Source organism: Danaus plexippus, assembly GCF_018135715.1.
Source record: "Danaus plexippus chromosome 3 unlocalized genomic scaffold, MEX_DaPlex mxdp_25, whole genome shotgun sequence".
NCBI lineage: Eukaryota > Metazoa > Arthropoda > Insecta > Lepidoptera > Nymphalidae > Danaus > Danaus plexippus.
In genome coordinates, this window is record NW_026869844.1 from 4,310,694 (window position 1) to 4,373,350 (window position 62,657).

The 62,657-nt window shown below is 34.8% G+C and overlaps 1 protein-coding gene across 1 annotated transcript; it reads right to left on the reverse strand.

Annotated features, from left to right (window-relative positions):
• Positions 1–5,372: 5,372 nt before the first annotated feature.
• LOC116767882 (uncharacterized) lies at positions 5,373–34,906 on the reverse strand. The gene is made up of 2 exons (XM_032658435.2): positions 33,712–34,906; positions 5,373–7,159 (listed from the first exon to the last, which is right to left on the reverse strand). The coding sequence occupies exons 1-2, from the start codon at positions 34,454–34,456 to the stop codon at positions 5,781–5,783; spliced, it is 2,124 nt and encodes a 707-aa protein (XP_032514326.2). The 5' UTR covers positions 34,457–34,906; the 3' UTR covers positions 5,373–5,780.
• Between the last annotated feature and the right edge of the window lie 27,751 nt (positions 34,907–62,657).

Below are 62,657 nucleotides of genomic sequence, written 5' to 3' on the forward strand. Positions count from 1 at the left end.
AAGTAACACGTAGCATACGAGGTGAATGTTAAGATTTTCCGAAAACTTTGAAGATATTTCTTAACTATACGAGTAAGGTTTATATAAATGTACTAAGAATATTTCCAGTAGCACGCGGTACAGGGATCCTTCCGAGAATTAAAATCTAATTGTACAGGTACCGTCCTTTGTTCTGAGGCACTTCATTTTATAGTTATATTGTTTCTTCTCTGTCACAAACCTGCAAACAAATACGAACAAGTTGCTTTAATATAAAAGTTCTAAATAATTTATAACTATGGACAATTTTATCTGTAATATTTCTTTTGTGTGCCACCGAGGAGAGAGGTGTATTTCCTAAAAAAGACTCGCTTCCTCAGTCAAATAGCTTCCGCTTAATTTTGATACTCGATGTCATGTATATTAAGAGATGCGAAGTTTAAAATAGATGTGAATCTCTAATAAGAAAATGAGACCAGAAAAGTTCTGTTCTATAACATCAGCACAAATATCGGACCCATTCCTATGTTATTAAACAAATTTTAACTGACAAATTTTCGCAAAATCTTTGAAAAATATTTAATAAAATAAAAATAGACTTTTATATATTTTTCATATTTGAGTGACTTAATCTGAAATCATAGAATTGTAACACAGATTCTGATAAGATTTGCTTGAGTGGGAACCTTTGAATTAGTAATCATTTATATTATCTTTAAAATAAACGTAGCTCAGTTATGTTAATTCAACGACATCTGTTGGTGTTACGTGGCTCACAGAACCTTTATTCTCTTCTTCCTTCGTAAGGAGTTGTTATTGTTAACACTAGATGGCGCAATCTTCAAATATTTTTTACTTAAAATTATCATGCAACATTATTAAATTTCTACATTTTTATGGTTATTTTTTGGATGACATATTTTGTAAAATACAAAAAAATATTACCAGTAAATATAACTTATAAACATTAATAAGTAATTTTCACCTACACAAGTGAACTTTAAGTAATTCACAAGATGGCGCTAGTTACTATTAACCTGCACTTATGATCAATCATACGGTTTTTACTTTTTAATGAGTATATTTTTGCGTTCTACACAGTGAAGAGTAATGTAAATACTTCAATTAAACAAGTATAGGTAAGGGATAGTCTTGAACTGGTCAAAATCCTTTATCGAATATTGGAAGTAATTACAAAGAATTACTTCAAAGAAGATATATTGACATGAAGTCTTAAATATCGTGTTAATATACAGCGCTTATCCATGTTGCTATACATCAGCCGTCAGCTAGATGTCAGTTATCAGACCTGGCACTCTCCGTGGTGGTACTGTCGCATAATCAAAATGATAATGATGTTGCATTAAGAAAGACTTATTTAACTTTTCTCCAAACATTTCCTTTCATATTCTGACGACTTTACTGTGAACATAAACCTTAGCAGATTCATCCTATATTCCACTTTCTCTGAACAAAATGTTCGGTCATTGAGTAATTAAAATGTAAGTCCTTTATTTCATATCTCTATAAACGCTGATCTAAAAGATTAAATATGTTTAGCTTTCGTATAAATGTTGATATGATGTGTTATAACTCGTACGAGGGGTCGTGTCACTCGCTAACAAGATGAGAGTCTCAAACTTCTTAGTTCCTTAAGTTATTACTATGAAGGAAACACGTTCTGACATTACGTTGACTTGAAATGAGGCTCACTTTTTGTTTATAAAAATATTAAGCTGTGTTATATCTTATTGTAACATTAAAGTGTACTATTACAAAGGGGATAAAGTTATACTCATTTTTCTGATGTAGTATTGTCATGTTTAAACTGATTTCGTAATCATTAAGTACATGTTATAAATATCATTGATGGCGGCTGGTGCAGTTCCTGCTCTTTGAGTAGGTATAACTTTATTAACGAGCATTAGTTTCATATAAACGAGCACATTAGGCGCGGGACACATTAGGCGCGGTACACATTAGGCGCGGTACACATTAGGCGCGGTACACATCACCGCTATATCCTCTGATGTTTCGATAACACTGTATTTAATTCGCTCAGTTTTTTTGGCAACAATGTGATCAAAGCCATAAATCCGTTTTATTATAATTATTATCTGTCAAAGTTTCATTCCAATTGAGTTTCTGGACGCGAGTCCGTATGTCCGTCATTAAGGCTGAGTGAATCAAATCTTTTAAAACGGTAACTGTTATAAAGTGGTATTTATCGACCAAGTCGTAAACCAGATCTAATTTTCGAGTAAAGAATAACATATTAATTTAATAAAATTCCAAAACAAAATCTTCATTTGTGTTGATGTAAAAACTTTTTGTTTAAAAAAAATATTATATGTCATCTAGACGACAATTCGTCTTCACAGATTCAGGCGTTATAAAGAATCCCAGAACAAAAACAAAAAGATAACGACAGTTATAATATAAATAACAAAAAACAAGTTATTTTTAACAATTTATAAAAAAAAATTAAACGTAACTGCGGGTCGAGATAAAAAAGATTATATGTCAATGATATTAGACATTACCGCTTGAGACGGATTACTTCAGAGTTCAGAGAGACGTCTCGCTCAAGTTTAATGCTCAACCTGCGGCATCAGGTCTCGACAAGTGTAATCTATACAAAGGGTCACGACCCCTGAGTAGGTCTGGTGTGGAGGAATCAGGTCGTTTCATGGCAACGAGATCCACAACACTAAATATTTGACCCGGGCTACTACACCGGACACGGCGCAGAAAATAAATAATTACACGACGTTAATGAACTACACCGACGTGAATATTTGTATTAAAAGTAAAAGATTGTAACGGTTGAACCAACACAAGAAGCAATGGAAATGTTCTGTTTTATGAGTATTTAAATGAGATTAATGTAAAATGACGATGAGGCGATACCAATAGTTCTCATAGAAAACCCTCGTTCGAAAACTATGTATTTTAATTTCAACCCTTGTTCACATCACCTCTACTCCGCGGCCGAAATGCTACATGCGATAGACGAAACAAAAAAATCAGTGCGATGTAGGAACAGCAAGTAACGGACAGTTGTAAAACTATTAATCAATATCTCGAAGTTACTTTTAATATCAACTCCAGATTAAAATTGTAATTTCCAGCTTTCTAACAAATAAGACGTAATATCCATATATTTTTTATTAAAGTCCGCCCCTTCTGTTCAAATCTTTCACGATAGAACGACTTTTTTTCATTCTGAACGAACATTTAAAGTATGAAACTGCAGGAGGTTTCTTTGAACTGAATAATTCATTTGTCCGGACTCCAGAAGACTGTTTTAATCATAAAGTTCAACATTTCATAGTCTCTATACTCCATAGGAACGTGTTCATAGAGACTGCACCATTGTATTTTATCTGACTTATTTTCTACAGAATATTTTAAAATACTTAAAGTTTTGCGATATAAAATGTTCCATAAGAAATAAAACTCGTTGTTCATCGTTAGAGGGCGAGAAGTTCATTGAGACGTGTTTTTGATTTTCACATTTGAATTATATATAAGGTTCAGTGGCAGATTTCGTTAATAATATATTAGTTATTTCCAGTGATTCGTCTCCGCAGTATATTCCAATCTGAGCATGTGTCATTATCTTCCTGTCGTCTCGAACTCCCGGAAGGCGCTTCTGTTCGTGAGCTATAGGTGAAGGCAGCTTTTAATACAAATGAGTTTGATTGCTTCGGTCTTTAAAAGTCGTAATTATTTGAATTCGATCCAACAAAAGCAATGACCTTTCTGGTCAGCGAACTTTACTGCTGAGGTTAAGGAACCACAGCTTCTGCATATTGTTTTATCTTTATGCGACGTCTCCGTAACTCCTTCCCCGTCTAGACAGATAGCGATTATTGAATCACTTTTATACACATTAAATATCAATAAGATAAATAGCTCAGACTCTTTCATTATGTGATTGTCTCCACAAAGACACGGACGGCACTGCTTTGACCGTAACTATATAATAAAAAATGTGCATTAAAATATTTTTCCTTAGTAAGTATAGTTTATTTCACATCACCAGTTCATGTAAATCAAATCAACAACTTGTCCGTCTGTTATATAAGCGCTCGTTACTAACAGATGGTTGTGTTACTGTCAGCGTTGCATGACGTTACGTTTAACCGAAATATAAAAACAATATGACGTATTACACGTAGTTAGCTTTAATTATATTGTTTGTGTTTCATGTAGGTATATATATTGATTGTACACAGTTAAGTTTTTAACGTCTACCTATAGAAAAAAGCCTTTAAAGTACACGCCTAAGATATATAAAATTATATATTAATTTTCATTATTCTTATTTAGTCATTGCCACTGTATCCTCTTTACTCTTATACCGCTTGTATGTGAGGCAATTAAATATTTTAATTTGTAAACTGTTTTTATTGACAGTCTCCGAAGCAGTCTTCATCCAGTTATCTCGTAAAGAACATTTTGTTCAAAACTATCTTAAAGATTTTAAAAGTTCATTCAAATTAAACATTAAACATTAATATGCAAATGGAACTGGTTCTTACTGGAAGTAGGTTCGGTTCGAAAGGATCGAAGATAGACATTTGGCGGACGAACTGAGACACGTGTAGAGCATAGGACGTTCGGTTCCATTGATATTATACGAAATGTTCAAGAGAGGAGTCTTCAAACTGGTTTTCGGACATACTTTACGTTCGTCCGTATTAAAATCCTTCCCACATGATCGTCTGTAGCGAGCTTTATCCATAAAAGTAACCTTTATCCACCTACGACGAGGTCTGATTAATTTATTATAACGTGTTACTGTAAGTATGCTTGTTTCGTTGTTGCGCTACGCCCGCTTCGTTTCCAATTAAATACTGTGCCTATATTGTACTGGTATATAACATGTCCTTGGTATTTCAACGTCAGTATATGCTGTTATGTATTTCGACATTTACTAAAGTTTACACTGGAGGCTGTGCCGTCGTTGGTCGACGTACAAAAGCCTTAAGGCTGTTAATTATTCAATATCTGTGTGGGGCGAATTAGTATCGGTCGCTGCACTCTGACATTTAAATGAATTTGTATGGCTTCAACGATTTGCTATTTTAAAAAAAAAATAATTATCCCATATTTTTTTAAACTCGAAAAATTGCGTCCAATCAATAGTTTCAAACAAATAAAAACCTCTTGAAAGATGTTAAGATGTCAAACTACGTTTTTGTCCTATACATTGCGCCCGGCTTGATTCAAAGAACTATATTGCTGCTAGGAAACCATAGCGTTCGTGATTATTATTTATTATAAACGGCTCAGTAGACTTCTTTTCTCAGTGAATTTCTTTTCTCAACTCTCTTTAGATTGAAGCCCTTAGGGTTTGTCCGCATTTAATAAATGAAACAGGCCCATTTTATAATGATATCTTTAATAACACCGATACATGTATTAATGTCCCGAACAGTGAATGTGTACGAGCGTGGAATGTGTAAGTACCTCCAGACCTCCGACTATAATTTACAATCAGATCCGTCAAATGAGACGTTTAATTTATCTAAGATCCACAAAATATTATAAACTCAAGACAACAAACAAATTATTCCGGTCATCCGATATAAAGTGTGTTAACGTAAAAAATAATTTTTCATAAAAATTATTACAATATATACAGACGATTGAAATAAAAACAACTGGACGACGAACATATACATACTAATATCTAAATATTTACAAACAATAAAATATTTATCGACCTAAATCTCCATTTATAAATTATAACGAAAGTGCATTGATTCGTGTCTGATCGGTTCCTCTACAGTCTAGACCATGATAGTGTTCCCGATGACGCTCTCCTTGACGTCCAGCAGCTCCGAGTAGCCCGACTCGTCGCTGCAGGCGCTGTCGTTGTCGCCGTGGCTCTTGAACACCTCCGTCTCCGCGCTGAAGTTCAGACTCTCCGTGTCGGTCAGGTTGTCTATCAGGGTTTCGAAATTGTCCTGTACGTCGAGTAGACTGGAGTCAGACCTCAGAGGAGGATACGTGGATCTCCGTCGGAAGGTATTCCTTTCGCCCATAGGCACGTGGCTGACTTCGTCGGAACTGACCGTGCTCGAATCGTCTCCGTCGACGCCCATTTTCATGGAGTTTCTGTTCCTCATCGAAGCACTCTCAAAGTGTCTGTCGAATACCGACTCTCTCTCTTCCTCGATATCTAACTCCTTTTGAACTTCTTCAGGGGAAAATTGTGATGGAAGAGACGATGGTTCCGCGTCCGATGAGGTAACCGTGCTCGCCGTTTCGCACCCCGAAGAAACAGATCCATCGTCGCTGTCCGTGACGAGGAAGTTACTTTGAGATAGCAGTGGGTTATTGTGACCCTCTATTGTCTTCATGTCTGAGCGTATCGTTTCTAAAGTCCTTTGAAGGTTCTCATTATCGTTGTGACTAGTATTTTCATGTTGAATTTCTTTTTCAAAAGTCTCCATATTCATTAATGTGTCTGAACCAATATCCTTGCACCCTATGGTAGCTAATTTTATTCGTTCCATAATACCTTCGGGGCAAGACAGCTTACGAGAAGACATCATTTCTGATCGCCGCCGATCCAAAGTATGAGATGCGGATTGGTATGCAACCTCTGTTAATTTTTCTTTTCTTTCATTCATCTCTGCTTCCTCTTCGTCTTCTTCTGAACAGAGTTCTTCGATAGCACCAAGTTTAGGGGCTGATTTGGATCGCTCCAAAGGTGGCTTATAGTTTAAAGCGCCTACGCTCAGAAGGATTTTTCTGCGAGGCATGCTCGGGTTGTCATAAACGCTATTTGCGAGACTGAGTCTTGCATTCTGTTTAGATATTCTATCTTTTTTGAATTCAACTAAAGCTTGTTTCAGTTTCACTTGTAGTTCCTCGGTTATTTTCTTTGACACAGATTCTTTGGCGCAGAGAACAGCGTGGCAGCGAAGTTCATGTTTCAATTTCTTTCCCTCGTGTCGATAAACCCAGCAGAATAATTTAGGGTAGTGGGGTGGACTCGCGCAGTACGTGATGCGGTGGGACCAGTACTCTGTGAGGCCGTGTTCTTTGGTGAAGCCCTTGAGACCAGAATTGGTGACGGATAACTTCATCACCACATCCGGTTTGGTGGACTGTTGGTAATTACGCCATAGCGTAGCAAGTGGCTTCTCGATGCAGCTTTCACCTGAAAATAAATAATATTACATTAGTTATGTTATAGGCAGAGATATTAAAATGAGTGCAGAAAATATTTAGGACAAATGTCCGCGTGGGCGCTCCCACATGGATTGTCACCAATCTCTATCAATCCAATCCCTTATCAATGTAAGCGATTGTTTGTACAATGTCGAGGCAAACAACAACTGACGGTATGACTTTGTCTTGGAGGATAAATCTAATATTGGTCGTGAATGTCTTCACACATGTCACACATACAATCTGAAAGTTACCACAAGTATTTGTATTGAAGAACGCTACTTCGATATAATCAGGAACTATATTATTGTAGTTGTGTTCACGATATTCTATTCAACATTCTAATGTCTTTTTCATATGTAAATTATGACGTCAGCGAGGTTTGTATTTAATTTATAATTGTAAGATTATATGAAAGATCAATTGTTACCTCATAATAATTTTCTTTACAATTTCCAATAAGTTTTATAATGAAACAAAAGCAATTGTTCTATTCATCGAGTAGGAAATATATTTTTATATTATTATTTATTTACTAACACGTATATGTCTATAACATTATCAACTCTATCTTAAATTATTTTCTATGCCCCTACACTATATTTTCATCTAACAAATTCTGTTCTCCTTCTCTGTATTTTCATAAGAAGCGTTCTGATTTGATTACTTTGATGAAAGGGGAAAGGAGAACAAACAAAACACTTTTCAATAATACATATTATCATGAATCTGTTTGTCTCGCCGCTGAGACCCGAGCATATAATTAATTATAACATAAACGCTATACAAACAGCTGGCTTCGACCATTTGGCTATATATAAGTAGCATAACGTTATTTATAAAAGTCTATATATTTTAACAACAGACTGTTAGTACCGCTTTAGAGACTTTGTATTTAACTGTTTGTTAATCTCGTAAACTAGGAGCGAGTCCGGCGACTCGAGCCGCGAACGACTAAAATAATATAATTAATGTAATGATTACGAACGTACATTACATTCTGACAACAGGTTTTATTAAATTTCTGATGTTTACATACGTCAATAAGTTTGTATGAAGCTACTCTGAGGTTACAGCTTGGTTACATTATACGTTACGAATACTGACAAATTAAACTATAAAGGAAATGTGATTTTATGACAGAGTAATGCTACAACAATCTTCTAGATGTTTTGTGTCTGTAGTCCGAGGAGGTGCGATCGGTTTGTGGTCCGGCACAGAGAGTGTTACCGACGACTGTCACTGAACGGGTCTGTTAAGTGTCCAGCTTGTTCGTTAATTTTATTAAATCGTTTACTTCGTGTTTCTTGATCGTAAAATATATAATTAGATAAAAAGATCTTAAGAATTAATGTTTGATTCTTCGGTTTAATCAACGAAGATTTATTTAAATAAAACACTTGCTGACTGTAAACACGCTTCATGCTTAACATCAGATACATTCTGTCAAGCGTTACTGAGACCAGAACGCGTTTAAATATCGGTTATAATGAGGGATTCATCCGAAATAGAGCATCTTTAGTCTTGGTGTTTGATTGGAGCGTTCAAAGGTCGGATGTGCGACCTGTGAGGGGAGCGCGTTACCGGTATTTGAGGAAGTGGATTTGAATGGGTCATTATTTTATATTCAAAACCTTAGAAAACACAGTAGGTATTATATTATTATTGCATGTGATGCAGAAGGCCGTTTGGCCCTAAACGATGTCGATAGGTTAACTGGGCATGTAGAACAAACATATTGTGAATATAATCAAAAGATCAATCCGCAATGGCTGAGATCAGAGCGCGGAAATACATTGACCTTGACGTGACAACGGGCTTACATACAATAGTTCATATCACAGAATATTAAAATATTTCTGTCATAACAATTAATTTTTATAGTTATAAAAACTGTAATTAAGATTTATTATACTTATTAATTATTTTAATGATATGAATTACATAAGCGTTTGGTTTTTACATGAAGTGCTACCCAGCGAATGCGACAATCGGTCACTCCGTACTTTCCCTTTCGTCGTCGAGATGAAGCCAGCGAGTTCATCGACCTCCGATCGTTTCATTGCGTCTTATCTCACTGACACGCTTGCAATAATAATGCATTACGACTCACACATACCTGTTACCAGTTAATAGACTCGTCTTAAGTAACAATTAGTCGATAGAATAATGAGGTATCGAGCGTCATTATGATACATGTGAGTTCTTCATGAATATTGATAGACCGGCGAGGAATATCCTTCGTTCCGAAACTTTATTAATACTACGAATTAAAAACGATTAAAAAACATCCGTCGGTCGGAGGACACCGGTCATTAAGTATAATTAATATAAACGGCGAATAATTTAGAAGCGCATCGACCCACGGCTGGAAGTTCTAGAAGTCGGATTCAACTCGACATTAATATATCACAGCATTGATAGGAAACGTAATGACGAGCGCAGCTCATATTAAACTCGAAGAGTACATAGAAACCTTATTAATAGCATATTTTGTGAGTCGTGACACGGGAGGCGTTAAACAGTCGCTCGCGCCGAGACGGGCTGTGTTCGTGTTGACAATTATCATAAATGTAAATAAATCGGCTGAACTCCGAGACCTGAGCTCGAGACAAATCACCGACTAACTCAGAACGGTAGGCTGTCAGTTTATACCGACAGAATATCATTCTGAATATCATGAATCATGTTATATGCAGAACTGGAAGCTGAGTTAGCGCGTACGTTCAGTTCACTCCTTTGTTTATAATATTCTAGATATTTTTATTTCTGTACGACTAGTCTCTCTCATCCTCCGTTGTGTCTGTGTCATAATGGGACCATTGACGCTTCACACGGGAATTGTTCTTTTATCAATAGAAGTTTCTCTCATTGATAACGTTTAATTCCTCATCAATAGATCAATATACTCCGTTTAATTGAATAAAATATCATATAAATTAACGATTTACCCGATGCTACATATAAAGTTGCCAAGGTTCACGATCTCTCGTCCGTTGAACCGTGTTACCTAAAATTTAAAATAACACAAAATAAAAAAACAATATATGAGGAAACTTTTTTGTTCCCTTCCTAATTCTCTTGTTGCATACAAATCATGACCTTCACGGTATGCAATCAGCAATGTAAAACACTTCACTTTCCTTATATTGTCGGTTTTGTTTGCGATATCAATCATGCAGTCTATTAATGAACAGATCGGATAAATTGAACACTAAAAACCTAACAAGTATTTGCAAATGAATAGTCGTGATTTAAAGATTGACATTTAGTAAAGACCAAAGACTCCTTTTTTTTTCGTCGGAAAATATATGATAAAAATAATTTGAGTCTTAACAAACATCCGAGAAACAAAAAAACACGCATTATGTATTAGCTGCGGTCGGTTTACTAAAACCAGTTGTCTCTAACTTTATATCTCAAAATAACTTTTTACAATTTCAATGTTACACAATCCTAACGGCATATTACGCTATTTTCTATTGTTGAGTAATGCTCTGTACGCTTAAACTTTTCCACATTATACGTGATGTCACAAGAGAGTGTTCAGACAACTGTTTAATTACTACTAATTCATATAACAGTAGGTATCTTTTATTGACGTGAGCTACCGTTACGTCTTCATTATATCAGAAAATGTAAGGAATATTTTATAATGAATTTTATACAATCTTAGGATGTAAATCAGTCACGAACTTTTATCAAAAAACGTGTATGAATTATGGCACAACTGATAATAGATTTGCTTGTAAACAGATTTCATATTGAAGAATTTTTTTATGACACAAGCACGGATTCCGATGACAGTGACAGTGAAAGATAGAGTGACTTTGAAAGACGTTTTTTCTTTGAGCTTCGACTATAGAATATAAAGAGTTTTAAGGTTCTTTGATATTAATAATTATAAAACAATTCCAGCTCATTGTTTTGCTCTTAAGTGATGAATGTTTTATTAAAGTTTTTTACAAAATACAAGCACCCTCTACAGCTGGCATTTGATTAAGAAATATTTCAAAGCAATTTAAAAACCTGTTTACTTATTGGTCAAAATAATTAAATTCTGGTTATTGTGTTGTAATGATGTTGACATTTTATATTAAGTAAAATTAACTGAATTATAGTTAAGAATAGTTTACATTATTGGAAAGAATATACTATATACATATGTATGTACAATAAAAAATTATCATATTAAATGTCACTTATAAATGAATTTTCATGGTTAATCAGTAATAGTTTTTCACTGGCTCACCTTTATAGTAACGTTAAAATATACATTTGAATATAATCCCAAACATTTGCTCGGTCGCCATACCGCTAAACAAAGTTCGCTAGCACGCTAAACACGCACGAGGTGACTCTTTATGGAGCCAAGTCACCTAATCTAATTCGTCATTTATGCGCGCCCTCAGGAATGTGTGTCGGGTGTAACGACCTTTACTCATAGCCGATGTACCAATTCAACCTGTGCTCGTCCGACCGACATAATCGACTCTATGCACCACCAGCTCCCGCTCCCCGCCGCCCTCGGACACACCATGCTTTATAATCTATACAACATTGCCAATGCGTGAGTTGACTTCGATGTCAACATTACATTCGACAACTTGGAAATTATTCAGAAGAATTTTGATTCTGTTAAAAAATATTACCAAAGACTTCGATATATGCAGGTATATTTAGGACACATCTTGTTTTGGACGTTTATCAGGTCACATATCTTTGTAACGTGGCTTTATAATAATCTATGACGTTGACACATAGTGAATAAAAGTGTCAAAACTTTGGCTTTAAATTATCCAAAATAAGCAAAGTTACGAAAAAGAATAGAACAGAAACGAGATACAAAATTTCAATATAATTGAAAAATCTTGCTTCATGAATGCTATTGAAAGAGATTTACAAGATAAATAATAAGAGCTGGTAAACGATCACATTAACCCCATCAGCTGTGACCGTCACCTCGGATTATAAAATCGTTTCTGATCTCGGGGAGGACCATAAAGACATCAACTTAATTGGCTGGTCGGGGGTCGGCGGTCGCTGACCCTGTCACCGACTCAATCAGACTTTAAGCTCAATCTGTAACACTTGAGTCGTTAAAGCTCTTTGATACATATCATGTATGGATAAAATTCTCCTACATTTTCTTTGATTACTGCTGTTAATTTTCTCTTCATTTTTATACTTCACCTTTCCCAGGCTCAAGACTGACTAGCTGTCTCAATTGCAAACACACTAAAAGTTTTCATTGTCAAAAATTAATTTACATCAAATATCTAAGAATGATTTTTAACTAATTAGAATATGTAGGTCTGAAAACTTTTTAATCTAAAGTTATTATAATCAAATTAATATTCTTTCTATATTGATATATCTTGCCGTTACGATTCTAAATATTTCCATGGTCAGGTCTATATATAAAGGAACACTGTGTCCATCATCTTACGATCGCTCCTCTAGATTCATGTTCCAATTCTTTGACTCTCACAATTGAGTGTTGTTTATAAATAATGGCTTACATTCGACAGACAAACAGACATCCAGATAATACTATTATTTTCAGAGATTATCTTTATAACCTAACATAAATATTGATGTATTGGATATTGGTAGATCCAATAAACTTTTAATGTTGACATTGTCATCATAAAGGTCACAGAAGGTCGTTTTCGTCCGATTGCAGTGTCGGATATAAAAGAAACTTCTAGAAGAAAGTTTTTGGAAACGATTTGTTTACCAACGAGGAGCGAGATGTATCGGACAGCGAGTTTTTTATTTCTTGATTAGAATGGTGAATATTTTCAGCATATCAACGTCCAAAGAAGACCGGGCTGTACACTGATATGGCATTTTACGAGCCCGCATTCACCTCTCATAATATATTTATAACATTATCGCGTCAAGGAACCTACGTTTGAAGTCTTCTCATTTGTGGTGTATTCGGGTTAAATAAAGTTATACTTTTTGATTCCTTACGTATATGAAAACCATTTCCATACCTTTTGTTTTTATTTCTGTATATTTCATACATAATATAGCTAATGTATTATACATCAAGGAATACCTTAAACATAAATTGAGAGTGTTTTTTTGAAAGAAATAAAACTAAATAAGAATAAAAAACGTCACCTTTTAAAAGGGAATGAACAAAGTGTTTCGATGCAAATTTGAATGCAATTTTTCAAAGCGGCCATTTTCGTAAATGTATTTGTGCAACATCGTTTTTGCCAGGTTTCGTTACAAGTTTATAAACAGTTTCTGATCCGGTTGTGCAACCAGCGGTCTACAACCTTAGAACTCACTTCAGAAAACTACATACTGACAGTTTATAGGTTTCTCATTTACAATTATACCTACGTGTATAACAGTATGATACGGTGACCGACAACAGAGTTGATTTTATGAACCGAAAGACTTAGAAAACACAACAAAAGGAACTTGCAAATCGGAGGCTCAGATGTTAATTTAATGTATTACGAAATACGAAAGTTAAATTACGTCACTGTGAAAGATATTTTAATAAAAAGCAGCGCATTATAGCGAACATAAACAAGACGCCATGTTGAAGTAATGTTACAATAGTCTTTTATCGCGCCAATAAAATGTTTACAATCCAATAACAAAACGAACGGCTGGATAGTTTTTATGGATACTTTTGTTATGGATACGAGAGATATGCAGCGATGTAAAAATACGCTCGCCATAAGTGTAGAGTTGCCGCGCTGTGTGTGACGCGGACGGTGTGACGGTGTGACGGTGTGACGGGGTCGAATAAAACATGTATAATTCACAATAACAGGAAATTTGTTGAAAACACGATAACAATTTAATGTCAAATGTGGTTGCGATATTAGTTTGATCGGTTTTCAAAACGTAGAAGCGTGTTTACAACGAGTGGCTGGGGTGACAATGCTCTATGAATGTTAAGAGACCGCGGCGACTGTGAGGACATGTTACGAAGAGATGTGTCTGGCATACTAACTTTTGACAACTGTTACACGATCACACACCACCGATTGTATGGTTTTAATAAGTACAGAAAAGTACAAGTTCATCTGTCAGACCAAGGCTTCCTTAGTAGTTAAAAAACTCACATACCACACGCCTTTTCATGTATACTACTTAAATTTCGTGCATTTATAATTATTTCTTGACTTCAGATGTGTTTATTTAATAAAGTACCTTACTTAATCTGATATGCTTTAACAAATTATTATAAAAAAGTAAATCTTAATTCTACATCTTTCAATCCGTAAAGTAGGATCTTAAAGTAACATCTTGTAAACATATAAATTGCTTTTGATTGCAACAAGTTCAGAGTCAACTTTTAAAGCTGCCACAGTTTAAGTTGTGAAAGTATGATGAGTTCGGGGAGGGAGAGGCGGAGGGGGCAGGGAGTATTGAACTGATGACCTTGAACAGCCTCGACATTTCTAACAAACACACCTAACAACCGAATGTTACAGAACACACGCAAGAACAATCTTGAGACAAACAATCCTTTCCGTCTCGGGTACCGGTTATATTATTAGAAACAACATTAAAAAAAACATTCCGTTAGACACTAACTTGAAATGCTTATATAAGATAACATGATTTTAACACACACATCTCTAGCGGTTGCTTTATTGAAGTTAAATAACAAGACAACATAAAACTGTACGATCAAACTCATTTTCTATTGAGATAACTTTAAAACTGAACGTAAAAACTTTAACCCCGTGTCATTCATAATATACTTTTATTATTTTTACATAAACGTATTTCGTATCAATTTTTTCTTAGTACTAGTATCGACTTATCGTGAAAGTGAAGCGGGCCAGCTGACTGACCTTACCGAGTTACCTCACACTTATGCAACAGTTGTATAACATGACGTGACCGAGCTTACCATAGTTGTATCTACTAGGACTGGTCAGATACAGTACGCAATGGACGTCAGAGGCATAACATCACATACTCAACACATGACTTTTTTTGTGAACCGTGCAATAAATATTTGGTAGAATGAAACGCAAATTTATCTGCCAGCTATTGTTTTTGATTTTTTATCCGTTGTTTGTTTTTTCGTGAATTATAATTCTGGCGTTGCGTCGTAATAGGCTTCCTTGTCACCAAAATAAACAATTGATCAAATATTAGTAAATATTTAGTAGTAATCCGCATATTTTTGTAAGTAAATAGATTGTTTAAATTTACTATTTCTATTTCTTGTAATGCAGTCGATATAAAAAAAAAGACACTTAGCAATACAAGAGAAGGCAACGCGTTCTTCTTCTCTTTTCGCAAATAAGTTACGTCTTGCCAACAACCTCGCTTACCTGTCAACGTTTTCTGTATGACGTAGTAGTAGTAAAAGTAGTAAGCAAGATGCACGTAGTCAAGCCATATCGCTAAACTATCTTCTGTTCTGACACGATTGTTCCGCCTCTCTTCATTTACTGGTATAGTGTCTAAGTCTAGGAAGCTTTGCTAACGTGGTACCCACTGGTACCCAGCTCGTCAACATGCCTCTCTTTGTTATCGTCCGAATTGATTTATATGCCTACCTCTAAGTTGTTATCATACTCTACGAGATTATGGAACGTACATTACGCGGACGGGACGGACGAAAGGGATTTTCTGGTGTACAGGACACACCTTTGAGAAACGCTAGATCTGAAGTAGGCAACCTGTCGGAATTTAGTAGGATCCACTTTGGACAATGCACGGTTTTATTTCACCATCAAGTGAAATAAAGTGCATTTGTACCATGAATATAAACGATTTAAGAACAAAATTAATATCTCTCATATGTAACGGAATGTGAAATACACAGCATTAAAATCTTTTCGAATAATAAATAGGTTTGGAATATTCAAGTGAATTATGAATAATTATGAATAATCACACCAAAATTAAAATATCAGAAGTAATATAAAAGTTTACATCATTTCATGCGTCACCCTGGAAGTGAGCGCCAGTCCACCAGGAAAAATCTGGTTAGATTTCATTACTAAAAAACTTTTAAGCCATTTCAAAAGTTACTCCTGTAAGGAGCAATATTCAATTATTTTGGAAGAAATGATTTATTACATCTCTTATAAAGTCCGTGATTTTTGTTATGATGTATAATACACTTCCGATAGATTCTTAACAGGTTAATTTCATTCTAAGTACATGCGGAGTCGTGTGTTCATTTTCATGCAATGTTAATCCAATGTGGATTTTAATTTGTAATTTCTCTTGTATGGGTTTTTGATCGTGAGACGGCTCGGAAACCGAAGACGTCGACGACACACGACTTCCTCGGACTTCTAGAAAATAATTAGGGTCAATTGTACTCGACTGCTGCGTCTGACCTTTGAAAAAATAAACATTGCCAGATTACGTAAATTGTTATGTAAATGAATCGCGTAAGAAATAAACGAATCGCAGAAAGTTTTAGAGAGACTATTTAGAGAGACACAAACAAAAGCGAGGTCCCTGTTTACAAATTCGTCTCCGCAGCAACTTTCCAGCGATGTGATCGGAGATCCGTTTCACGTATTTAATTATTTGCTTTCAACATTGTTCCGCCATTTTGTAGAAAGTCTGAATTTGGCTTGCAGATGTTTGAGATACGCTCGTGACTCGAATAACGACTTGAAGGTTACTCGAGATACTTTTATTTTCATTGCAATTCCGCAATTTTCCTGGACGGAGCGGTTCATTATACTCGGAGGAAGGAAGTCACCGCCGCTGAGAACTTTTGTTTTGAAATAAAATCCTGCTATTTAGTCAATGCCAAGGTATTTTCAAGAGTAGTTCGAAACATTTTTTGTTTGTTCGCGAACTGCGCCGCCTGCGGTTGAATGTTTGAGAGTAATTAATTATTATTAAGTGATTCATCATTAATGGCATTGTGTGTAATGAGGTCGGGTCGCCGTGAGCGCCTAACTCGATTAACGAACTATGGTGTGGACTATGAATCATATTCAGAGATTATATAATTTAGTGGACACCATTATAACACATATAAATACCCTAGTACATGCTCAGCCTATAACCTCGGAAGCAACGTTTAAACAGGGAACTTATGATGTGTTTACAGTATTATAATATAAATTGGTAAACTAAACAGTAATAACAATAAAAAAGTAGAAACACTTATCTTCCCCAGATTAGCGTAAAACTCAATTAAAGACAGCAACCCGCCCGATACGAACTAATACAATGTTTAGAAAATATGACAAATTAAAATCGATAAACTTCTCCAAAGGCAAGAGCAATAAATAATATCGTTGCAGCATGAAGGAAGCATTAGCTATAAAATGTAAGGTTTAGTTAGAACAATTCGAGTTGTCTCTTAATATTTCTTTTAATAAAATATGACGTCTGGATTTGGTTTATGAAGCTAAATTGAATTTGCCTTTCGTTTCTTTTCCATTACGATGGATTCAAGCATTTCTTTATAACTCGGCCCTAATGAAAATTGTTTGTAGAGTAATTCTTATTTCATTCCTTTGATATTTTCAACTTAGTAATTTGTCTTTTTATACGTTAGTGAGAGTCTTCGTCTGTGACAGATTATTCAAGTATATATTTAACTTTGTCAAGGGTTATATTATGAAGGACTGTTTCTCTCCTATTTTCTTTTATCTTATTTTTTTTTTCTAAAAGACAATCTATAAACTATTAAGCTGAAGGTTAAAATATTGAAGGTGTCACTGAAAAGACTTTTCACTTTTTTTATACTAGCTCACTAGCCACTAACTGATGAGACAAAGTTTGTAATTAGCTTGAGGTCCTAAGTCCTGTAACAAATTATTTATTGTAATATAATTAAAAGCCATGCTGACAACAAGTCGTGTTCGAGAGCGGCATACCAGCCAAGTATTACGTGTACTATGACACTAAAATAAAAAACAAAACGAACAGCTCGTGCTATTTGTTGATCAAATATTTTTGTTCGAACCTGTCTCATATACTAATCAAAAAACATTATTTCTTCTAGAAAAATGTCTATAAACGTTTTATTATTGAAAACGCTGACCTGAGTAACCTTCAAGTATGCTGTTAAAGTTATTGCGAATATAAAATGGTATTAATATGGCTGTTACCACACTGCATAAGGTGACAGTCATACGAGATAATAATATTATACGGTCTTTTAACGAGGTGGAGTAGTCTGCTGTATGTCGAGGTACCCATCATAGGACTCTCTATTCGTCTACGTATTCTGTCTCGCATTTCGTATATATAATTTTTAAACCATCTGCCAGCGATGACGCGCGATCTATAAACCTGTCCACGATCGTTTATTTATTTTTGTTATAAGCAGAATCACGGTAAACGTAAAACCAGACCTCGGTACCGGCGTAGGTCTGGGAAGCTATGAAGTATGTACTGTTGTTGACCTGCATCAAACTGTTTCTATGTCACGATAACAATAGTTCTTTTACAATAAATGTTTTAAATTAAAAAAAACACTTATTCAATATGTTTTTACGTCAAATTGGCATGTCAGTTGGTGAGGAAAATACGATCACCACAAAATGCAGCAATGTAAAACAGAGTCCGCGAACCTTCATTATTATAATTATAATGTTAAAGCTGTCCCTCATATGTGTCAATTAAAACGATAACAAATTATTGTTCACCGGAAATAATTGTCTTGTACAATTAGTGGAATAACAACAAGCATACGGTAAGGTATCTTGAGAACTTTTAGGAAGAAATCCGACCCTCCTGTATTCGTAGGACGCAGAGCTCTTTTTTGTAAAATGAAATTTGAGTTAATTTCAGTTCGTCTTCAATAGAAGATCGTAAATCATAATATATGAAAAGCAATGAAAAAAATATTTATATAAAACAGTGTAATATAATTTCAACAAATGTATAGTTCTCTATCATTAAACAAGAAGAAGACTATACAATACAAGGGGCCGTCACAGTCCATCAGACATTTTGTGCTACTTCTAAGACAAAGTTTTTGTCAAAACTTAGCAATTTCTTTGTCTCTAATGAATATTCTAGCATTTGTTTGATTTCATCTAATCATTCAATAACAAAATATGACCAATTTAAACCAGGCAAAGGTAAAATTAGTATAAGAGTTAAAAGTAATTTATTGAATGTCCTTCTTATGAAGAGACCCCGTCATAAAGGTCAACGCCTCCACAGTGGCTCATTGTCAGGTCAGAGTTTAAATAAACCGTGATGCAAATGCGATCGTCCATTGAATGTAAAGCGCGTCGAGGGCGAGGTACCGATGAGCTGCTGCATGAGGTCGCCGTTACTAACGGGAACAGATTCCAGTTTGTGGCAGAAAACGCACCATTGAACTCACAGAAGGCACCTCCTGTGTTTACACTTCGTTAATTACTAGGTTTTGCTGCGTGCGAAAGATTTCTCTCCCGATCTCATGCATGGATTTCTTGCTACAGAAATTATAATGACGTACCTCTGATCTTCTGTATTACATTTATAACATATTATCATTAGAATTATAGTATACAATTTAATTGTGTTATGTAAAGCAATAATTTTAAATGTTAATTTTCTCAACCAATTTGACATATAAGTCGGAAGCGAAACGCCTTGTTTTATTCATCTCTTTAGATAGGAACATAATAAGTTACCCGAACATTTTAGCCTGAGAACAAAATAGTTTTTATTTCAACTCGACCTACATCGATTTCCTTGTTGTTTCTGATGAAAATTTCATAAGTTTTACTATAACTTTGTTAAAAACTTTTGAAGCGTCTTCATTAGAGAGCCTGAATTTTATAGTTTTATACGAAACAAACAAAGCAGGTTGAAAATTTCGTTGGAGACGACTCGAAATAGATTATGTTTAAAATTCTTATATATAGGTTGCACTATCAATTACGTTCTAAAATAATACTTTTTAATTTTTAATTGAAATCGACGAAAAATATGTCTGCAATATTTGTATTGTCTCGACTTTTATGAAAATGAAATTCGAAGGAAATTACATTTCACATTAATTTTAATACTTTAAGAGAGGGAATTAAAGTGTTGCTGTTGTATTGTTTTGATACTTTTCAGTTTACTGATATTTTTGGCGAATGTTTTTTATCTCTCCCTGAGTGTCGGATGCTGAAGGTTGCTCAACCAACTGAATAATCAAACTTCTTTTAGTTTTTTCTATAAATATAGCGAGATGAGAATTTGCTGCTATCGTATGATTTATTGAGTCCACTTTAGTAAAGTAACGTCAATGTTTCATTACAGATAAATGTGAATTGAAGACAATTGAAGATCAATACACTTTCCCTTCGGATTGTTATATGACAACGGGGACACCTCGACCGATATATCAGACTACGCTTGCACTATTTATATGGAAATTCAGAGTAACGAGAAAAATGGGATTTTCTGAATAGCTCTTGTTTTACTTTGATGGTTATCCATTTTACGACAAAAATACACATTACACATACACATTATACATATTTCACACATATATATATATATATATATATATATATATATATATATATATATATATATATATATATATATACGTGAATATATGTATATATATAAACGTGAATATATATATATATATATATTCACGTTGTATATGATGTATTTGTAAAATAATCATTACTGTAAGTCGTCGGTTCGTCCATTCTTCTGTAATGTTTTGGCAAACGAGTTTCTATTAAGTAATCGTATAATTTTCCCGTTAGTAACAGAATACCGAACAACAACGTAGCTTCGTTTTGTTTTGATAGAGTTAGCATTAAAATTTCATTTAATTTTTTTCATTATACATACGTCGCATATTTTAAATAATCATTATTCATTGACGTCAGTGATACATCGCATATGAAGCCGGTCCATTGTCTGTATCGGTATTTTTACTTAAAAACCGGTAGAGTCCGTCTTAAAACTATAATATTTGTAGAAAACATTCCACTGATAAAATACTACGATAAACTTAACAAAGTGCTTCAATAAGATGAACATATAATCATCTCAACTCAATGGTTATTTAAATAATTCTCATAAGTGAGCAGTTTTCAGTGAGCTTTTAATATCGGATCGCTGTCATTTTCTCATCTCATTAATAATATATATTGTACTGTTTTTTTCCTCGAGACATCATTAATAGCAATAATTAAGTTGCCGCTATGTAGTATACTTAATTATTCCGACCCAACTCATCTATTAAACGGCTTGATATAATATATTTTTTGTCACGTCTGAGAAGCGTGATACAGCGGATGCGAATATAATGAAACATTTGTTTTTCTACTTGATAGTCGTAAAGTGAATTCGACAAATATGTTATGTGTTATGGTGAGGTATACAAACAGGTTTGCGTTTTGAATGGATCGGCTCGCTCTGCAAGTTTGTTCGATACAGTTGTGTTGCAATCTACTAGTAGCGGGCGACAGGTATCGCGGACGAAGACAAACATACTGATAATATAATGCTATAATACAACAAAGTAGTACGGAGAAAACAGTGCTGAGATAGACGGATGAACGTACGAGATGAAATTGATGAATAGAAAGTGCAGAAGTTCGAGAGAAAAGGCTACCCTTTGGACGTACAAGGAGCTTCATTCACAGAGAACTCTCACCTGAACTTTGACAACGATCATGTTGCCTTTCACTCACACTCGCTGGCAAAATAACTTCCCAAATGTCTTAGGCCTCGGCGGCTGCGACTCGACTTTGAAGATTGACGCTCAATATACTTGTATCATTAAAGATGTAATAATATTTTTAGTAATAATTATATCGCGTAATAAATGACAATTATAATTATTATAACTAGCAATAAATATAAATGAAGCTGAAATAATTTATGATTACAGTTCATAAGATATCATTTGTCATATCAAGTTACAAGACACCTCTTTGATGGACATGTCAAAATTGAATGATCTAAAATCTCGATATGAGATTTAAATTTCATTTCATACTCAGCTAACATTAAAAATACAGAACAGACTCCATCCTCGTGTTAAAATACTCACAATAACACGTTAAAACGTAACCCCTTTAATATTTAACGAGCAAGAGGCGGTCACATCATATTAATGTACGTATCAGCGGACAAGTTGCGAGTGAAAGTCGCTAGATGCATTCCTTCGAAGCAAATCTCGATGCCTTCTCTTTTCGACGAATGCTTTGAGATTGCTATGTAGTTTGATATTTGACAATATTATAACTGTAACCTGTCACAGTGTTATTGTGATCAAGAGAGCGAGCAGGATTGTCTCACATAATAAATAGCTACTTTTCAAAACATCATTTATAATGGAGGAACAAAAATCAGTTGTAAAGAATTCTGCAAAGCCACATAACGCTATAATATATTCATTCAAATATTATCATAACACTCCTCTTCGGGTTTTGATAATTCAATAGCGTGATAGACGCTTCAACACAAATCTGATCTAACATTATAACAATACAAAGTGGTTCAGATGTATTTTAATAGCACTTCAAGAAGATGTATTTGTTGTTTCAGCTGCGTGCGGATTTGGTAACCTCCTTAATCTCATTACGGAATCAAGAAAACGAGATGTGTTAGGAACATTACACACCGGACTGTTTACATCTGCTTGATGATAAACATATCATAAACAAGATATAATATAGCGATCATGTCAAGAAGCGATAATGTTAGTTGTTGAAACGATTTAGTTCTCAGTGGAACAGTTAGAAGAATTGTATTCCGTTAAACTTGTACTATGTAAAATTGCTGGTAAATGAATTAATAACCATGTTTTCTCGATCACTTATTCTATTCTGGCGTTAATTCTACCGTTCGGTTTGTTAAGATCCTAAGTCATTGAAGCGTGGTCGGTATGTGTGTCGTTGGCCGTAACAAGGACGATACGAATTTTGAAACGGCAATAACGATACGCTTAAATAAACAAGTATTGAGAAACACTTCCATATACGATGTTTATTAAACCTCAGTGTACACACGAGTAGATTTATTATTATTGACCTTTTACTCTGAAGGCAGAATTAATTTCAGACCTATATTTAACTCCCGATTCAGGTAAGTTCAATATTAACTTATGAGAGATTCAATACAACGTCTCTGAGTTCGCTCACTGATATATATATTCTATATTTGAATGAATCAAACAACTCCTCTGTTTCTCTTCTGAAATTCGAAGCACGTAACTATCATCTAATAAAACAATTTCTTAATTAAATTGTAGGTTTCTTGCCGGGAAGTATTATTTAATAAACTTATAAAAGGTCTGGTTTGTCACTAGCACTTCTATAGACGCTACAAATCTTTTAGCTAAAGGCCACTAACACAGATTTCTTTAAATACTTTGACGTAGTAAAGGACACTTAGCTTATTCATAAACTGAGACAGTTGGAAATCCACATCTTATACTTATTACTGTATTTCAATGTACATTATACAATTCATATCATTCTGCTCACATTGTTTGTCCAAGTGTACCGCGATGGTGGAGTTTCAAACTGTAATTATGTTTTAAATATTAAAATGTATTCAGTTTCTGAATGCGAGCGCACGAACTTCTGATTATTTTTAGTTTACGATTAGCTGCGAATCATTTTATTTGAAATTTATATAAAAACGGTTAACATCTAGAACATTTGTAAACATAGCCAAAGTAACGCTCGCATTTTTATTCTGATCAGAATAAACGAGAAACAAAAAATATCAGTGTCTATATTATATTAGGTCAAGACAACTATCTGTCCGGAAAGGAACGAAGAATCAAAGTCTTGATCGTTATTCTGTATAAATGATAAACATTCACCAGAATAATCAAGATTTTCTTATTTTAATTTAAGAAAAATCTTAACAGAGGTCTTTTAAGAAATGAACAGGGAAGTGAGCCTGAACTGAGAACGCTCGGTGAAAGATTCATACAAAACAAATCAAAACAATGCTTTTGCTTACTATTCTAATAGAGACGAGAAAAAAATCACGGTAACATCACTTCCCTGCAGTCACGTAGAACAATAAGATGTGGCGCTCCTTCACAGAATAATAAATAACAATAAGACAAGCATAAGACGTATCTCGTAATAAGAATCGATTTTAAGAAACTTATCAGTTACGATTACACAAGGAGAGACCGCAGAAATATCTGGACTAAATTTGGAGCTTGGACGGTGGAGGTGAGCGTTAACGTGCGTTACATAGGGGCCCTTTAAACCTACACCTGGGTCGCAAGTCCCAGGGACTGTCAAAGCTCCTCTCCCTGCAACGCGATGGACCACCGAGTCTCGACCCGCACGGTGGATCCATGGAGCGCTGAGAGGTTTCGTCTCTCTGTTTGTGATGATCCGTCTGTCTTTAAATCTGACTTTTATTACGCTACGTGGTTTATTTTTCTTGCTGTGAAGTTTGTCTGAAATAACTTCATATATTTAAGTCTTCATGGTCTCAAACACTCAGAGTCCTGTCACTGAACATCTTTTCATTTCTTGTCTTATTGTCCTATACAAACTGTACACTGAATCTTGTAGAACGGATGCAGCTTATTTTAAAATTTATTAATCGGTTACAATAAAAATACATTTAACACGTTTCCTGTTTCCATTAAATATACTCTCTATTGCATTTCTTAACGTGTGTCGCTATCGTCTATTTAAAGAATTACTGTTCTTTTTTTAGTTCTAAGAATAAATTAATAAAGAATCCGTGGTCGCAGACAATATTCAAACCTTACATTCAGGCAGGATTGAAAACTTTAAAAATTGGTTTATATAACTTCACATTTGACAGCTCAAGGATCTATAAGATATGTTTTTATAAGTGCAGGAGACTAATCTTCAAAGTGCAAGGTGATACAACGCCAGGCTTATCGATAGCTGTATATATTCTCTGGAAGTATCGTTAGGAGCGTGCGAGCCCCACTTTCTTCATCTCTAAACCTGTTACCTGCGCCCGTACTCTTGACGACACCGTTTTCGGTCCGCGGTGACAAGGCCAGCGAGACATACCTTTAATACTGAATTATTGTCGCTCTTCAAAGTTCAACATTAAGCAACATTAAAGTTTATTTAACTCGCCAAAAGATTAAATGTTGAGTGACCGTAATATCATTCTAACCTTCTGCTATAACAGTTTAAATACAACTCCCTATATGACATTCAAAGTGCCACGTGGTTTGTATTATATAAACATGTCTCTCTAGTGTCTTCTATTAATACATCAAAAGTTCTTGACCTCATTATTAATGCGAGCACAGTGTAAATGTCACAGAGTCCGCGTCTCATCATAAATCGGCCACAGTTCATGGAGAAATAGAGTAGATGATTTAAATCCATATTCAACATAACTCATCACTGAGGTACGTTCATTATTTGTAGATAATAATTCTCGACCATCGTATAATGACAATGTTATAAAAATAGTTGCAGTCTCCAATAAATATAAGATAAAGTTTTCTCAAATCTCATCAGCTTGTAAATCTTTTTTACAGTAACATTTATATCATTCAAGGAACCAATCTGTTAATGATGAGACTCCACCAATCCATTGCATGACAAAGTTTTTCTCACCGCACGCCACAACTTAGCAGGTCCTTTAACAAATGTTTCGTTTGTAAACGCTAACCGCTTGTTTGACAGTTCTCTTTATGCCCCAAACACCAGCAAGTAAATATTTTTTTACCAACACGCTTCAGTCTGGTCTCTATTACAATGTTTCGTGCTAGTGATTATAATGATTGCTAACAATAAAATCATAAACTGCAGCCTTTTAATTGAATATAATCGTAGCGTTTATGTAAATTAAGGCTCGCCTTACTATGACGGATGATGTGTGCGATCCGCGGCTGAACGTATCACATATACATTTGAGGAAACAGTAGACAACATAGTTACTCATCGCAGCATCACGGTCCATGGAGCTCATGCTCTTGTTACATCTGAAATCATTTTGATTGTACAAGTAACTTCATCGATCTCATCAAACTGTCAGTCGCTATTCTGACGCATAACGCGTTCTCTACTCTCAAAAACGAGTGCTAAAATAAGGAACGAATACCGAAACTCACCCAGGGAGTTATTCTGTAAGTCCTACGCACATTTGTTTGTAAACACCTCCAAAGACACTACATAATATTCATAATTCCTAACCAACTGTACTTGTTTATTGTTAATATTTTTCGTTTAGAATACTGCCGTGCACACAAGCCTGCAATCCCTCGTATGATATATACTTTAACCTCTTACATTTAGAGTTGAAAACTGCGCGCGTCACCATTGTCAAGTACAAAGCACTAACCTTTAACCAGACTGTTACAATCTAACAGTTATATATTGTACAAAATGTAGTCCGTAAATTGTAGATTGATGTTAAGCAAACGTGCAGTTATTGCATACGGTAAACTTTTAAGGTTAGTATTTCTGTGTCCAATAACTGATTGGTCAACTTTCCTCTAATATATTTAGATTTAGCTAAAAGTAAAGACAAGTAGCGTCGGGTGTAAATTAAATAATTAACACAAGTAGTCCTAATATGAAAAATAAACATATAACTTTTTCGAATAAATAATACAATATTAATAAGATTCATCAATTTCCTATTGAAAGGACCACTTGCCACTTAACCAACCACTAATAATGATAGTTATAAAATAATATACGGGAAGAGAGAAACGAGTTGCATGTTACGGTGAAGAGCTAACGTAAAAGGAAATTCATTACCAGCGTCACGTGTAATTACAAACAACGGGACAAAATAATATTCCACGTATGTAATTGTTACTGACGTTGATCGTTCCGACTACTCGCTACAGGAGTGACGGCTGGCGTCTTATCAACGATGACCTCAATAGCAACGTACTGAAAAACTTACTAAGTCTCGATCTATAGAGAAATAAACACGACTCCACTGACACGACGACGGTGTACTTGAGGCTGGGTTCAAGTTGACATGAACACACGCAGTATGGACATGATGTATTAAACGATTTCGGTCCTTTTGTACATATAAGTAAGGCCTATATTGGCATTAATTATCACCGCACTACCACGTGCCTCGCCTACCAATGAACCAGGACGTAGGTTATTTTTAAATCCTTCAATGACATTTAATTTTATATAACCTTCAAAAACCCTCGTCTCAGGATATAACGCTAATTACATTATGATTGTTCTGCTTCATCCTTGCTTCGAAAAGGCCGCTTCTTAAGAAATGTACAGGTACTTTAAAAAGTTATAAAAGTTAACATTAAAAAATCGTAACTTTCAAGAAGTGTAAGAATTAATATAACTAATAATAATATAAAACCAAGATACACAAATATGGATTCCGTGTTCATAGTAAGCTAAGTGTGTATCAATATATTATGTCACAGTTTGACCGTTGACGTCTGTAGACAATAGCAAAGAGGAGGTGTTCGTGGGTTCATTGACAAAGATTTCATCTTAGAATTCTTCCGTCAGATCTCGGTCTGTATAGTGTGACACGCGCCTTATATTTATTTAATATATCAAAGCTTGATGTAGCAAATATATTACATGAATCGTTGAAACATATTTAATTAAACATAGAATATTTTTTATTGTTCCGTAAGTCTGTGCTGTAAATGCTTCTAATGCTCGTTATATATAATGTGTCACTAGTCTGAACCTGCCCTACATGCGGAAGACGCTCACCTTCCTCTACTGTATTTTTTCAATCTCCTTCCCTATTCAATCAACAGACATTCCCAAACCGTTTTAATGTCAACACATCATATAACTATATATTTTAGGTAACAATATAAAACACAACACTTCACCTCAACGACACGACAGTCAAGGACACACACAAAGGTTTTTTCTCCGGTTGTAAATGAGCTCACGAAGCTCACAGTTATTAAAATGACAAATATCTTTTATATAAAAAGCTCACAGCTTTTTATACCGCGAGTCGCATCACGAACGTAAAACTCTGAGATTATAACGAGTAATGTTTAATATTTTCCGAAAGATTAATTCGTGACGAAATAAATTGCAATTAAAAATACTCGAATGAATGAATTTAACAAATTAAATCAGATTTCTAATTCGGACCGATATTTTCTGATAAGAACTAAATTTATAGTATCGCATGCCACATACAGTCGTGACTCGATGCTTTACCGATGCATTGCAGATTATGTACTAAAATATTTGCGGATTTCTTCATTTTATTCCAATATGACAGGCAATGTATAACATGCGAACATAAAAAAAACAACTCTGATTTGACTATGCTGACTTAGTGAAGGTCAGACGATGTGGTTAAGCGATTATTTAGTAAAAGAGCTTGCAGGACTCGTTTTCTGTTTATTTATCATTACATGTATAACGTAAGAACATGTTAATTATATACACTTGCAAAATATGTCCTTAGTTAAGGTTAACATAATATTTCCCGTAAACCTGATTGACAATTTATTTATTTACTAACTTTGACATCATATCGTTATCACAAGTCTCTACCTCACCAAAACGTATATTGCTGACATCAGTAAGTCAATCCAATGACCTCATTAATGAAAGTCTTTATCTTTAGTTTCGTTAAATGTTTGCGAATAGCAATAATAATAATGATTATTTATACATAGTGTCACACTAATCACTTGAAGGCTTTTACTTCTATAAACTTTTTAATACATCAAAAATATTTATAGGAACTATCATATTAGACCGTGTTTGAGTACATGGTAATGAAATTAATTTTAATTTACATATTATTGGAATATATTCTCCCAGTAATAATTATTAATTAATAAAGATGTCATTGTTATCTTACATCACCAGCCGCCGCGAGACTCGACATTGAGAGTGAACGAAACACCTTTTATAATTTAACATTTTCTCAAATTATTATAAAAACAATTACTTTTATGTTAAATTATTAATGTGACAGCAACATGCTTTTTGTCAGCGCGCGATAATTAAGACGACCAGTTTGTTCTTATTAAGGATTCAAGGCCAGCAGTAATGTGTTATTAAAAAAATCCGAGTAAGGGTGACATGTGACTGTCATCTGGCAGTTTTTAGAACTCGCATACAAAAGAGGTACAAATTATTTAAAAAAGTAAATAAAAATGTTTTATTATCTTATAATTCGGTTAAATCATCTAGATTCGGTTAAGTCAGATCCCTTAGTGAAGATCTAGTTAGTTAACCGAGATTTATATTTAACTAACCTTAACTACATTTAACGATAAAGTTTAAGTCAGGTGGTTTTTATAAGAAACGAGATGAATTAAAAATGAAAGATGTTGTGAGAAATATAACAAGTGATAAGAATGTCACTGATGAAATTATCGATTACGGAACAAATACTTGTTAGGTGGGACCTCAGAGACAACAAACAACATATGTATTATATAACGAGAAGACTGAAGTTCACCACATATGTAAAACGCGTACTGGTGTTGTTTTTTTGTATCGTTTAACGACACGTTAGAAGAACAGTATGCTCACATTACCATAAGTGGATCATTACTTTGCATACGGCGATACGGAGCGTGTCCAGTTGTCTATTTATATGCCTTCTCACATTAAAGTGTAAACGTATTTATGTCACCGACTCGTGGTAAGCACAAGTATCCTTCGCATCATCTATTCATTGGATGAGTTGGTGTCGTTGAAGTGAAACATTCTGAAACTCTGGGTTGTCAAAACAAAATAAATTGCAAGCACTTCCCGTCATTACAACAAGTTCATTAAATAATTACTCTTAATTATAATATTCATTTTTAAACTTAACATTCCTTATAAAATCCAAATTCCTAGCTTTTCAATTTATATTATCGAAGAAGTTTTTTATGTTCTATATAAATTCATATATTCATATCATATAAATTCATATTAGTATGAACTTAAAGTTGTTATCATATTATTTGAGATATTCATTAAAACTGCTTCTAAAATTAATTACAAATTTATGAAATTTAATATTTCATAGAGGCCTGACTACAGGTCGGTATGTAAAGTAGTCGGGCAGTTCAAATTAACGTAAAAGCATGTTTTAGAGAATTGATTAACAAGGTTGCGTCATTCACTAATACCGGTCCGTAATAAGCATTCAGTTCGGAGACAGTCGCTTGAACTGCGGAACAGAAAAGTTGGTTTATAAAACTGACACGTCTAACGTTAGTGATGCTTAAAACATCTAAACTTGTTTATTTGATGTCCATTCCCATCGTGGAGAGTAGTATTGTTCGGTACATTTATACGACGGACAAACAAGCAGGCCATACATAGAAAATATGCAAAGAACACGAAATATAAATATTCAAGTATAATTGATACCGCCTGGGACTGTCGTTAGGAGTTGAGCCAAGTGCGCTTTGGACCGTGGCCGAAAGACTGAGACGAAAAACATAGAAAGAGAGACGGAGAGAGGCGGCCGGGGATGGCACGGAGGAGCTCCCTCCACGAGGAGGGTGCAGGTGGATCAGGCGCAGAAATACATTTACATATACCTGTCTTAATCCAGTGTGAGAGGACGGAGTCGCGGCATTGACTTGTATCAATTTAATTACCTTACGTGTCAAGGAGGCAATAAAACACCGGATATCCTAATGTATTGACACTTCCTCATAAGATAAAAAAACTGTCAAAGCTCTCGCTTTACACACAATCAACTAATGTGAGCAGTGCTGCTCAAGTTCATCTGACCTCTGACACGCGCGTCAACAGGCGGCCGGATACGGTCGACGGAGGTTTATTTAATACAGTGGTCATTGGTCATGACTTCTAATTGATCGATTATAACATGCATTAGCAAATACAATGAATTCCCCTTGATTCAGTTCTGTCTAAAACTCCCAACTTCCAGCACACCATCGAACTCCTAACGTAGTAAATGCGACATGAATTTCGCAATATATTATTTTCTTTATCAATTGTAATCGATAAATCAAACTGGTGTTGCACCATTGATTACTTTTATTTGTAATGTTTTTGAAGCTGGATTTGTTTTCTTTGTCCAGATTATTTTTCAGTATTGTTTCAGGTCAGTTTCCTTCGACAGCACTAATTATATTTAGGCCTTTTTTTTGCGAACTTTGGTCGTGTAGGGTGACGTCATCACTCGCTGGGTCCGTAATGTTCGAATTATGTAATACTTAATATGAAACTAGTCAACAAGTATCTTTATAATTCCTCTTTGTAAATAAACTGTCATTTATAATGAACATGTTTTGATTCATTAAGAGCTCGCTTCCATCAAATCATCGACAGTATTGGCACAACATTTGATTTCATTGAAACATAAAAAAATATCCCGGACGTTTGAATATTTTGATGATTTAAGTAATCTTCTGGTAACGATGTCGCCGCACGTGCCGTAACAACTTGAACATACAACACATAATGACTTCAAATAGAATGAGACATAACAAGATCACATTATGTTGTATATTCATATTTACTGGCATGTTTATTACGATTAGCTTGTGCGCCTTAATTATTAAACGATGAATTCCTCACGAAATCTCTTCGTCGGTGAGATTAACACATAAAGACTAATCATATTAGTCGATACGTGTTCAAATATTTTTGGTAAACAAGATTATCTGTTATTAGCCGTGACGAACGACCGTGATCTTCGGTGAGAAGCTTCAAAAGATAACAGACTCATTACTCATTATATACTTAAACAATGCTGTTTACTGACTTGTTTATGATCTCTGAATGAGATGATCTCCTCTACAGAGACGAATATTCTCAGTGAACTTCAATAAGGTCTGAATGTCTTATTAATACAAACATTTAAAACACGCAAACAATGACATAATTTGTCATAATTATAATTTCTAGTCGGTAATGACGCCATATTTAAAATTCCAAATATCCTATATAATTCAAATGCACACAAGATTCATCTCAGTCAACATTATACACAAGTACATCGTGTCATGTTGTAAGCACGTGGACGGTGGACAGCCGATGGCTTTCACTATCGTGAGTTGACCCCAAACATATCAACTGACTCCGAGACATATTGACCCGCTTCAGGCTATCAAAATAAACTCTGTTTTTGTAAATCATGCAACTAGTTTTCACTTCATTAGATTAAGGCCGAGAAAACAGACTTTAGGGTAGAATAGAGACATTAAAAAAGTTATTAATGTCTAAATTCACAAGTCACAAGAAATTAATGTCTAAAGAGTTATTTCTTATTATGACATCTTTAATAGACATCAATCAAGCATCACTCATCTCCTGACAGATTGTAAAAATCGTAATAAATATTTACATTATTTTTTCCATCGCTTATAATCATAACATTATAACACCACATAACTATTTTTAAATAATGTTTTCATCTACAAACAGGCTGATCGGACGCCAACAATTCACGAAGAAACGCAGCAAAATAACTAATATATTTGATACATTAATGACTAGTCGTATTGAAAGAAAATATTAACTTAATGTATTTTAACATAGGCTAGGGTTATAACGACATTATACATCGCACCGCTTCTGATTTAACCCCAAAATGAAAGTCAGGTGCTAGTAGTCGCGTGCGTAACTTTTCGCTCTATATAATTTAAGAGCGTGCTATCGGGAAGTATTAAAATAACTGAACTAGATCATTTTGGAGAAAATATTCCTAAATCGTGGATATTATCGTAAGTATCGCAACCGTTTAGTTAGTAATAGTACGCTCACGGTTCAATATAGAAAAGGAATCATTAAGACAATGCATAACGAATAGCTCTGCTCCAACAAAACGCCTTGAACTACTTACGCATGCACGGCCTTTACGAACCCTCCACTTCGAAGGTTCCGCCGAAACAACTCACTGAATTACCGCTTAAGTTACATTTATACGACATATCAAAACGACTCGTATGCAACATATAAACTCATCTTACGCACGGACTCATTTGGATCGTTCTACGATCGCTGAATTTAATGCTCCAGAGACCAATTATAGTTCGCGTGGATCAAAGCGGGATCTCCGGTTCTTTAGTCTATATCGAGCTGTTCTGTATACAAGTCCCTGTCCCTGTAAGGACTTGCATTAATTTATGCAACCCACTTTTCAGAATGTGTGTACACTTTGTATCTCCCGTATCATATTTGTATTCGGATAAACTAATTCTTATTAAATACTGCAATATTGCTCTCTTATTTAATGTCAAAGTAAACACTGAATCACAGAACAAATACGATTAGTCTAACGAGCCACACACCTACTGCATTACTTTATTCCTATTCATTATAATAGCAGGATTGTTATTTTTTTTGAATTGTATAATTTTTTGCTTACGAAAACGTGACATCCTTAAGAAATTTGATCGTTATACACATATTATTACATATTATTTATACGTATAGGACTTATAAGATAAGATGCTTACAAACATGTATGTATAGGTACGACAGGTGTTCACGGAGGCCTTCCATAGGTCACTAGTTATGACACTGTGCAGTTATCAGCTTTTGCACTTTCTTATGGAAATGATTGTTATAAATGAGACCCTACAAAGAGTATATATATTTTATATATGACCGACTGGATAGTTTAAAATGTCGAACGTGTGTACTGATATGATATATTTTCCTAAGGAGGTGGTAGACCTACCTCTCGCCCAGCCGGTGAGTACATTTCCGAGGTATGCCACTTTGTAGACGGGATCAGGTTCACTGATGCGGACGCTGTTCGTGCGGCGCAGCAGACGGCCCAGTCCACGAGACAGCCGCCCTATAGCTCGAGTCGTGAAGTCCTTCCCCGAGACACCGTCGGCCAGACACACCTCGCCCGGCAGAATAGACTTTCCTTGCGCATTCTCTTTATGGGCGATTAGTTTTGGTATGGTCCTAGGGTTAGATTTTTTTCTTTCCGAAGTCAACGTCTTCGCTTGATTCACACTATACACGTTGCAGTTCTTCTTAAAGTTCTGGCTGTCTTTGGTGTTGTCGACATCTTCTGTCTTTTGAGGAGCGTCTCCGACATCATCTTTCCGGTTCGTGTTGAGGTTCTCACTGATAGAGTTATTGTTCAAAGTATCACACTGCCCGTCGCTGTACCGGCGCTCGCAACTCAGTCTCCTCTTTATGAGGGAAGGGTTCCTAAGGAGAATGCTCGTTTCACTGGAACTCCTATTTTTGAGAATGTGTATTTTTTTGACTCGTGAGAGCGTGCAGTCGACTTCATCAGCGCTGACCATCCTCTCGGTCTTTCCCTCCTCGTCCAGGAACCGCACCCTGAGACCGTTGGGTTTGTTGTCGCTAATCGATTTATCCGAGTCTTGTAATCGTTCCGCCTGACTTTTCGCGCTTGCTTCCAAGCAATGACGCTCCTTTTCACTCAGTGTACCGCGAGCCATTTTTCTTAAAACTGGCCTCTACCTTAAGGTTAAAATCTTTACATTATGAAGAGCAGCTCCGCGTTGCGACCGCACGATTAACACTTTCAAATAACGTCTCCTCTACTACCGAGAAATATAAACTAAAACCAGTCACCGGGGCCGAGCAAAGTAACAACACACACAGTCGTACACACTCCGTCCATTAAAGAACGACACTCGGTCGGAATGTCGTTTCACTTCCGAGCACTCGTCAGTACAACAAAACGTTCACGGCTCTTGTGAGATATAAAAATTATTTGAGACTAATTGTAAACACTATCGGATTGTTAGTTCTCAAGGTATTCGGCGTCAGCGCGGCGAAGGCGTGCGCGCTATACGACTCGCGCCGGAGGTATGGTGCGCGGGCGGCTCTCCACGCTAACTTAGTCTTGGGCCACCGGCCACCGGCCACCGTCAACACACACCAACCTGCCACAAAAAATAATTTTAAGACCTGACGTCACACTGTGCAATCGTGATCAAACACATCATAATTGGTTTTGCGTAATAAAAACATTTACTAATTATAACTGACTACAAAACAATTCAAATTAAAAAAAAAACGAATTATCCAAAAAATATATTTTATAAAAACATTATAAAATTAAAAGTTCTTGTAGCGTTTTAACTCACACATTGAAATGAAGACAGAAAATTTTTCTTTAATTTTAATATAAAAAGTAAATTTGCATTATAAATATATATTTTATAGTTAATGAGATATTTTTATAAAACTTTATTAAGATTGCACGCTCGTTATTACCCACATAACATACGTTAAGCTTTTTTATATTTAATATAAAATATAATAGCGTGGGTAACTAAGTAGGTAGTACACTTCGTTAATTATCTACTCATGATAGATTATAAATAATTAATGAATTATATTTTTTAAGTCTCCCAATCTAAGTCGTGCGACTCCTTTTTATAAAGACACTATATTTTTTTTTAAATGGCATAAAGCATTTTTTTAATAGAACCTTATTAAAATTTAATGAAGCCAAGCCTCGAAAAGAATTCGCGTTGTTTATTTTTAATATAATAAAATCTACCTTTGAAACTATACTTCTAAATTATTTCAATTCAGTTTACGAGTTTTTTCTAAATATCGATGAATACAAACAATCGTAACAATAATAGTTGTATGTTACTACATTATACATAAAGTAGCCATTTTATTGCTTTTTACTTTTGTTTTCATTGTTTTTTTATTTACTTATTTAAGAAGAACCTATGGGGTTAAACCTATTTTCACACATTCACACATGTTTTTTGAAACATTCAACAAAAAAAATTGATTTTGTGAAATCTACCTGATGTTAAAGACGGGTCGAGACGTTCAATAATATAAAAAAAAATTAAGTTACAGAATAAATATTGTGACATTATTCAATCAAAATAGTAATGACAAATGTATGAAACAAATTCTAACGAAACTAAAAATCATAAGAAGATAAAAAAACTGAAGAAATCAAGACGAGTTCAAAATATTAAGTTACGTATAAAAGTTACGACATTAATTAGTTTTTTAACCGGCCATATTTTAATCATATAAATCATATAAATCGGTAATTATATATCCTAACCGTAATATATCCTAACCTAACATACACGTATTACGTGCTGATGTATTTTCTGTTAAGCGAATTAGTGCTATGAGTGTGATGTAGGTATGCAGTAGGTATTCAGTAGGTAACCGTCACGCGCTCCACTTGTGACAGCTGAACGTTATTAACTATTGTAGGTCGCTGAATTTACATAAACATTACAATATTGCAGAAAACATGTAACATATTGTACAGAGAAATGACACAACGCAGCTTACTCGAGCGTTTCATTTGCCTGCTTTAATATTAAAATTACTCGACTGGATTTTACTCAAACTATATATATATATATATATTAGATACTATTTCCTGCAATAGATCATAGATTACAATTTTATTGCTTCCTAATTCACACAGAACGCGAGTTATAGAAAGCTTATTTTATTTTAAGCTATTATTATCTTGCACTAACTGCTATCTGTTACTGTGATCACCTTTATTTCTGAACAACTGATACACGCGACTGCGTCTGTTGTTTTAACAAAGTAGGTATCATATGCAAGATAAGGTAAGGAAAACTCAAATCTAAATTGTTTATAATATCACGCTCTATACTAAAGTAACACATCACAATATATTTTCTTTAATGTCCGAGAGCCTCATACATACAATGTTGGACATTTAACTTAAATCTAACTAATTGTTTTGGCTCGATGGACGCGAAACTTCAGACGTCTATTATTTAACTTATAAAGCCTGATGCATACGTTATACTCTTTATGTACAGCTCAAACGTACATCGTGTGTAGTTGCACCTAATATAATTGCTATTCTAATTTCGAAGCTATCAATACTATGCGTATGATATACAGAGTTTTTCGTCTAAATATTATATTTATAATAATATATGTATATATTGTTATTATAGGATAGATGATTGTGCGGCCTTCAATGTACATATGTAACGTGTATAAGGAGAGTCCAATAGATCTTTACATGGCCTGCCATCTTAAATAGGTGAGATATGAAAAAATGCAGACCAGAACAATGTAAAGGATCTCGTGACTCACTCACGGCTCCTAGATTCCTCTGTTTATGTTTACGTTTTATCGATAATAGAATCAATAACTTTGAATTTGTTTATTTTGAAACAAATTCAATCATAAAGTCGAAATTCATTTCACAGCACCACAGACCGTTCCTGTCTGTTTGTGAATATTTAAACGATTATCTCAATCTGAAACCTCTCGTCATGTGCTGTACACGTTTACTCCAAGTTCTCCATAATTTTTAAGCCAAATAATTATTAAAACTTATTCAATGATAGTTGTATCATCCATACTGAGATGGAAACCGCAGTTCATCTCCGCCACCTACAGTCTTGGTCAGTAAGGCGTTAAAAGCGATAAGCGTTGTTTCCACTCATTAATTCATAATCATATATAATTACATATAAATGGTCTATTGTCGCCACACGACACGTACATCGCGAGTCCTCCCCTACAGTGTGTACGGAACCCATTTATAACATACCTCCGCACATGAACCGCTCTTTCAAAAATTTCGCTCCAAATTCAGTTCCTATCGCAATTTCCAAACCGTCACTATCGGCTTGTATCAGTGTTATCTGAACGTATTTAGACCGCTACGAATAAAACTAGGTCATAAATTATCAATTGAGTGAAATTTTGACTGAAATAATCATTAATATCAAAAAAATAATGTGGCACAGAGCGGAACATTACAGATAAACAGTTCAGAACAATACTGCGAGATAAGAAAATGATAACTTTTAATACATCTCCTCAAGTTACTTAATATTGTTTTAAGTTCGAGAGAACATATAGCGGGGAGCGATTGAATGATTCAATTGGTACGTTTTAAGGCGACCATCTCATCATCGATCAATATAGCACACGCGTGTCTGTGCCGTTGGGACTTTATCAGTTTAAATCTTCAAGCCAATACAAGCTGTAAGGCATAGCACGGACGGATGTATCCGCCTGCATCAATCAACACACAATAGTCACCTGGGGCAGAGAACATGACGGTATGGAACAAACGTCTACACGCAAACCGACTCGCGTATAGTGGTCTATGAAGCAAGGCCTGTTCACATCGACGACAGAACGATCGAAAAATACTGTAGGATTTCGGTGAGGACTCACGATTGAATGGACTGAAATCATATAGTATATATTAAACAAAGATATTATAAAATGTCCGTAAAAGATCAATCAGCTGTGTTGTCTCATTTATTTTAGTAATTTATATTATTGAGAACAACAGTGGAATTTCTTGCGGACTTCTCTTCTACATGTAACAGTAACCTAACTCCCAGTTTGCTTCGTTATACTACACACCAATCATTTCTAGGTCTTCTTTCAGAAACGCATGTTTATACTCTCACGTGGGAATACTTATTAATAAAAACTGGAAACGCTTTGTACGTAGTGTGTCGATTTGAACTTGTGATTAGTACTTAGGATGCAAATTTATTCTAGTAGAGGTTATGTGGCCTCTAAAAGGACTTGTAGAAAAAAGATCTTTCGTGTATATTAGGTTGCCTTTCACATTTATATTGGGATATATCATGAAGCTGACAACCCAAAGGTCATTGACTCATCAGTAGCCGTGTCAATTGCAACTTGTAAGTGAGTAAGTGAGTGTCGACAGTTATTTATTGTCTTGTATCACAGTTAATGTAAAGCGTCACACGCTAGTAGAGCTGATAAGATGATTTCTTCAGAAAAATATGTCCAAATGGAAGTCTAAAACTGAGGTCTTAAAAAAAATTAATTAAGGCATGTTATAGCATGTTTTTAACTTTTGTATACCTAATATCTACGTTAAAAATTCTCAAATCAAAATATTTTTAAACAAAAACAAAATTTTAATTAGTTATGTTTTTTACAGCACAAGTTTTTTATTGTTACACAGTAGTTCACGTTTAATATTTTATCAGAAATCTGTCAAATTAGCGACTCGCGAGAACTTTTCACACCACGATGAACAATATAATGGCGGGACGTGTGACATTGAACAATATGTTTAGTTAACGATACGAGCAGATCACTCGGTCACTGTTTACAAATCAACATCCAGACGAGAAATGTTGTCTCTATACGAGGCTGTGAGGAGCATGTTTGAGAAACTTCAATCCCTGAGTTGTTTACCCCTCTCATCCAGTGGTCTTGTCTCACACCGTGCCAGTTCCCGACCCTCGCGTCAGATGTGCGCAGTGTGATGTAACACACATCCTGGTCATAACCAATGGAGCACCTGCGTTTGTGTCTATTGTATTTTTTGTCGCAAGATTCGAGGTCACACGTTCTAATAACATTGAAGCATTTTACGACGCTTTCTCGAAAATAGGTTAGTTTCGACCGTTCCTGTTACAAGAAAATGGTTTTTCACACCAACATAAAAAAACACCATACACTTCGATCAACATTCTGTTGTATAAATGTTATATATGGAAGTGAAATTATTATAATATTTAATAAAACAAACTATAAATTAAAATGAATTATTCTGACAATTACAACAGTGGAAGTAAATCAGGCGCACAAACAAATGAAATAAAGTTTTGTGATCTCTTATTTAATTTATCAGTAGTTATATAATGTATGTAATATGTATGTTATTTGCTGTTATATATCACACACAGCACACAACAACAATATCTTCTTGTCCATATGAATCATTATTGTCTCAACAAAAGCGAACCGTCAACACAAGGGACTAGTGACGGACAGACGTACATGTTTATTACGGCTTATAATAGAGACATTGATACTATTTATATTAATACAAACTTCCTCATAATAAACAATGTATGTAGTTCATTAGAGCTCCTTAAAATAATATTTTGTTGTGAATTTATTACAAATAAAATAAATAGCTTATGTTTAATGTATTACTAACATGTTATTTACAAAGGGTTTAATACGTTTCATACGTCCCAAGTTTCAGACCGTCACGTCGTTTTCTGTCACAACGCAAACAAACAGTCGGGTGATTCATTTTATAATATCTGTCGAGATGCTCCTGGGTTTAGAGTTTAGTGGGGCGACAACTACAGGCGTTCATACAGTCGGCACGTGATCAGAATGAACACAGGGACTAATGTTTTACATATTACCGACTGACAGCTCGTCTGTCCGTCTTATTATTCAAAAGGAAATAATATATAATAACATTATTTGTTAATTTCTTATAATATTTGAATAGTCTAAGACTATTTATTCGAGGACTTACTCGGAGGCCTTCACTCACAGAACGCATCACGTGAATTGTCACGTTATACCTGATATTTATTTTAAAACCAATTTAAAAAACAACTGGAACATTCTGATTATCTTTTATGAGACATCCTTTATAGATATAGAAGGACTTTTTATTGCATTTTTTATGTATAAAGTAAGTTTTGAAGATATTCTACTGACCACAGTCAATGCTTGTCTCTCAGAGTGAGTCCTCCTAGTACGTACGATTGCTTCCCGATTCCCGACTCGTGCGTCACTACACACCGTTGACGTCACTTCACGGAGTCTTCCCAAACCTTCCATAGAGCAGTTGTGTATCAACGGAATACTAATTTAGACGCGTCATGTTTTAATATCTCTCTACATACTTACAAAGTATGCCTCTTTACATATGTATGTAGGACTCATTACTTGTTATCTCGTGGTAAATATAAACCCCTATATTCTATTTCGCTATACATTACATGAATCAATGATAAAATTACACAATTTTCCCTCATCTCCATACCTTCCAGCTGGTTTCAAACTCGTTCTGAATACATTTCCGTTTCATTGCGTCCCATCTCAACCCAACAGTGAAATGTCCATTCTACGAGTACATTGTCTCCTGCCACGAGATTCACGACTATTTTAAAGGAATGTAAAAAAATGGTTTGATTTGTTGGGATTTTGGTTATACGAGTATATTAAATATTATTGGTTTGATATATTTCGATAATTTAACTTTTGAATCTTATTCAAAATTATACCAAATTTTTTAAGAGTTGTCGCAAGTCGCGTGTGGTCTTGACAAAATTAGACTTATGATAATGGTTGACCTACTTCAATAAAAAGATTCGTGCAAATGATCCAAAAGTAGACCAGCATTGCAAGACAACTAGCATTCATAACGTATTAGGAGAATAGTTTGTCTAAGTGAAGGTTAACTACGACCACAAAATGAGCTGTTTTTTATTTAGTATCGCAACTCTTACTGTGTGTAACGTTCAGTACGTTGCAGGATACTTCATAATAATTATGTATCACGAGCTTTTAACTAATTAACTAATCGGTTCAAATAGAATTTATAGTCGTTGGAAACGTTAGTATTTAAACAAGTGGTTTACTACAGCATTGGGAAACAATCAATATTGCAGGTATCTTTATAACAATTACAAATAAAAATATAACTCAACTTAACTTTAGTCCAATGTTACAGTTACAGATAATTAAATAAAAACTGAAAATACTATTATTATTTCAAGTGAATTCGTCTTCTGCTTTCAATACATTAATAAGATCTTACAAGACTCTACTTTCTTGTAACTACACTTGTCTCAAAATGCGTTTCATATTAGTTTACTGTAAATATCACACTTTAACAAGGATTGCCCGTAACTATGCAGTACAGTATAGTTGTTTCTTGATTATTTTTTAAATGAAAGTAATGACTAATGAGAGTATTTTAATCAATGAGACGTCAGACTCAGACGACGTACTTGTGAGTCTCGCGTCAATTTAATGCTTCTATATAAACAACTACGGAACGAATTTTCTTAACTTGACGATGATTTTGAACCTAAAAAAATATAGAGAATACATCTGTTAGTATCAACAGCATATACTATAACGTATTGTTTATCATTCCGCAAAACACTACTGTATTGCATTTAAAAATAATGTTTCTTTAAAGCGATGACATATTTGGTTGCAGATTGATTGACTACGTCCGACTTAAATTCTTCCCATATAAAATCTAAATGACTGTTCTAATGCACGTCTATTTATTACTCAAGAAGCCTCAACCACCTTTATTTTAATCTTATAGAGTATAGACCACCACTCTACAACATATTATAAACCACACCTGTGTAAAGCCACATATTCCTGGCGGCGTGGTTGAGGCGGTCTGTCCTCGGTAATAAGATCCTACAGGAAGTATCCTCCACTTGAACTCTCACCCGAAGCCGCACATCAATACTGACGGTGTCTCAATGACAAAATATATTAATATAAGAACTATCAAGGATTCCGAGTTTGAACTAATTACAGCTATAAAATTAACTCTCGTGTCAGAGGAGGTCGCCTCTTTAATGAAAAAACAAACACTGAGATTGATTGTCTTATTTGGCGTCGTCAGTAACTCGGTCAGGGTCCGAGAGTCGATAGCTACCACATACAGTTGGTCTTCGATCAATATAATACTCGTACACAAGCTTTATCCTATGAAGCAGTTGTTTAAATATAAAAACTATGAAATTTACCTTTAAAACTATAAACAGCGATGTGTTGAACGAGTTCTCACAAATCACCACCACATGGAAAGTTTGCAGGAATTTAAACCGCGCTTCCTCTCGGAACAAACGAGGGTTATTCTAGAGAATACTTTTCATATATACAATATTATTATAAACGATATCTTTGTAGCTGGAAATAAACTTGAAAAACATATTCGTACAGTACATATATTACATGCAAATTATATTTTCAAATTATCTCCCACGTGTCGTCTTTCTCCGACACTCGATCAATATTATGATAACACATGTGACTATGTTAACAGAGGACATTCCTTCTAAATATTCCATTTAAGTACTTTAATGTAACTTCATTAATATTTCCATCACGACGGGCACTCGCTCGTTATTATCATTATTTTGTGTTAGTATCAAATAAATACAAGAAGCCCGCTCGTTACTCTCATTATAACTCTTATTTAAGGCTACAGAATATTAATTTGAGCTTCTGTTTTGTGCTGAATAGAGACACAATAACATGTGTTCATGTATCCTTTATGTTGAAACTTCAAGTATGTTAATTAAAAATCACAATTTTAATAAAAGATAAAGCTATTGACTCACATTCATAAGGTAATACTTGTTAAACAGCGAGGAGACGGAAGAGGGAAATTAAAGTTATTGAAGTGACTCACACTCTCAACAACATCTCGGATCTCAAAAGATTAGGATAAACAAGAAATATGGTTTCATAAGAAACTTTTTGAAAGTAAACAAGATAAAAAATAAGAGGCCCTGTATGAAGACGCAACACAAGATATAAGAATGTACGGATAATAAATTTACAGGTAAGTCTGTCTGTATTGAGAGTAGATCAGATCAGTTACAATATATAATGCTACTTATACTATAAACGTTTACGTGCAGACGCCGTCATGTTTGTTGCCATTTGAAGGTGAAATTATGGAATAAATTCTCACGAAACTGTCCAATAATGTAACCTAGATCTCGGAATATGATATAGATTATACAAGTAATTTAATAAAAAAAAATCCGCGTGGTTGCCTGAGAGGCACGATATGAAATTTTTTTTTTTGTATAAAGTCACGCATCCATTTTATTACGTAAATACAATTATTTTCTGAACCTAATTCCGAAGTATCGGCGAACGTAGTTGTGGACACTGTGGACATGAGTGAATGTGGACATATATTAGTCTTTCCAATTTTGTACTTTATGTTGAACGTTCTTACTCGGTACCGTGGATAACAGATAAAAGGTACTATTACTTAGAAGTATTAATACTAATAATCGACACGCATCCCAATATTTTATATTATTAAGAACAATGTCCTAAAAAGTTGAAGATGAAATGAGCAAAGTACTTATATTGAAAGTACTTACATGACACATACTAGGAACTTTGTGATCGCTTTATTTTGCTATAAAACGACATATTACGACGAATTCTTTTTATTTCTCTCGCTTAATATTTATTATATTTTAAACTAACTTTAATAGAAAACGCTGTTGCTACCGTCATTAAGTCTTTGAAGCCAAACCAAAAAGATTATTGTACTTTTTTTGCAACAAGTCTTGTGTAATTGTTAGTTAGATATCATTAAAAGGAATATTCTAGATGCTTTAATTTTGGAAATGAAAACAAAAAGACGTTAATTTTATTTTAATGGGAACTTAATTCACTAATCTTGTCCGTGTGTTCAAGAAAGCTTCGTACATGTTTGGTTTAAATCATGATTTTCCTGTTCTACTACTGTTGCCATGTCTGTCAGAAATACTCTACTTGTGGTAAATAGAAGAACAAATATATTATTAAGATTCTTAATCTTTAAAGGTCGTTAGTGATTGTTGATTGGATCTTGAGGATTTGCTTAAAAGGTAGACTTTATTTGTAAGAATTTTCTATCGCTCTAAGTAATAGTTACTTTCACAATACAATCGGATTGTTGTCAGCTGTTCGTCGGGTTTGGTTGCTTCTATAAAATTCGTCCTAAACTTTAAGCTTCTATCTTAGAATTTATGTATGTTTGTCTCTTTGGTAAACTACAAGTTCATCTAAAAAATGTCACTATAAGTAATAAAAATGTCACTTTAAGTATGTGATTGCATCCAAAATCCAATATGGCGAAACAGCAAAGATATGTGTATGAGTTGAATGGAATTCCTAATAAATACTCGAATAAATAAAATTTAATAGCATTTTAAATATTTGCTTCTATTTAAATAAACAAATTTTTGAAGTGAAATTTCTTATGCGACTTCCAACAAGGTTGCGTAAAAGTTTAACGCTCCTGGGGGTGGGGGTGGGGGGTGAGGATAGAAAGAGGCAGTGCAAGAGGGAATGCGGGCAACAAATCAACTTGTAAGTAATGTTAATAAAGTTTGTCTTAAAGAAAGACTAAAAAATCCTTAAAAATCAATTTGTACACATAATATTTTTTTTTTATGAAATCTAGTTATCTGTGGTGGGTTCATAGAATAAGTAATAATTGAGAGAAAAAACCATCCCGACCAGTTGTGGCGCACGAATAGTTCTGCTGAATATTCGGTATTCGGCGATATTCCTTACCTCGAATATACTATTGGCTACGCGTCCCACAAAAACAATATTAAAGAAATATAAAATTCTCAACATTTATTGTTAATTATAACATAACTGTTGAGGTTTTTTATATGTGATCATTAATTTTACGCTTGACTTGTGTCAATTAAGATAGATTAGCAAAAGGTATGCGATCTTCTTCAGTACATATTGCTAGAACATTCTCAGAATTATCATAAGACAATACTGATTGACAAAGCTACTACTAACATTCTATTTTATACACGAGAACATATTGAATCCGTCTGTAGATGCGTTTCAGAAGGAATTATTTGGGGCCGGAGTGCGACAGAGAGGTTTGACATTTCGTGTATACAAATACGAGTGTAGTAGAACAAACGAGCAGTGTAAGCGAAATTATACATACACTGTGTCTATCACACGCGTCTCACTATTCTGTGAGTACTTTCATGTTCCAACTAGCTTGTATACGTAAATCAACATGCAATGATGTATTGAGGACTTGAAGGCAGACCGCTTATTACATATTCAGCCGAGTGTGACGTCACGCTCTCTGATGACGTCCCCCTACTCCTGGGCGGCGTCTCCCGTCCGCTCCTCGGGGGCCGCTGTACCGTGACGAGGCCTGAGAAAGTGTCTAGGGTCGCGGCCCCGTCGAGCGTGACGGATTTCACAAGAAAGTGATACGATTCATGTAAACCGATATTTATGTAATTTAGAACATTTACATAAACATTTGATTCCACGATGTAAAACTTACCCTAGTGTAGATATTATTACTTAAAACTAAGCGTTCGTTTCTTAATGTATGCGAAGGTAACAAGAGACGGTCTACTGTCGTGTACGGGCGACCGTTCACCGTCAGTGGTAGTGAGCGGTGCACATTCATTAGCATGTCGGAGAAGGTGTCCACCCTCGGCTCCCCGGGAGTGCGGACACCTCCAGCAACCCAATACATTATAAGACTACAAGACAGCACAGTTCGTAAATCTGTCCGTGTGTCGTGATGTATCGCGGCCGGGCATTGTAGCTAATTAAATTAGTTCCAACACTCGACAGGGCATAACTTGGAGAATGTAACGAACCCCGCTTTGTTCTCCGTTCTAAACTCAGATCAGTTTCCATCACGTTGAAGCAAGTCGATTAATGAGCGGTCATTAATTTAGTATAAATAATGTGTTGGTACAAACGGACAGTTTGATAGACCATCACGTCGTTTTCCATCGAATTAGGCACGCTGAGTGTTACTGCGTGAAGTGACGCGGACGAGGCGACCTTCCACAGAGGCATGTGACTTAAAGACTCGTATGATTGACGGAAAATAATATATATTAACATTAATGAGAAAATTCATTTATTTATATGTAAAAATTTTAGTATTTAATTGCCGTATATTTTTCTCCGTGACCTCAGCATCGAGTATTGGAAACCTTAGATTAAATATAAGATACATATATACATACTTGCATGAGTTCAGCTACATACAAGTTAATAAAAATAACAAGGTTAATGAATGGTTATCAGCTGGCTGACAGTTATAAATAAAATATTTATATGTTGTGAAGATGATTTTTCATATCAATATGTATTAAGACTTACTGATTATTAAAAAATCTATTTATATATTAATACACTCTACGTGTTTGAGTTTATTTAAAATAATCAATACTTGTTTTTAATAATGAAAGAGGTGGTCAATGATAGCCGTATTATCACAATGTTGTAATAATTTAGTCTTGTATGAACTTCGTAGCTAATAAACGAAGAGCCGATGCTAGGTCGTTAACACCAGACCCACTTAAAGCCCAATCATTATCACAACTTTAACGAACTGACGATGGTTTTATGAGATTAATATTGAAGACATAATAATGAAACTATGAGCAGTCGTAAAACATTCATCTAAGATGTAAGAAGACATTACAGTGGAACGTCACTGAACCTCAACACTAGCTGCGGATGTCACACTGTCAGATGTCACTGAGTGTGCAAAGGTGTTCCCATCAAAAATATAATGTATAAATGCAAAAATAAAGAGCCAAGTTCAACACAAAAATTATGCTTGGCTAAGGGCTTCGTCGCAAAGAACGCTGATCTAAATGAGTGCCGAGTTCTATGCAAAAAATAAATATTTATTTATAAAAATAAAATAACGCTATGGACAAGTATTAAACTCTGTTTCTTTGCTTCGTTGGATAACTATAACGATTGTTGTTGTTTAAACATTTGAGATCTTAATGTAGGTTAGATTTAACCAGTTTTTATCAGAAATAAAATGTTGAATAACTTTATAAAACGTCTGATGCCATGATAGATATTCGCCTAAATGATTCACATCTAAACCAAGTTGCAGCATCGCCTACAGTCTAGGTTTCATACAACTGTTGAGTTGCCTTCGTGTTGAACTACACTGAATTTCTTAATAAATTAAAACCGATTTGTAACTATGACAGCTGCATAGTTGACACTCAAGTGAGACGGTTACCATCCTGTGAGAGAACTATGTATTGAAGAAATATTTAGCAGTTTCAACAAAATTGTGGCTCTTTATTTACATTACATAAACAAAAAAGGAGTTTTAATTCATCAAAAGTTGGAAGGCAGTCGTAATCACATTGTGGAAGTCGCAGGAAGTTCCTTAACTTAAGGTCGAGTTTTATTACTAGCAGGAAACATCTCCGGACGGGTCTTGACTTATATCGCACTTAAACCCAACAGAAGTTGTCGGAGACTTAGTGCGGGAGAGGATTCAGATGAAAAAACTTCAACAAAGACGAAAATGTGCTTCGACTGTTTCTGGAGATTTAGTTATAGCTTTGGAATCTAATTCTTACATATACCTCAAGTAAATGAAACTAATATTTTTCGGATTACATTTAACCCGTTTTCTTGGTAGCCGCACTATACTATAAGAACGGTTTCGCCTTTCCGAGACGATATTAATTTCATAGTGATGAAACTAATATTTGTCGCATTACAACGCGTATTTTATTATTTTAAAAACTACGTACTCCCGACGTTTCGGTTACTTTGCAGCGACCGTGATCACGGGCTGACGAGATGTGTACACATCAGATCTATTTATATTCACTGTACGGTATCATTCAAATCAGTATAACTGGTTGAAATATCTACCTACTTATAGAAGTCGAATCCCATCACTTATCGGACTTAAACTTCATTACAAGGATGAGAAGTAACAAAGAAGTCATCATGAACAAACTTTCTCGTCACCCGTTATTGACTCCTTTTAATATTAGTATACAAATCCACGTGTGAACTGTTGTTTGAGAAAAAAGATCACCCTTTATAAATAATAGAAATCATAGTTTAAATGACAATGAAGTAAAACGCTTATAAGATTGCGTTTGAGGGATACGTATCGCCTCGCCATCAAATTCGATTGCTTTTCATGTCCCCCACCGGATTTAGATTCGAGACAATAATATCAGAATCTAAATATTATGATTTATTCCGAATCAATTATCGATTTTCATGTAAACAATCGAAAATCAGACGATCTATTTCTGCCATTATTTTGGTCGCTCGTTCGATCCTTGAGGGAACACACATGCATGTTTTTAACGCTCTAAAATCTGAATGAACCGTTTGTCAACTTCATCTCACATGCAAAGTTTTCTACAACACGGATCATATAATATTTATATAAATAAATCATTGCATTGAACGTATCTAACATCAATGTAAAGTGTAATGGTTCCCGAGAGTGACGTCATAACGTAATTTCCAGAACAACAGCGCTGCTAGTATGTTTAACAGTCTAATGAACTGAACACAGGCGACTTCAGAACTATTAAACAGTCATGATCGTTCGGGCGGGTGTAGGTGTACACTGTACAGTATATATTATATATTATAATAACAACGGCAGCGTCTCATGAACACTAACCCGTGACATTGGATAAGGAGTCACGTGTCGCCAGCGGCCGCGTGCACTCGCGGACCGACTCACGTGCTGGGAAGGAACACTCACTACCGAAATACATATTTATAATATATTAATATATATAACGAACGCGCGACGTGTCGCATCGGTTTGTAAATAAAATACGAGACAAACTTATCAGTGAGCCGCTTGTTTCCGATATAACTAACTTATATATGAGATGTGCCAAATGACTGCCACGTTTAACATCTCAAGCGATAGGTAACAGAGTTGTTTGTCACACGTACATCTGGGATCGGTGTGAGTTCTTATTCACTCACAGTTTGAATACATTACATAGAAAACCAACATTTAACGTGAACTAAACCTATACGAAATAATGTGAATTTACGTTTTAACTAACTATTTTCAATCATTGAATCGAATGAGTTTCAACAAATTTGTCTTTAAATGGTCAAGGCATAACTTGTTTACCTCTATGACTTAATTAGCACCTAGAAACTAAAAAATAAAGTGTTGTTATAATGTTATAAATTAATTAATTATAAATTAAATAATTATAAAGGTTTTAATTTTACGAAACTGTTAATGAATTATTATTATTTAAATTAAAATGTTCTATGTAATTATCCGTATAATATTGAACCCTGATTCAAGTGACCCTGTATATATAAATATATATAACTCACCTCTTCAGTGGACTCCGTGCCGCGCGCCGCTGTCGACGGTCTATCCAATACTGAAGCTTTCAGTTTTCAGCGTGTTCCAGAGACTCGCTCGGTTCAAACTAAACTTACAGCTTACAACTTCGGGCATATGGAAAAGAAACACGAAGGTTCCATGGTCGTTGAAACATTAAATATGTTCTATATAAATCACACTATACTAGAAATCTCTTTATAAATATCTCAAAATGTACTATACTGGTACATTCATAATATTGATATGTTTGGTTACGGGCAGGAAATAATGAATTCTGTGTCAGATTTATCTGAGCTGCTGATTTTAATTCCGTACGCTGAATTAACGACCAGCTAGTGACGTCACTAAATAAATCAAAATGAGACTCATATTGTTAGTATTGAATGACGTCACTGGCCAGTGTGACCGTTACTAACGCTTTTACCTTCCTAATTAAAGCAGATTTATAATTTATACAATTACGTTGTTAAAGATATGACTGTAAAGAAAAAGAATTGATCAGTTCGTTTTATACAACACTTAGCTGTCTGCGGCGCGGCGGCTCGCACGAGGTGAAGTTGGATTAAATTAACTTATATTGTATTAAAATACTTTAGTTAATTGACCTACCTATATATATATATATATATAGGTCATAGGTCATATATAGATCATTATCATAGTAACGTATATTTGACAGATTGTAAAAATACGTAGTTTCTTTTATTCTTTGTTTTTTTTTTTATTTTATTTAAACCTACACCTGGGTCGCAAGTCCCAGGGACTGTTGAACTCGCTGCAACGCGATGGACCCGGCACCCACACGGTGAATCCATGGAATGTTGAGAGGTTTCGTCTCGTCTAAATATCATAACCAAACTCTTAATATAAAGGGTCGCCGAGGAACTGAAAATGCCACACGTGGGTCACGTGGTGTCAATACGTCACCCGCTGGTCTAATCACGAGGTCAAGCTCGGAAGTATTAAAGTTATTCAATTAAAGCACAACATTAAATGAAATATAAAAAACTAGGAAAATAGGAAAAAAGGAGCGTCCTTTATATATAGTCGCCTCACCCTTCGCCCTCTCGACCCTGACCGGTCACCCTGCATTCCTTAAATCGTGTCCTTTAACAAGAAATCGTGTCAAGGCGCCTATTTAATGTCCAACTTTAATGACTCGTGACATATATTGGATGTGTTAGTACTTATTTTATTTTTTATTTTAAGCGTAATTCTTAATTGTGACTAGTTATTTTCCTCCGACCTCGTCACCTCCTGCCCCGTGTATGTTTGTGAGAGCGACTCTTATAATACTATGTCTAGTTATTATAAGAACCTCTGGAAGGTAGCTGAAATAATTATGATACCAAAACCTGGCATACCACCACGGGAACCAGCTTCATATAGACCGATTTCTCTACTACCAATTATGTCAAAATTATTCGAGAAACTATTGCTAAAAAGACTAAAACCAGTTATTAAAACAGTAATATTATTCCTGACCATCAATTTGGTTTCGGAGAGAAGCATTCAACTATTGATCAGGTACATAGAATAACTAACTTTATAGAAAAAGCGCTGGAGAAAAAAAGGTTCGCTCTTCCATATTCCTTGATCTAGCACAAGCCTTTGATAAAGGTTTTGATGAAGGACTCATACACAAACACAAATTAATGCTACCGCGACAATTTGCTGAGATTCTTGAGTCTTATATACTGAATAGGGTATTCCGAATTCGCCAAGAAGACGCCTATTCACAAATAAGGCCAATCAAAGCTTGGGTACCACAAGGAAGCGTATTATCGTCATAATGGCGATAGATGACAATCACGAAGAGGCCGTTGAAAAAGTCTAAACAGCAATCAAAGAAGTAATCTCCTGGACTAAAAAATTTCGCATTAGGCTGAATGAAAGCAAGTCAATTCATGTTGACTTCACAAATAAGAGACCACAGCATTTCCCTGTATTTATCAATGGTAAACAAGTACCATACGCTAATACAGTCAAATACCTCGGCATGACTTTAGACGCCAAGCTGCTCTGCAAAGCAGTCAAAAAAAAAGATCAGAACTAAAAATACGTTACCAAAAGATGTACTGGCTGCTTGGGAAAAATTCTCCTGTATCAGTACACAACAAAGTCCTACTATATAAACAGGTATTGATGCCAGTATGGACTTATGGTATCCAGCTATGAGGCTGTACCAGTAAACGCAATCGTCAGATAATATACAGTGCTCAAGGATATTGTCAATGCACCCTGGTACCTTCGTAACTGTGATCTACATCGAGACCTGAACATGGACGTCGTAGATCAAGTCATACAAAAATATGCCGGAGCCCATGAAAAGAGACTATCATAACGTGAATGTCGAGGCAATCCAGCTCCTTGATACCACTAATATAGTAACAAGACTGAGACGAACAAAGCTGTTTTAGCTAGTGTTGTGTTCTTTATTGACAAATAAATGCAGTGATAAGTGCCGCGTGCTAAGAACACATGAACAAAGTGTCTTCGCTTTAACAAAGACTAAGTACGTGTTATTGGACACATTCTTAGAACATATGTTAATATAGTAATTTAGGTCAAATTTATTTACTTATTAGTCAATAGGCTAGATAGTAAATTAAATAAAGTATTGAATACTTTATTAGGAAAAAAAAAGTTATTATAAGAGTCGCTCACGTAACGTCCCACGAAAAAGACGTATTTTTTAAATTAAAAATCTATTTAAATATAATTTTAGATCCTAAACGTTTTTTATGTGGTAAAGAAACAATGAAATGTTGCAAAATCTTAAAAAAAAAAGTTACATATTTGAGGGGATATTACACAAAAAGCACGCAAAGTCGAATTACTTTTCATTTTGATATCAATTATTGTGATCAGTTAATATAAAGATAGTTTGATTAAAAACTCTCACCAAGCACTTCTCAATGTTGTGGTATCAGTTACACTCCTTCGTTTTTCTCACTACAACATCATTCATGAAACAGAAGCACATTTTATATATTAATATTACGGCTTCCTCACGGCTCATTGTACTCTTGACCGACTGACGGATCGGTTTAAAACACAATAACAACAAATTATTTGCGCAATTTAATTTTAAATAGAAAAATAATTATACATTCTGAGATAATTTATGGATAGTTCATCTATTATCAAGGCTTTCAATTCTGTTTAACATTAATATAATGGTCGCTAACAGTCGGCGATCAGTTCCATTATAAAATACAATGATGATTGACTCGTGCAAGATGCCATGAAATCACAACACCGCCATACAAACATCACATGACACATGACACATGACACATTGTCACACTCAACACAACAGGTCACAAGTCTTCATATGTATGAAGAAATCGTTGTCTCATTCAATGTACGACGATGTTTTTATGTCTTTTATATTAAGCAATATTATAAATAAAATACATATGCTTTCCCTTTAAAATATTTCTAATACCACAAAGCAGAAAATCTGTTCACGACGTTTGTTTAAAGGAGATTGAATATCACATAATGCAAATAATAAAAATAAAATTGTATATTCTAAAAAATAATATATTTATTATTTATTTTACAATAATATGAAGCTTTTTTTAACAATACAGATAATTTACAATACAAACGACACTACTTGGGCTGAATGACATTATTTTAATGCACTTTTTTAAACAAATCATCAGTTCACTAAGCTATATTGCGATAACTTGAAACTAAGTTAATAAATGTAAATGAATTGAATATAATTATCTATTGGTTTGGATAAAAATGTTAAAATACTACAAATTTGTCAGAGGTAAAAGAATTCTATCGGGAGCATAGATTTCATTTAGCGCTCTTCAGACTTCTCTCATGTCTCCGAGAATTTTTCATGTCTATCAAACGATAGGGCTGCCTTCATTTACAGAAGAGACTACATATGTATCTCAGGTACTTCATAATGAAGCCGTTTGTAGAACACCATAACGGTCCATCATACTCGTATAACCTCAAGCATTAATTACATATGTACATGCTTCAAACAGTGTTGGTGGCTAGTGTGATTAAAATTAAAAATATAGTTCATTTAAATATTACATACTCATAAACAAACTATTTAAGTATGTAGGGTGAGTAATTGATTTTTTTATCCTCTGTAAATCAGTTAGCGTCATCCCTGAGCGACAATCGTTGAAGGCTAGTTTTATGAGATTTCCTAAGGAGGGTCCGAGACAATTAACCCGTTTTCTTGATAGCCAATATACTATAAGAACGGTATCGCCTTTCCGTGGCGATATTAACCTCATAGTGAGTATAAAATTGCGTGTGTTCTGTATGTACATATATAATATATATAGCGAATGTCATTAAATGTCTGCCGGCGGATATTAATAAACGAACGAGACAGGTGATATCTTACATAGAGTTGTTAATAGTGAATTAATTTTAAAAATTATATAATATATGTGTTGAAAAACAAACATATTTAATATTTATATCCCAAGTACTTTATTTTAAACGTTTCTTCAGATTTACGTCTTCCTATTCTTCATAACACCGCTTCTTGTCTCATTAGAGACACACCAACCATAGACAACCTCAATTTGTATAATGATTGGCTTATTATATAACATCTTAGACTTTACCTGGATCCTATACATTCAATATGATATGAATATAATTAATAAAGAATGTTTAGAGTCGTTTTTAAATGCTCACACACTCTATTGGGCTTTGTTTTATTTGGCTTCGGCTGCAATATTTGGCTTGGACGTATACATATTTGTACTCGACGCAGGTTAAATGAAAAAAATGTAAAAAAGAACATAATTGTTAAAGGAAGTGTTCGTGTTTCAAACAACCACCGAAAGTTTAAATCGGTTATTTCTGAGAATCATTTTTTGATTCACAGAAATATTTATTTCTCGATGGGATTATTACGGCTATTACGTACATTTGTACGGCGTCAACACTAAAAGAAGGGTCATGCATTTAACCTGTGTGTATGAACGACTGAATTGAACGTTGAAGTAATTTTTATTTGTTAATTTAAAATCTGAGATCGTCAGAATAAAAATTTAGATCAACTTGAAAAATAACATCTTCCATATACCTCGAGCGTGATGTCAAATAATAGTTTTAATAAACACGATTAAGGAAATGTATAGTTGTGTATAATTTTGAGTTTAAAAGTCATTACTGATAACAGTGATTCCGGGTTCAATATTGAAAATATTAATAAAAGATAATAACGAGGAAAAATAATTGTACGAGAATAAAAGGGCATTGATTCATGTTAAGAAACTGTAAGAATACGCCTTTGACTGATTCTCTTGCGAGTTGTGACTCTGCTCTCGTCTCGTTCAGTTTCCATATACCTATCTTAATATTTTTGAAGCATATGTTTTTATTTCCTTCAATCCTAAAATAAAATATTCTATGGACAAGCGTTCTCAAAATTGGTCAATTAAATAAAAGTATATAAAAACGTAGTAATTTGGATGATTTGAGCAAATTATTCGGAAAATTCCAACTCGAAGGTAATGACAGCAAATAATACACTGCTTCATAACAATGAATTGTTTAAAATATCTGTTTGAAGTTACTTTGTGTATGGAGAGTTCACAGCATCGTATAAGAGTCTTTCTTTAAGATTGAACTGAAGGAAAAACTTCCTACGTAGAATGTACTCATTAAAAATCTTTTATATCTTGAAGTCGGTTAATAACTGTAACACGTCCTTCCCTTCAGCGTCCGTGGCTACGTAACTGCGTTTCCCTCAGCGGTTCAAAATATTGCGTTACGAGGAATTACAATTTCCTTCGAGTTAAGTGGTTAATGGACCTTTATTCATCACTTAATAGATGTCACAAGGCATGCAGAAATACCGAGAATGAAGACAGGATCTCGATAATTTGGCCTCGCGGCTATATTTAGTCCGCAACCTTCATTACACGAGTGCAGGGGCCAAGCTTAGTTGAATAGCGCTGCTGCTCGCGAATGCAGCAAATATCACACTGGTGCAAGTATTGTTATGTTCAAAGAAAATAAAATCAACTTTAACTTTGAGAGGCTCCGTCGCCCTTTCCTTCTTGCAGTCTATAGCCACAGGCTACTGCCGCGACAAAGCTGTATCCACTTAGGAAACGATTATATTTTGTATACGCGTAGAGTAACCGAGAATTCAGATCAGAAATCTTCGGTTTGAGTTTGCTTATACCTTTTTAACATCAGAAACCGAGTGGAGAAACAACAATTTATTTTTTGTGATAACTGCTGCCACAGTTTTTCAAGGCAATAATATAGAGACAATAATAGTATTTTAGCTCAGACATGACACACACGCGGTGTTGCGATCACTCGTGCTGAGAGGTTTTTGTCTTTATACGAGGGTCTGTCATGCTAACAGTTTATCTACTGATACTATCTTTAACACGTCAAACAAACATCACGGATTAATAAAGGTATTTTTTGCTGCAAACATAATTTTTTTTCTAAACAATTCATGTGAAAAGAAATCTTAATTAAAAGAATTAAATAATATGATCGAGTAATTTTAATAATACTTAATATTAATCAACGAACCAATAAATTATATAATCAGACACATAGTTTAACGTATCATTCGATCCATTCTAGTGAACGACTAATAGTAACGGACACGACACTCGTCGGTCATGTAACACATCTCATGATACGGTACAAACGGCTGGCGATCACGAAGCTTCTAGAGCACTCCCTCGACGGATGGCAGCAGGTTATTACGACGGAGGTGAAGATTGAAGGAGGAATGACGGCATATGTTATGTCATAAGGAAAATGGTTCAATAGCTGCCCGGAAAAAATAGTTTAAAATTATAATTCACATAATAGATTTTGGCTCAGGTTCTTCAATTTTGTCTAGAGCTTATTATTGAATAAAGTCTAAATCTATCCAAAAAGCCTCACATATTTTGTTAATTCTCATCAAACCTTATTACTCATACAATGTTCTTTAATCTTGACAGCTTTTAATACCTACATTTTTATTCAATATTTACTATTATAAATTTATATAAATAAGTATAAACCTTATTTATACACATATTTATATAATTTATATAAATATGTATATAAATAAGGTAAAGGTTATTAAAGCATTTAAAGAGAGGTTCATTAAATTTAAAATTATTGAATTGATATACATATATAAATTAACATGCGTTTGAGAAAATAAAACTTCAATATACTACTTGGCTCTGAAACCAAAAGTAGAACACTTTTGGTTTCAGAAGAATCTTTTTGGTTTATCGATTTTTTTTTTATTTCTATAATCAATTCTCCTCGGCCCGTGATCACGGTTGCTGCAAAGTAACCGAAACGACGAGAGTGTTTAGTTTTTTAAAATAATAAAATACCCGAAGAAATCCGAATAATATTAGTTTCATTTTATATTTCTATTTTTTAATCAGTTATTGCAAGTTTTCAATTAGTTAAAAATCATTAACGACCTTGAGATACAAACACTAGTTCAAACTTGCAAGCGACGACTTGATGGAGTCTCGGCAAGCTACTGAAGCAACTACAGACAAAAGCACTTCCTTCTAACAGGATGTTGGTCTCGCTTCGATAAAGCTTTACTATAACTTCAAATTCGCAGAATATTATCGAAGAGAAGAAAAACAATGCCTATTATTAGATTCTTTTTAATAAACTAGAGTCAAGGAGGAGAAAAGGACTGATTCTCACCAGTACAATGTGAACTGGTCTTAATGCTCATCTGGGTCTCCTCATTGCCAATAAAATTTGTTAATAGCGAACATTCGTGAGGAAACTTTGAGCAGTTCAGAAGGACGTGAACAAAAGCACCTTTGCTCTAGCGACTGTAGCATGTTGATGCCTTGAAGGATTTATTTGATATAATTGAATCGTCGTGCATCTTGACAACCACAATTGACTTCCTAACATAGGACATCACCTCTCTTCTGATGTTTCTGATGTCCAGGTGGGACGGCGACAACTTGCCAAGAGGTGGCCCGCCAAATAGTTAATTATTTTTTAACATAAAACTGTTTTTTGACCTAAGTGGATTTTATTCACTCGAACAGAGTAACATCGGATCCATACTAGACAGCAGTAAATAACTATTATAATGTCATCATCAGTGAGGATCGCGCTAGTCCATTACGTTGTTTTACTTTTCATAATCAACTGTCCATTCTACATGTCATGCGCCGTCTCACGCGCGGTATCATCACGGTGCTAAACACGTGACACGACATTTTATACATTTATGGTAATCTCAGCAAGTTGAAGATAATTAGGGAAATTTAAATGCAGTGTAGTCCGAGCTACTGATCACGTGTATAACATTAATTGTTTAAATTAGAATAATTTGATTACTTACAAAAAGTATTACCTCGTTGTTTTTCTGAATATTTTTTATTTGATGTCTATATCGCATTAATATAAACTTCATTGTAGATGCCAGAAAGCATTTACGAATATTATAATTTTATCGGGCTTTGAACACAGAGACGTATAAAACTCTATATAAGTTGTGTGTTACGGGAAATGTAAGTACAACTTTAATACAAAAATACCAGGTCCATTGTGAAATGCGTTTGACGTTGGTCCATGCTATGACATAAATATTACATCGAGCTGTACCTTATGCAAATGACATTATAATTAGTAGAAGTATCACAGTTCTATCACGTTCATAGACAAGTTACATTCATTTTTGTATTCTTATGAATAAAAAACAAGTCTCATATCAGAAATTTTATGGAAGAAAAACAAGAGGTCGGTCTATAACGTTAACACAGCAAACTTCTAAGATGATAAGATGACCCTAAATTAAACAAAACACTTCGAATATTCAGTAGGTATATATCGATGTTAGAATTCGGGTCCAGGGGTATGTACACTATTGTACTAAACACACAGAACGCATCAACTGTAGACAACGGACATGTATCTGTTTGATAGCGGTCAAAACAGATTAAAGGAGATTAAGGAGAGCCTCGGAGTGCACTGCGCGGTCCACGCCTAGAACGTTTACATATAAATACTATATATGTATGTGACGCTCAAATAATTTGACAGGACCAGCCTCCCAATACCCAGGACACTGTATTGAATATTCGTTACTGCGTATTAGTTAAGGCCTCGCAAATAACAAAAAGGGCTACGTTATGAAACTTTACTCTACTAATGAGGAACAGAATTCTATTTTTTCTTTATAATCATACAAACATCTATCGACGACGTCCGACGACCTAGTTGGAACTTTTTTTAAAGACATATGTAAATACAAATTACAGTACATAGATATAATCTGCTCGACTTTGGAATGATTTTACTTAAATTTAATTTTAACATTTATTCTTTAATTCCTCGATGGTGGAAACTATATAAAAACACTTTAAAAAATATATGTGAAGTCAATATTACGTTTTGTACAACGGTATCTGTATGTCCCGTGTCCCGTGTGACACGGGGCGGTGTATATAGAACATGTGACAAGCGCACACTGTGTTCATTATTGAAATGAGGACGTGCGTTTAATCCGAGCGGCTTTGTCTAGTCACGTTCATACAAACGCCGGAGACAATGTTCAATTATTGTACTTCAGATAACAACGCAACAGTTCTATATGGTTAGTCCAAGCTTCCATCGTCACACTACTGACGAAGCGTTCTCCGTTTCTCTTTAAATAATCTACTTTAATGTGCGAACTGTTGACGTTCCGTTTGAAGTTTGGCGATGCGAACTCGTGCTAACGATACTTGTCGCCTTACACTCATCATTATAGCCATATTCAAATACCGCGGAGTCAGTGAGGAAGTTAGTCAGGCATTTACCTGTTCCGGTTCGTATCACCGAAATAAAGAACGTCTTAATACAAAAACCTTAAAGACGGTTGAAAGGAGCTGACAAAAAATAGAATTTTATGTATTGCAGGCACGGAGGCGGGAGGACCACGCGAGCATGTAAAATAGTACACACGCAGATATAAATGTGCTTCACCATACAATACAAAGAAAACACGATTTACCTTGTTGACAGACACGACGTCGGGGTATTATTAGGAAGTGTAAGTTGCCACTCGCCCCTCATGTCATAGCTGACCAATATGTTATATATATGAATGATAGCCGTTGTCAAGTGGTGAAATAATCAAGTGTCCTTCATAACGAAACAAAACTATTAGAAGATAAGAAGGTCCATGTTATAAAATGTATCGACGACAACTGAATGAAACTATTTTAAAATGTTATCTCCGGTCGGCTGAATCAGGGAACGGATTCCTTCCAAGACTGTATGATAGTTGGGCAGGGTTTGCTTCCGACGGAGACGGAGTTTCGTCATTAAAAGGACTCGCGATAAAAAACGTGTAACATGGAGTTGAAGAAACGACTAAAGCCAGTGATAGGATCGATGAATATTACAAACTAACAAAATACATATTAATATGAAATAGAATCTGCAGTAGCATTTTCACGTTGTAGGGTTTCAATCGATACTCGTGTATGTGTTCGAGGGACAGTTACAGTCTCGATTCTTGATGTTCAGCGTTACTTCCAGTAATGTCTTACAGAATGGCTGAAGCCAGTATTTATAGTTTTCGAATACAAGTTTATACTTAAATGTTACCATAACAAATTTACAATGATTCAGTATTATATTTAATTATAATTAGTCCTATAAATAATTCTAAGGAATATAGTATATTATAATTATAACGGCACAGATGGCGCCACTCGTGACAACATTTCTGTGATTGTTTAATACCAGTATTTTCAACAAAACTGAATATAAATCATTTTATATCAACCGTTCAATCAGCCGGCGCCGGGTGCATGACCAGTATCGTCTCCAGGGGGAGGACGCTCGAGACACGCCCGACACCTTGGAACCGTTTGACTCAGAACGTGACGGGGAACATTCTCTAACATTGATACTCCTTCAACTTATCAGAGTTAAAAACTCCTGTCAAATGTAATGACTGTCTTTTAACACACATTTTTTTTAAACAACCAACGTTAAAAATAGCCATGAATATTTTAGGAACTCGTCGTCGAAGCTAAGAATATACCTGATAAAAAATTTGAATAAAAAAAATGAAACAGGTTCTTAAATGAATTTTTCGGTTAAAGATTTTATTTGACGCGAATTTATTAAGAATAAAATATTTTTTAACGAAAAAAACCGCTTTCAAGCAGTGAACTAAAGAGCAAAAAATAAATTTACTTCGTACAAAGTAAGACGTACTTTCATTTAGTTAAATAGAAAATAATTATTTTATAACTTTGGAGTCGGTGCCAAGTGAAACTGTAACTTGGCAGATATCAGATCAATCATCATAACAACTGACGAAAATATTAGTAGGTAATTATCACGGAATATGTGGTGTTCTGTGGTGCACAACTACGCCTCCCCCCCCCTGCGCCCGCGCGCACTGCGTGTTGACGGTTTGTCTAAATGCGCAGGTTTCGTTCCCGCTATAACGTTGTTTTTCAGGTTTTCGTAAAATTAGTTTTCATTCGCAAGGTTAAGTTATATGTTCGTATCACTTATATTCCCCGGTTCAAGTGGTCTTGGTATCATGCTTATTTCTTTTAATTTATCCATTCCGTTTTGAGTGTTTTCATTTGTTATGTCAATTAGTTTTCTTTCATAGTTCATTACTAGTTCGTAAGCCCGTACTCAGGTACATGATATTTAGATGTTAGTTTGGTAATTAGTAGACACCGACTAATATATTTTTTCTAATACTGTTGATGTTTTGTAATTTCTTTAATTAATATATTCAATTATTATTGTGTGTATCGTAGTAAGGTTGTTGTAGTTTTACTCGGCACCGACTTCACAATTATAAAATATTTTTTTAATATTATTTTCTATTTAACTAATGAAAATTCGTATTACTTTGTACGAAGTAAATAAATTTTTTGCTTTTTAGTTCACTGCTTGTTGTGGGTTCTTATTGTTAAAAATTATTTTATTTCACGATTTTAGGTGATGGGTAGCCGGAGCAAGTCTCCACCGTCAGATATACTGCAGACCTCCGTTATATTCCATATATAGATGCAGTTCTCATCAATATAAATGAATTAAGTCCAAACACAAGGTTAACCGTTAAGGAGTTCCCTGCACTGTCCTTCGTCTTCATCATCACCCCTAGCGACAGTCACCGTCTATATTCTGTGAAGTTCATATCAATACAAATTAATGAAGCTGACACACAAAGTATCTGCTGTTTCCATATCATGGGACCGCCTTTAAATTATCTACTTTCCGAATAAAACAATAATTAAAATCGATCTATAAATGACGAAGTTATCGGCGAACAAACAAAAAATAAAGCACACATACGGTCGAAACCTCCTCCTTTTTGAAGTCGGTTAAAAATCGAATAATTCATAAAGAAACTTTAACTAAAAAATTTGGTTTGGTTCTGTTTAATAGACGCCGACACGACGCGGACTGTTATATACGAGAAATATAATAATATATATTTATGAGACAGGTTCATTTATTATTATCTTAGCCCTCCTCGCATGTGATACAACCCCTCCCACTCACGTATGTTGTTACAAGCTGCGTCGCAGTAACACTAGATGGCGCCGTCACTCAAGAGACTGATTGAACAGCTATCATGAAGCTAGTTCCTGGAAACTGATATTACGGTAATGTAAAGAGTAAGCACGGATGAGTAAATAATATAAACTCATTGAAGATAGTCTTCGAACAGAACGCAGGCTGATGAGGTGGCTGTGCAGCGCCAGGCTCACAGCAAACTGTCTTGAAACTTGAAAACTATATCTCCCTTCCACAGGCAGCGGACACCCTTCCACCGCATGTGACTGACTACAGCCACTGGTGACTCTTGTGTGTAAGTCACACTCGCTCGGCGTTGATAGATAGTAATGTGAGGTCAAGTTACATTATACTAGGCTCCGTCAGGCAGTCTCGCCTTGACTGTCAGGGTGTACAAAGAG

Bases quoted from the DNA above. Each gene is read 5' to 3' on its own strand.
- LOC116767882 (XM_032658435.2), bottom strand. From the start codon at position 34,456: ATGGCTCGCGGTACACTGAGTGAAAAGGAGCGTCATTGCTTGGAAGCA. The intron at 7,160-33,711 runs GTAGGTCTACCA...ATTTATTTTCAG, and splicing joins ACTCACCGGCTGGGCGAGAG to GTGAAAGCTGCATCGAGAAG.